This window comes from Equus caballus, chromosome 6, assembly GCF_041296265.1.
Source record: "Equus caballus isolate H_3958 breed thoroughbred chromosome 6, TB-T2T, whole genome shotgun sequence".
Lineage (NCBI taxonomy): Eukaryota > Metazoa > Chordata > Mammalia > Perissodactyla > Equidae > Equus > Equus caballus.
In genome coordinates this window covers 37,781,930-37,854,018 of record NC_091689.1, presented here as the reverse complement: position 1 = coordinate 37,854,018, position 72,089 = coordinate 37,781,930, and the positions used below count along the sequence as shown (strand labels likewise).

Genomic DNA, 72,089 nt, shown 5'->3' with positions numbered 1-72,089 from the left:
TTTTTGGATGAAGTGTTCTATATATATCTATTAAGTCAATCTGTTCTATGTTTTCATTTAATTCTATAATTTCTTTATTGATTTTCTGTCTGGATGATCTATCCATTGGTGTTAATGGGGCGTTGAGGTCCCCTACTATTATTGTATTGTTGTTGATGTGTCCTTTCAGTTTTGTTAATAGTTTCTTTACAAATTTTGGTGCTCCTGTGTTGGGTGCATATATAAGTGTTATGTCATCTTGGTGGAGTGTCCCTTTTATCATCATATGCACCCCCTCTTTGTCTTTCTTTATCTGTTTTGCTTTGAAGTCTATTTTCTCTGATATAAGTATGGCAACACCTGTTTCTTTTGTTCATTATTAGCTTGGAGTATTATCTTCCATCCCTTCACTCTGAGTCTGTGTTTGTCTTTGGGGCTGAGATGTGTTTCCTGGAGGCAGCATATTGTTGGATCTTATCCTTTGATCCATCTTGCCAGTCTGTGTCTTTTGATTGGAGAGTTCAATCCATTTACATTTAGAGTGATTATTGAAACGTGGGGGCCTACCATTGCCAATTTATCTCTTGTTTTCCAGTTCTTTTGCATTTCTTTTGTTTCTCATCCCATGATTTGTGGATATCTAATTCAGGTAGGTAAATTTCTGTATTGGCATTCTTCTTATTTGTAATTTGTGCCTTTATTCTTGTTATTTGTTTAGTGGTTACCAGGGGGTTTATATAACACAATTTGTAGATGATATAGTCCTTTTCCTGATAGCCTCTTATTTCCTTAAATTAAAACATTCCATCTCTTCTCTCTTTCCCTTCTAGGTTGTTATTGTCAGATTTTTTTTCCTCTTCCTTCTTGTGTTGTGAGTTTGTGGTTAAAATGACTACATTATATTTATTCTTGGTGTTTCCCTTCCTTTTATGTTTAATGTTTCATTTAACTTTTGCTTATCTGTTCTGATGGAGAGCTGATACTTTCTGTTATTGTCCTTCTATCTTCTCCTTTATTCTGGATTTTGTAACCCTTTTCCTTTTTTTGATTTTTCAGGTATGAGGTTCTTCCTGAGCATTTCTTGAAGAGGAGGTCTTGTGTCAATGAACTCCCTTAACTTTTGTTTATCTGGGAAAGTTTATATTTCTCCCTTGTATTCGATGGATAAATTCACTGGGTAGAGTATTCCTGGCTGCAGATTTTTGTCCTTCAGAGTTTGGAATATTTCATTCCATTCTCTTCTAGACTGTAAGGTATCTCCTGAGAAATCTGCTCATGCCCTTGTGGGTGTTCCTTTGGAGGTTATTTTCTTCTGCCTAACTGCCCCTGGTATTTTCTCTTTGTCATTGACTTTTGCTAGCTTCATTACTATATGCCTTGGTGTTGGTCTTCTTACATTGATAAACTTTGGAGATCTATTGTCTTCTGTCACATGAAGTTCCAGCTCTCTCACTAAGTTTGGAAAGTTCTCAGCCATTATTCATTTGAACAGGCCTTCTGCCCTCTTCTCCTTCTCTTCTCCCTCTGGGATGCCTATAATCCTTATGTTGCATCTCCTACTTAGTGGGATAATTCTCAGAGAGTTTCTTCATTTCTTTTTAGTCTTAGTTCTCTCTCCTCCTCTGTCTGCAGCACTTCTATATTCCTATCCTCCAAATTGCTAATTCTGTCCTCTATATTATCGACCCTACTGTTCAGAGAGTCCAGATTTTTCTTAATCTCCTCCATTGTGTTTTTCATCTGCAGTATTTCTAATTGGTTTTTCTTTATAGTATCAAGCTCTTTTGTGATATAGCTCCTCAATTCATTGAGTTGTCTATCTTAATTCTCTTTTAACCCATTGAGTTTTTTAATAATGGGTGTTTTGAATTCATTGTCATTTAGGTTATAGATTTCATTGTATTTGGGGTTGTTTTCTGGGTACTTGTCATTTTCCTTATGTTCAGGAGATTTAATATATTTTTCATGCTTCTTGATGGCATGGATTTGTGCCTCTGCATAGAGATAGAGTTTAGTTACTGTTTCCACTTGTTTCAACTGGTGTGGGTGGGGATCAGATGTTTAGACTGCCCCAACCAGGAACCCTGTCAGCTGTTACTGACTGCACCTGGGTCCCTCCTCATAGTAACAGTGGTCCTGTGAGGTCCATCCTCTGTTGTGGGGGCAATCACAAGGGGGCCTCAGGCTGCTGCTGCCTACTGTTGCAGACCACCTAGACACGCTCCCTACTTGGGGTCTGCAGCAGTGTTAAGGCTTTCCCAGCGTCTGTGAGCAAGGTCACCTATAATTGCAGCTCTCTCACTGTCAGAGCCTACAAGATCTCACCTGTCCACTATATGTCCCAGCAGAGCTATAGGTATCTTCTGCAGTCTGTGGTTAGCTCACCTAGCTGTGCTACTTTTGCCCCATGGCCTTGTAGCCTTGTGATTGCCAGTCGGGGCCTCTCCACTACTGCTCTGCAGAGGCTTTTGCTGAGGCTGCTGTGGGAACCTGGAGTTCCCCCCGGGGCCATGGAGCCAGGCCGCTGGAGCTCCACCTATCCCCAGACTACTCCCACGGAATCTCTGGGAGCCCCTTGCCCCATCTGTGACACAGCTGGAGTCCATGAGTCTACTGGCAGTTGGCAGGCTGCTGCCCTGCCTGGAATCCTACTCTTTGGGAGCCTCCCGGTGCTCTGATGCTGGGTGGGACCTCTCCACTAATGGCAAGTAGAGGCTTCCCCTGCCACCAGTGCGGGACCCTGGAGTTTCCCCCTGGGCTGCAGAGCCGGGCTGTTGGAGCTCCACCCAGCCCCCAACCATGCCTATGACATCTCTGGGTACAACTTGCATCATCTGAGCCACAGCCAGAGTCCTGAGACTGGTGGTGACTGGCAGGCTGCTGCCTTGCTGGGGATTCTGCTCTTTGGGAGCTTCCTGGCATTCTGAATGCTGGGTGGGACCTCTCTGCTAATGGTGAGCAGAGGCTTTCCCTGCTGGCGGTGTGCGACCTTCGAGTTTCCCCCTGGGCCATGGAGCCAGGCACTGGAGCTCCACCTGACCCCCAAGCATGCCCATGGGATCTCTGGGTGCCTCCTGCACCATCTGGGGCACTGGCAGAGTCCATGGGCCTGGCAGTGGCTGGGGGGCTGCTGCTTTGTTGGGAATTCTGCTCTTTGGGAGCTTCCTGGCTTTCTGAATTCTGGGCGGGACCTCTCTGCTAATGGCAAGCAAAGGCTTTCCCTGACAGCACTGCAGGACCCTGGAGTTTCCCCCTCGGCTTAGGTGTAATTGCAGGGGGCTTAGGTAGGGCTGTAGTCACCTGTTTCCACCATCGCTCTGCCAGTGCATGCACACTCCCGCCCATGATGTGTGGTGATGCTATGGGTGAGTCTGCTGGAAGAGAGCCTCTTTCAGGTACTAGGCTGTCCGGGGGCTGGGGGTCAGAGAGTTTTCACCTATCTCCACCTCCTCCCATGGGGAAGTCTCTCTGCCTTCCAGTGTATAGCAGCACAGGCCTCTCAGGCATCTTGAGATGCTATATGGATATCCTTTCTTAACCGATGAATTTCCAATTAGTTGTAGATTTGTAGGGGGAGAGACAAAGAAGACTACTCACTCTGCCATCTTCGTCCCGCCCTCCATACTTGGTAATTTTTGATTGGATGATAAACATTATGAATTTTACCTTTGTTCCTGGATATTTTGCATTCATATAATTATTCTTGAACTTTGTTAAGTGAGACTAGAGTAATATGTAGTTTATGGTAAGATTATGGTTAACTTTTCTTCACTACTGAGGCAATGCATTTCTGAATAATCTAGTTGGTGTCCTGTGAATTATGAGATTTTCTATTCCAATGGGTGAGAGACCCAAACTAGTCCAGGTCCTATGTGAGTCACAGCCTTGCCTCCTCTAATATCACTAATCCTACTTGATATATTAAAGATACCCAACATTTTAAAAATCTCAACTCTCCACAAGTTGAGCTATACATTAAAGACTTCTCAAGAAAAATTACTAATAATACATTTTTTAATTACAAAAGTTTCTTCACATTGAAAAATAAATATACAAAACATGGGAAGGTAAATTTGAACCAAAAATGGGAGAAAAGTGTTCCCAGTTACTAAAATATAATGCACAGCTACAATAATTACAAAATTGTGGTATTAGCCATAGAATAGACATATCAGTGAAACTGAACACAAAACTCAAAGTAAAACATAATGTGTATGAAATTTAGGAATAATGTTAAGGTGGTGTCTCAAGTTACTGGAAAACATAAATCATTCAAAAAGATGGTGGGGAACTGTACAGCTATCTGGAAAAATATTCATTATATTATGGTAAATATATATAGACAAAAATTGAAATCAAAAATATCCATCAATGTAGTTCAGGAAGCTATGGAAAAATTGTTTCACAACTTTGTCTTTTCTAATAATGATGCAAGCACAGTTTGAATTGAGAGAGGGTTTTATAACAAAATTCAGCAGATGGAAAAATTAAGGACTGAGGAGAAATGAGAGGAAAAAAAGAAAGTAAAAGTGGTGATTTTTGAAATTATAGCAAGGAGGAGGACCTGTGCTTTATAATTTGGGACTCTCTTCTGGTCATATGAGTATTCGAGGAAAGACATGAATGATTGAGAAAGCCCAGCATCATGTTCTCAGAAGGGCTCAGCTTCCTATGATCCAATATGTTTATGTTTGAATATTTAACTGTTCAGTAATTCCTTTTATGTCCGAGGGTTATCATAACCCTAGAACTTTAGCCCCATCTAGGATGGTACAGGGTTTTGATTGGGAAAGCAGACCTGTGTTGCAGTTTCTGCTCTGGGATGGGGCTCCAATGAGTTTATTGGGTTCAGGAGGCAGACAAAGATTTCAGTTGGGGAATTTCTGAGAATCTGAGCCTCTATGTATGTTTTACATGTTGACATTCTATAATCAAGTTGAGGTATATATATTTATTTTTGCAAGAGTACAATGTTCCAATGTTAGCAATGGTCATAACAGCTGTAGTATTAAATAGCTCAAAGACAATTAAGAGATTTCAAATAATTAAATAGGAAAACAGATTGACAGTTAATGTAAATATTAAGAGAATATGTTGGCTACATATAATTTTGGGAAGAATTCTATAGCCTGTTCTAGCTAAGAAATATTTCCAAATATTTAAAAAAATTCAATCAAGGAGATTAATAATAGCCAGAATATGTCAAAATTCTAATCTTCATATAAAAGTTTGATTTTTAGCATTTATAACACTAACAAAAATTACTTTTATGAACTTTATTTTATTCTAAAATATTTAATTCATTTAGGTCAGGGATCTCTCAAGAAAAAGCACTCTTTGGAAAGTCTTCACACTAGGTAACGATAAATTAAAATAAAGAAATAGAGTGCCATCTCAAAATGTCAGCAAGAGGAAAATTCCCAAAATGTACAACAGCATATTTACAACAGAAAAATCAGGCATAATAAATAATACAAAGAGTAAAAATAAAAAGATGTTACAAAAAATGTTAGCTCAGGTCATTGTCCAAGCCTACACCCAGGCAGCTGGTTGGTTTTGACAACTAGGATGGTAGCAGAAATGGCCATTCGAGGTTTGAATGTAATTTTTTTTCCATTCCAATAACCCTTGTGCCCTGAGGTTAGAATTTGTTAACACCAATACCAAAGATGACCAAAAACAAACAAATGATGAGTATAAATTCCACCAAAGTGCACTCCAATCTGAGACACATTTCATTATGGATTCTTAGGACATAATGTGGGGAGTTCTGATCCCATGTTCTCACCGGCTTAGGTCCCCACATGATGTGCCCCACAGAGATGATACCAGATATCACCATGATGAGTTAATTTTACTAAAGACCACTGATATCACAGAGACCTCCCTATATAATCAGGTGTGCTAGCATCCTTCTCTGATGCCACACAGCAAGGAGAGAAATCTTGGCAATTGACAGTTCTCAGTCTTACTCCAGTAGCTGGGAGCCATAGGTTAATTTCTGTTGTAGTATGCCCTTCTGAGACGCATACTCAAGGGATCATTTTGGAAATCTTTGTGGGTACCAGAAGAGGTACCTACAGCATGCACAATCCCCAGGTAGTTTCATGAAGAGTTTATTTTCCTTCCCTCAAAAGACTGTGCATTTTTCACTTGACTCAGTGTCCTGTTTCTTAGCTTTCATTTCTCCTCTTCCTCTTTTTTCTGCCCTATCCTGGAAAATTTCTTCAACATCTCAATGGAGGAATTTCCAAGACACTTTCCAATAGTCATCATTCTCTAAAAATGCCCAAACCAAATAAAAAATAAAACTATTTTCAAAGATAAATTTCATATATTTAATCAATTTAAATACTACAGAATTAAATATCACAATTTAAATATTTCATAACTGTTCTATCCTTATCAGATAATTTTATTAATTTGAAGCAAGATGAAAAAATAGGATTCCATTCTTTATCAGCAAGATGTTAGATTAAGAAAAATAAAGGAAGAAAACTTTTGTGCAATTTTATTTTTCTTTGTGATCCTATTTGCTTGCTGCTGAAGTGATTTACTGTTAGTTGCAGCTGTGGTTGTCATGTCTATGTTCACATTTTGGAAAAGTGTTTAATATTATAATTATTAATATTGTAAGAATTTCACTCTGCTTAATGTTTCACACCCAAAAGAAAATCAAAATGAAAAATAAAACAAATAAGGAGATATTGTCTCCAAGCCATATCTAGAATGTTCTCCAATATTTGAGAGTAAATATTCACATATTGAAAATGAACCTGCATATCATGACTAGTTTGCAATAGTACCATCCTGCAGGTTGGACGTGGTAGTGACCTATCAGTTGTATCTATAAAGGGCAGAGATGTCAGAAATGACACTGATGTAGGCAGTTATCTCTTCAGCCTTTCTAATTCTGAAGTCTAAGCTGATGAATGATTTGGGCTGAATACCAGGGCTGAAGCTGAACTTCAGAGCGTCCTTATTGACAAGTCTTCTGCAAGATACTCAAATTTGAGAAACGGTCTACACAGTAAAAAGGTACACTTAGGTACCGTGTATATAAACAATGGAAATTTAGTTCTAAGAGACACATGTGAAAATGGTGGATGTGAAATTGGTGCTGTGCCCATGTTCTGAATGACAAGAAGAGGGAGAAGTATGATCTCAGGAAGAGGTTCTGTGTAAAGACAGAGAGTTGTCATGAACTTGTGGATTGGAGATAAAGGAAAGAGGCCTCAGTCACAGTTCTTGACTGGGCAGGGCACTGGAGACAGAGACACCTTTCAAGGTGGCTGTTGTAATATCTTCAGAGGATCTTTTATTATGTTGGGGACGCTGGGGCCTGCTAGTAAGAGCCATTTTCAGTAGCTCAGTAGTAGGATTCAGCTCTGAAGCCTCTTGAAAAGAAACTGTTGCTAGAAGAAGTTATCACTGGCGAGTTGATAAACAACAGTGCTTATTAGTGTGGAAGTGATTTTGGCACCAAGCACTCTGAGTAATTAAAGCATTGCATCAGGCTTGGAGACCAAGTGTCCATGTTGGCAGGAGATATTGACCACAATTGACATGTACCTCAAGGAATGCACTTTTATCCTTCGCTCCTTCATGAGCCAAAGGCAAGTACTGTGATTCCAAGGAATCTCTATAAGTAAGGCTAATCTGAAGACTACTTCATTGTCATTGCCTCAATATAGCTTATGTCCTCCAAAAATTACACTTTGGAGAAACACTTGGCATATGTCTATAAAAGTCTACATTAGCTAATAAATCATATTGGATTTTTTTATTAATCACTTTTTATTTTTCAAAGCAGTTTTCGGTTCACAGCAAAATTGAGAGGAAGATACAGAGATTTCCCATATACCCCCTGCCCCAACACTTGCTTATGTTCCCCTATTATCAACATCACCCACCAGAGTGATACATTTGTTACAACTGATGAACTTACATTGACACACCATAAGCACCCAAACTCCCTACTTTACTTTAGGGTTCTCTCTTGGTGTACATTCTATGTGTTTGGACAAATGTGTAATGTCAGGTATCCATCCTTATAGTATCATGCAGAGTTTCACTGCCCTAAAAATCTTCTGTGCCTCACACATTCATCTTCCCCCTACCTCTTCATATTGTATTTTTAAATTATGAAATAAGATGGAGATAAATCTATCTTAAATTAGGCCATCTTCTTAAATTCTTTTCTTTTAAGAAATTTCTTATAGGCTAAGTTATCTGCAGACAGAGTATGCCATTAGAAGGAACTGAGTCCACTTGGGATGCTAGGTTCTGAAAGTTCATCTATTTTTGGAGCTCTTTAACAAATCAATAAGAGAACAAACATGATACATCTCATTATCATTTTAAAAACAGAAGATCTTATTCTACTTGGCTAGATTTTTGAGCCCAGGCTATATTCTAGGGAACAAAGAATTTTATAATGTCATGCAATACTCTTAACTTCTTCATTGCCATGCCACTCTTGACCCCTGCAACTTATCTTCAATTAATGTAGGTATGTAGGAGTAGATGGAAATCTTTTTATAAATATGCTTCTCATTAATATAAGCATAATCATAAACCTCATATCTAACTTTCTAAACCACATATGTTAGTGATAATTGATAACTAAAGGGACGTCTTCCTGCCTCAAAGAAACTCTCTTCCTTTCACAGGACGTGAGTCTATTTTAGCGTACAAAAATTTTATTCCCAGTGTGATATAGATAAAGTTGCTGAGAACTGACATTTTTAAATTCATGTTAAAAAATATAAACCCAGGTTGTTTTGTGTATTACAAATTTATTCATGTTCTTAATTAAAACAGTAACAACAGTACAGAACATTCATCTACTTAATCCTTCACTCATCATAGTTTTTTGATCTGTTTATAAATATTCCAGTCCTCTCCTTTTTTGGTTTAGACTGCAATTTCTGGACTCCTTGTGGAAATATATTACATTATCTTGTAAAGTTGAATATTGCCACATCCTGCAACATATCAATGACATTTCTAGAGGACGTGTTTAAAAATGTTCATAATTACTATCCATAGTAGGGAAATACTATTTGAGAGGATAATGGATGAAAAAATTTTGAAATTATCACACAATAGAGTATGTATACAAGTGAACATGAATCTACAACTATATTCAACAACTGATATAAAAGTTAGTAACATTAATGTGGATGAAAAAATAAAAACGACTCCTAGAAGTCTGCAGATAGTACGCTAAGTTCAGAACCAGGAAAAACTAAAAAAATACGTATGTGATAAAGATATTCTGTTTTTAGGAAGCAAGATAATTGTACAATTAAAAAATCAGGATATTGATTATCTTTAAGGTGAGGCAGGGGGCAGGAGATGGAAAAGGTTAAAAATTGATTCAATTATTGGTAATGGTAGGTAGATACCATCTTGGGATAGTAGTAAGCTTACAAATATTCATTATATTATTTAAATAAAAGTAAAAGGCAATAATATAAAATGCATCAAATAAAACACAGTAAGAAAGTTTGGAAATGGGTGAATTACACAGTTGGAATTTTTTTATAAGAATCCCTTTCTTCTGCTTGTCTGCTGCCTCTGCTTCATTTTGTGTTGGTTCCCTTTTCAATCAGCCTTTCTCCACTTATGGTAAGATTATGAGGAGTTCCACATCTGTACTCTCAGAAACTCTATTAGGAAAAAAAAGACTTTTCTCAATAGTTCAAGAAAAGCACTGAGACTGCATCTTATTTGCTAATAGATACATGACCCAATCATTACAACCTGGGGGAATGCTTTCTGATTGACCACACAGGAATGATACCCATCTTTGGGAGATAGCACTGCTCATACCTTATGTAATGAAAAGGGAGAAATTGTGGTTTCTCAGAATAGAATCAAGTTTCAGTTACTCCAAGAAGGAAAATGGACTTGTGTCCAGCAAAAACAATCAATTCAGGGCATATGAGATAGTTTTTTATAACTCATCTTTAGCATCCTTATGATGAAGGCAGGAGAAATCTACAGAAGTATTTAGATATTTTTATAGCAAAACAAATATACACCAAAGGTTGAATACATCCTTCTTTGCAAGCTATATGCCACACCACAGCATGAGAAATATCATACTCTATTATAAGAACAACCTGACATTTCCAGTGTCCCAGCTGATGTCTCCCAGGGCTGTTGATTCTAAATGCTGTTGAGACACATAAATGAATGGGATTCCTAAAGGAATAGTTGTTGTGTCCCAAGACCTGACCTCACATCTACCTCTGTCCTAAATTAGTGATTTTAGTGTAGTTCAGAGAGAATCTCAACCTATTTCTTTAACCATTACATAGGTAATTTGTCAGAAAAGGTAATTACAAATTGTTACTCAAATTATTTTCAATTAGGCTTGAATTGTTTTAATCATTCACTCACCTAGTAAACAATTGATAATTTGAAGCACAATGTGAACTGTTTGTTTATAAATATTTACTATTGTAGATATGCTGGAGAACAAGATAGTCACAAACCCTACCCTCGATGACTATCTACAATTTCCAGAACTCAATAAGAGTTTGAAGAATAAAATAGGATTTTTTTTTCTGGTTTCTGGCCTTTATGCAACATTTTCTTATTTTTAATTTCTCAATGATTCATCATTTCAATCAGGATGTTCATGTATCTGAGTTTTAGACACTAGTACTCATGTGGCCTTCTTATGCAGAAGATTCAGTCACTTCTTCCTGACAGTCTAATCCTTTGGATTTCAAATCACTGTGCTTTCATGATTTTACTCATCATCCTTTAAGCATGCTTCTTAAGAGTCTTCAAAAATTCTTTCAAACGTTCATGAAACTCTACATTTTGTTGTTTGCCCACTTCTCCAAACTGCCTATTTTCTTTGGGTGACCTCACCCAATCTCATGATTTAAACTATAATTTACCAGTAATGATTTCCAAATCTATTTCTACAGCCCTAACTTGAGATTCACAATTTAAAAAAAAAAAAGAACTGTCTACTGAACATTTTCCCTTGTATAGCCTATGACGACCTGACCCTATCATCATTGCCCTATTATTCTAAACTCCCCAACCTGAGATACCACTGCTAGCCATTAGAAATTTTTTCATCATCATCACTGTCTAGTAGTACCTGGTTTTCAGTTTGGGCTAGTGTCACGAAAATGTGTGGAAAGAAGACAATCCATGGAAAAAGAAAGTGATTAGATCTCCATATTGAACTTATTAAATATGCAATTGGGCAAGCTGCTTAACTTATGTGAGTTTTAGTTTTCTTTTAGATGAAATGTCATTGTTAACACCTACCTCATTGAATAGTTATGTAAATGAAATTATATAACTTATGTAGGGTGATAAAGAGAGTCTAATATACAAAATGTATTCAATAAATACTTGGTGAAGTAACATTGTTTCAATAAAGTGTATTCCTAAATAAGTGTCTGTTTACTAACATTAATTAGCAAAATAAATAGAAATGAATTAAAAAAAATGAGATATCTATTCAATGCTCAGTATGCATGTTAATTCTCAGTATAAATCTGTGGTTCCTTCATGAAGGATGGCTATAGCACACAGAATAGAACTTCTCATTGCGGGACACCATACTGCCTTCCCCGGATTGTACTTGCAAATAAATTACGAGAGCTAGGAAAGCATCTCTCCTAATGCACAGAGGGGTAATTTAGGGAACCAGGTGGGAGCAGAGTAGTTTCCTGCTGATCTACTTCCTCTTCCACCAAAGACACTGTTCTTTCTTCTTCCTCTTCTCTATCACCCTCTCTGCCATCCATTTATGTTTTCCTCTTCTTCCCCTGATATCTTTGCTCAGCATAACACACATAATACCTCTAAACCCTTGTTTCTATTTGGATATCGAGTGTGAGGAGGGTTCACTTTCTCTTTTGTGGGCTAAATAGACAAATTAAAAGTTAAATTTATTACAGCATTTTGGATGCTTCTGATTAGCAAAGAAAAGGAAACTTTAGCACATACTACCCTCTAGGATGCTTATATTTTACATCATTATGTCAAAATATTCCCTCAGGAATTAAGACGGGGATTTTTTTCCCAGTATTCTGTGGGATGGTTGCTTTCAAAAAGGGATGGAAAGACTTGACACTACTATAGAGTGTTCTAACAGGTAAGTGGCAGGTTATTTACATCTTTGTACCCAGAGAGGTATCATTACAGGATAATGCAAATTAGTTTTTAAATATATTTTATGTGTGTTTATATTGCTCCTACTTCTGATAAAGGAACAGATAAAAGAATAATGTTTTAAAAAGTTTACTCTTAATATAGTAACATAAATAGAATGAAATATAAGCTTTAGAATAAAAAGGTCTTTTGAACTCAACAAATATGTTATGAGTGCAAAGTATGTGAAAAGCCATCATTGTTGTGTGTGGATACAAGGAGGAATTCCATGCCCTAAGGTTTACCACAGATTCTTGAGATGGCAGAGTAAAAAAGCTCACAAAAGCTTTTCATGTAAGGTAGCTGAGCAAGATAAGTCCTCACTAGGGGCATTAAAAGTTAGAAAAGATTATGCCTGATTAGAGCTTAGAGAAAAGGTTAATAGAGTTAGTGACCTTCACATAGCTTCTGCAGAATGTCATCTCCAAGTGACAGCTTTAAATATAATGCTGTTTGTTACAGTATAGAATTACAAATCTCTGCATATTTCTAAAAAGATATCATAAGAATACAATTTGCAGTTTACATGAATCTCAGATTTAGTTTGACAAACTGAATAACCACTACTCATGGAAAATTCAGAAATGTCAATGTGGAGGCTAAAAACTATGTAATGAAGAAGAAAGGTAATGTCCCATATGTGTATGGGGGGAGTTTTTTCATCATTCTTTAATTTGGGCTTTTGAGGGATAAAGAATCTTGTGTCAACCTGTTAACCTTCCTGCAGAAAACGGTAAATTTTGTGTATACATAAAATGAGATTCTCCCAAAGATAGAATTCTAGTGTAACCAAATCACGGAGGGTTGAGTAGTTTAAGAGAGAGTTGTTAAGGAGAGTAAAGATTCTTACTGTGGCCTCTGCAATAAAACAGATAGGATAGGTTAGAAAGATCCACCTAACACTCTATTCCACTCTCATCTATTTTCCACCTTTATCTCTCTGCTTTTCTTTCAGCTCTTTTCTGTTACCTCCCCATCCAGCACATTGTTTATTATTGTTTTGACAAATTTAGCCATGCTAAGGTTGGCTAAACTTGTTTCAGGTAAGTACAATAGTTATTAAGATGTGCTTTTTTATTTGTGTTGTCTTCAGATCATTGTTACCCATTTTTTGTGTCAGATTCCTTTGAGAACCAGATGAAAGGTGTTAAAACATCTCTGGAAAAAATCTGCATATGATCATCCACAAAGACATGAACAAAAACATAGCCAATATCAGGAGGATATGACAAATGTCAAGGCTCTGCTCATATTCTGTAAGGGCCAAGGATTCATGATAAAAAATAGTTAAATGCTAAGATGATCATTTTTATGGGTGTCAGGGTCTCAAATCTTGCGTGGCCATGTGGTGCTGTTCAGACTACACCATATTCTACTCCAGATTGTCGAGATGATTTACTAAGTTATTTAAAATTCATCTCAGTTTTTTTTCTGAATTTATAAATTGGGAGTATGTTTGTCTGTCTAACATGCATAATAGATAGAAGGCCACAGAAGATTAACGATGTGAATGCATTTTGTAATCAGAATAGCACTAAACCAATCAGATAAATATATTAAGAAGTAATTGAGAAGGTTCGATGTAAAAACATTTACTCAGTACCTACATTGTTCAAAGCATTGAGTTTTGAACTGTGGATAATAAAAATCTGAGAATACATAATTTTCAAAGATTTTTATTCCAAAAAGGAAGCTAAAGAGAAAGCACATATAAGTGAATTTAACTAACATTCTAAGAAAAGCTATCAAAGAAGCCCTTAGGGAACAGGAGAGAGAATTTCATTCATCATAAAGACGTCACTGAAGGCCACCAGAGAAGGTTTCTTAGCAGCTGGGTCCTGGAGTTTTGGGACAGTTGAAGTAGTTAGAAATGAAGCGACATTCTAAGAAGGAAGAAAACTATTGATTGAACTGCTGACTAAATATTTATGAGAACTCATAATTATTAATAAGTTAATGAAAATATATGTATTTATAATTCTTAATCTATCTTAAACAATATATGTCCAGATGTATAAATAAACTTGTTCCTACGGCCAGCCCCATGACCAAGTGGTTAAAGTTCCATGTACTCCACTTCAGTGGCCTGGGTTTGTGGGTTTGGATCCTGGACGTGGACCTATTCTACTCATCAACCATGCTGTGGAAGCATTGCATATACAAAAATAGAGGAACACTGGCACACATGTTAGCTCAAGGCCAACCTTCCCCAAACAAAAAATGATACCTCTACCATTGGCAACAGATGTTAGCTCAGGGCAAATATTACTTAGCAAAACAATAAAATAAAATAAACTTGTTCTATAAATGAACATTCTAATGGGGTTGATAGCACAAATGAAAAGTCATACAGTCAAAGGGGTGGCCACAATTATGGAACTTAATTTCAAGTACAAATATTTCATGATGGATCACTCTTTCAAATTAAGAAGGAAAGAATGAGCTTATTGTTTTGATTAAGATACTAAGGATCAGTTTCCTCATAGTTGAAGATCTTTGTCAAAAGTTTCATAGTGCAAAGAGAGTTTTTTAAAAATCTGGTATCCTAATATAAATTACTTCACCAGGCACTTTCCTGAGAGTAGTTTTTGGTTTGGAGGAACATAAGGTATATTTCAAGTGGGCTCAGGAGAAGAAAGTTTACCAAGCGAGAGGAAAAGATGTACAAGGGAAATTTGCATCTGTTTACTCTATCATAGTCTGTGCTTTGGCCACTTACAACTTTCAAGACAGTGTATTGAAGGATGGAAGAGGAACACAATGAGATACATAAGCCTTCCAAATTTTTCACGTGCATATAGTCCCTTTCAAAATTATCTTGAAAAGAAACATGTAGGTAAAAAGTTTTCTTCTTAGAAGTGCAGGCAGTGATAGTATTCCTTTCTAAGCTTGAAAAAAGAGAAATATGCATTGAAATAAATTAAATTTCAAAGTTAAATCATCATTGACTTAGCCAGGACAGAAATAAATTGAATGAAGTCAGTTACTGACCGTCTACTACTCTTGTTGTCTAAAATTATATCTCGTTCCCTCCTCTGAATCTCTGGTTTGTTACAAGAACAAAGGAATTTTCAGGTGCTTGGATAGTACAAACTCTACTGGAGATTAAAACCATCATCTGATCCTACATGAACTGCTTGGTGTCCTCCCAAAATCACTTCAGGTGTAAAATGTTTAAGTTAAACACTTGAATTATGAAAACAAGAACTGTTGAGTTATAACACCTCTCTTTCATTTATATGCAACCTTAGGGACTTTGGGTCCTCTAAGGGGTGTCTTTCTGAAGTGGGAAAAAGAAAAATGTAGAAATAAGGATATTTGAGATATTGCCAACTATTAAGGAATATTCACTTCTCTACATTAGTATATATCAAATACTAAATATCATAAGAGCACCACAAGGTAACATCATATTTTTAGAGAATATAAGTACTTCCTGTTTCTCTTTTCAAGCTCTAATATCTGGAAATGGGCATCCAGTGAAGGGAAGCATAATATATATTAAAAAATAGACATTTCTAGAATTATGTGTAACAAATATACAATGATAAATATATGTGTAAAGAAGATATTCTTTATGGGTAGGGGCTGGGGTATAATTTTCAATTTATATTATGAACTTCCAAAAGTAGTCAGATATATCCAAAATCCCAAGTGATACACCATCCGAATATGGATGCCAATTTATTAAATATGGAAAAATCATGAAATTAATAATAAAATGGAGCCACATTACAAACCGTGGAATAAAGTGTTGAGGTGAGTTACTAAGAAGCAAAAGCTAAAATGCCCATGATAAGGAACATTTATTTTTGTTAAAATATTCCATAACATCATATATCACACTATACGTTACACATACAACCCTGAATTAATTCCCTTATTTTTTGCAGATGAACCATTTCACACTCCTTCTTCTCATTCAAGAAATCATGCAGCTAAATAATAATGTGACTGAGTTCATTCTGCTTGGGTTAACCCAGGAACCTGTTAGGAAGAAAATAGTGTTTGTCACTTTCTTACTTATTTGGGGACTTTGCTGGATAACTTTCTGATTATTGCTACCATCAAGACCAGCCAGGCGCTTGGAAGTCCAATATACGTCTTCCTTTTCCACTTATCTTTATCTCATACCTTCCTCTCTACATCCATAGGCCCTAGAATGATTGTGGATGCCCTTTTGAGGAAGACCACTATTTCTTTCAATGAGTGCATGATCCAAGTCTTTTCATCACATTTCTTTGGCTGCCTGGAGACCTTCATCTTAATTATCATGGCTGTTGACTGCTATGTGGCCATCTGTAAGCCTCTATGCTACACGATCATCATGAGCCATCAAGTCTGTGGTGCATTGGTGACTGTTGCCTGGGTGGGGTCCTATGTACATTCTTCAGCTCAGATTTCTATGGCCTGGAGTTTACCCTTCTGTGGTCCCAATGTGATTGATCACTATTTCTGTGACTTGTAGCCTTTGTTGAAACTTGCCTGTGCAGACACCTACATGGTCAATCTACTCTTGGTGTCCAACAGTGGGGCCATTTGTACAGTGAGTTTTGTCATGGTGATGTTCTCGTATGTTATCATCTTGCGTTCTCTGAGAAACCACAGTTCTGAAGTGAGGAAAAAAGCCCTCTCAACCTGCATTTCTCACGTCATCGTGGTCATCTTGTTCTTTGGTCCTTTCATATTTTTATACACACAGTCTGCAACCACCTTCTCCATGGACAAGATGATAGCTGTGTTTTATACAATTGGAACACCTTTGTTCAATCCTCTGATTTATACACTGAGAAATGCAGAAGTGAAAAATGCCATGAGGAAAATATGGAACATGAAGTTGATCTCAGGTGACAAATGATTAATAGAAGTTTCAAATTTTCTTTATCATTAGGATTGATCAAACAAGTCCATAGGGAATATCTTCCTCTTATTGTATAGTTAACATAATCCTAAAGTGGGGCATAAGAAATAGTTTCTTCAAGAAGATAGGCAATATGAACACATATACTGATTAACATTGATTCAATTTTCTATAGAAAAAGAGACAGCCCAAGGTAGAAACAGTCATGTAAGACATATGCTTTACTCTGCCTCTCTTGCCTGCCTAATAGCACTGTGTTTTGATCTAGTATTATCTCTGCCCTTCCTCATATTGATTCTTTGTGTTCTCTATTTATACTTACACTTCTATATGCTTATATCAACAGCCTGGCAAGGTTTCCTCCAAACTGTTCATTTATTAAATACTGTGGGATCATAATGTCTGACCATGAACCTTCAACTTGGTTGTTCTTCCTGACTCAAAGAAAGCACCAGATTTAAATAATTAACAGAAGTTTCATGTTGTAAAGGACAAGACATGTAATGTAGATAATCTCTCTTCTATGTCCTGTGGTTATACTTTGAATTATTATCATATGTTTAATAAGATCCTTCTAGAAGAGTGACATAACACTGTGAGAACATTCAGCCTTCTGAAGGAGTCTTTTTTATCTTACTAAGGTTCTGATTATTTAGGTTATACTCAATATTATTCTGTTTGTAAAAATTACTTTTTGCTCCTAAAATGATCCATTCTAATTTTGAGGAAGTTTTAAGTTTTCTCTTGAGTCATCCCAATTATAATAATTTGTTCATAAGATTAGGTTCTTATGATTATGGCATAGATGACCCAAATTAATATGGATATATTTATATGGCCTAGAAGAGTATATGCAGTTGATAGTAGGGAACTTGAAAATAAGAATTGATTAAAGAAAGAATATTGTAACCCAGAGGAGGATTTTTTATGCTTTGGAGCAGAAGAGTTACATCACTGATATGAATTATTTTAGTTAGATTGATATAATCCAGAAAAGAGAGTAATTTGAAGGAGACTGTGATATTTGAATGAAAATTATGTTTATGCAATGGAGATGGATATCACCATTTGTCACCATCCATCAACACCACAGACTAATTGTATGAACAGTAAGAATCTTCTGATTTCAATTTCTCTTCTTATTTGTATTTTTATCCGTAGAGAAAATTCAATGAGTATTTTTGTTTATTTGGAACTTGTATCTCTATTTATAAATTACTCAACTATATTAAGATTACTAGTTTTATATTAATTTTCTTGTACCAGGAGCTTTAGAATTTCTTTAGCTTGAGAAAATGATCATCTATTTCTCCATGTGGGAATGTAAAACTGTGAATTCCACAATAAACTCTAGTGACAGATTTTCAGATTCTATGAATTTCAAGGCTACTTCATCTCAAGGATGTATTATTGATCACAGCTGCTGGAGTTTGATTCTGCTCTTGTAAGCTTTGAAAAATAGTCAATTCCAGTTGGCATAGTTTTAGTTGATGTCTTCTTCTATTTCAAGGCATAGTAACTGTGAAAAGGGGCGTATATTGGATCCAATTTAGGTGCCTCCCCAGATACACTCTATCTAATATATCTTATGGACATACTTTTAACACAGAGCTTTCATGCCCACTGTTGCCACATCTCCTGCCCACAGAGATTATGGTCTAATTTTTGTCCAGGGTTTTATAATAAAAATGATAGAACTGTAAAGATGACTGAATGTGCAACCTCACCAGGAATTTTTTATTGAAGTCAGTATTCTGATAAGAAAAGAGTGGGAGTCTGAGATCTAGACAGACATAATTGTGCAGGGCAGGGTGAAAACCATGAAATCACAAATTATCTTGCATCCTCCTGATTATCGTAAGTAGCCTCCTCTCCCTTGAAAAAGAGGAAGGAACAGTTTTCCTTAGCCTAGACACCACGCCATTACCTTATTTGAAGAAGTTGTCATGCAATGGTATTTGCTTTCCTCGTGGGCTTCCTCCTACACCACTTATTGCTTCCAACCAGCTAACGAGGGGAAAGCTTCAAGAAAGTCTAAGCACCAATGTACATTCTTGCTGTAGGATAAAATGAAATGCATGAGAAAATTGCAGGACTTTGCTGCTAAGTACAAGTGTGAACCATGGGAGCACTTCATTATGGGAGATGTTAACACAGAATGGCAAAATATAAATCTTGGATTGAGGTCTATCCAATGGGGCTTTTTCTGTAGACTCACATTATTGGAAATGTCTCGTCAAGTAACTATGTGGTTTGCTTTACTCACAGAACTATCTGTTAGATCTGTGGGAAAGAACTACAATACAGAGTTCCTAAAAGTATAAAAGACCCAATAGTTGACTTTTTTTAATCTTAGGTATTGACAGTATCTTAAATATCTGTACTATTCTTTGGTGTGGAAGCTTAGGAGTGAATATGATTTGAACTTAATTCATATTTAGAAGACCCTAAAGTAAATTTCTTGAAGAAATTAATTCCCAAAGTTTCTAGGTGGGACATTTTTGAAGTGTGTCATCAGTATATCCATATTCAAGTGGAGATAAAATAAACTCAACTAAAAAATTGTGGGCTGACTAACATGACACCTGTGGATTAAACATGGGTTATATTTATTTGTTTATTTATTTTTGTCTTTTTACCATTCTTTGAAATGTTTATTACAAGTATTCTTAAAGACTTCTCTACATCCATTACAGAATGGTAAAACTTCCATTCGCTGATATAACACTGTTCTCAATGCATTTTTTAAATTCTTTCTTTTCTAAGGGAATCATATTATAATATATAAATACATCAACTTAACATATGCACCTTACATTTACACCACGTTATATGTCAGATATATTTCATCTAAAAAAAAAGCACAGGCTCTTTGTAAAAGGGCAGTCGTGTAGATGAATCTTGACTCAAATTTTGGAGGAAATAAAGTAAGCTTGATGGGCTGTGGAAGGAATCATATGTAAAATTCCCTAAATAAAAATGTATTGACTTTAACCAGCCAGAAGAAATGATGAAATTCGGCCATTTGTGACAGCGTGGATGGACCTTGAGGGTATTATGCTGAGTGAAATAAGTCAGAGGGAGAAAGTAAAATTCCATATGATCCCACTCATAAGTAGAAGATAAAAACAACGACAAACAAACACATAGCATTGGAGATTCGATTGGTGGTTACCATGGGGGAAGGATGGGGAGGACAAGAGGGGTAATTAGGCTCACATGTGAGGGGCTGGAATATGATTACTTTTCAGGTGGTGAACATGATGTAATCTACACAGAATTTGAAATATATTATGATGTACATCCACAAATAAATAAATAAGAAAAAAATAGGTGTTAATCACTATAAACTTCCCTCTTACCAATACTTTTGGGACATCCTATAATTCCTGGTATGTTATGCTTTCATTTTAATTCGTCTTAGACATTTTCCAATTTCCGTTTGATTTCCTCTTTTGTTCAATGGTTATTCAAGAGTGTTTTATTTTAATTTCAATGAATTTGTGAATTTTTCTATTTTCTCTTGTTATTGATTTCTTGTTTCACTCTGCTGTGTTCAGAAAAGATATTTGGAATGATTTCAATCTTCTTAAGTTTGTTAAGACTTATTTCGTGCCCTAACATATGGTCTATCCTGAAGAAAATTCTGTGTGCTCTTTAAAAGAATATGTGTATTGCTACTGTTGGTGGAATGTTCTGGATGTGTCTGTTAGGTACATCTCACCAATAGTGTTCTAGTCTGTTGTTTCCTTATTGATTTTCTCTTTAAGTGTTCTGTCCATTTTTGTAAGTGGGATATCAATACATTCTATTGTTATTGTATTACTGTGTATTTATCCCTTTAGATCCATCAATATTCACTTTATGTATTTTGATCCTCTGATTTTGGATGCATATATATTTATATTTTTATAATTTCCTATGGAAATGACTCGTCGTTTGTAATGACTTTGTCTCTTTTGCTTATTTTATATTTGATAATGCTTTAGTCATCCTGCCCTCTACTGGTTACCAATTACATGGAATATCTTACTGTATCATTTCATTTTCAGTCTATGCGTGTTCTTAAATTTAGAATAGGTCTACTGTAGATAGCATATAGTTAGATTTTTTAAAAAATTTTTTAACATTGTGGAGCTTCCTCAAAACATTAAAAGTAGAACTACCATATGATCCAGCAATTTCACTTCTTGATATTTATCCAAAAAAAGCAAAAATGCTAATTCAAAAAGATATATGCACCTGCATGCTCATTGCAGCATTATTTACAATAACCAAGATATGGAAACAACCTAAGTGGTTGAATGGATAAAGAAGATGTGGCATACATATATACACACATATGCAAATATACACATATATATGCAAATTATCCATGATCAGTAACATCATTTAAGTTAATGCTTGCAATTATATAATAATATCTCAATTAAGGATTGTTTTCATACAGAAAACACAATCTTATATATATTCATTAATGGTATTTATATAGCATGGAAGAGTAAATTGTAAAAAACTTGGGTATATAAATATGTGGCTTAATAATATATACTTCTATTACATAATAAATTAGTATAAATAATTCAAATAAAATATTTTAAAACATGGTGATATGTCAAATTTTCCCTTGTGAACGTAACTTTTTAAAATAGAATTTATTTTTTAGTGCAGTTTTAGGCTTACAGAAAAGTTTCACAAAAAGTACAGAGAGTTCCCACATATCTTCTCTGCCCCCCTCAATTTCCCCATTTACTGACATATTGCATCAGTTTGGTATATTTGTTACATTGGTAAACCAATATTGCTACACTTGTACTAAAGTTCATAGTTTACATTAGGGCTTACACTTTGTATTGTACAGTTTTATGGGGTTTGGGTTATGCATTATGTCATGTTTCCATCATTGCAGTATCATAAATATTTGTTCTCCTTCACTAAAAATGACTTGTGCTCCATCTATTCATCTCTTCTCCTCTCTCATTGAATCCCTAGCAATGACTGGTTTTTACAGTTCCCACAGTTTTGCCTTTTTCAGAAAGGAAGTTTATAATTCATAACTGTCATGTAAATATTGCCATTTTGAAACATAAATATCCTTCTTAAGGTTATCTCATTCATTGTTTTATTCTATTAATATTTTAAAATTCAATAACATCAATTGATTACTCTCTCTACTTGTAGACCACATTAATATATCACCCTTAATTTGGGCCAGCTATGCTACAATTAATTCGAATGATTCAAAAGAACACTAATACCACGCCCTGCCCCGAAGAAAGAATCAAGTTGATAGTATAAAGTAGATTTTACCAAAAGAATGCTATTCTGAGTACAAAACCAACAGTCACAGCCTTCCTAAGATCCAAGACCTACCTCAGGACTGTGAATTTTCTCACAGTTCGAGAAAGATCTAAATAAACACAAGTTTAGAATTTGCAGTAAATGCTCAAGAATTGGAAAGAGGGTTACTAGATTTTATCTTGTTCCTTACCACATGGACTTTTTACAGTTATTTGAATTTGATACTTTCTGCTGAATCAGGAAGAACAATTCAGTTGAAGGTTGATGATCAAATGTGTCGAGACAGAAGCGTCTAATAAGTGAAACCCTTTGGAAGAGGTAAAAGTAGCTAGGCTGTAGAGATAAGCATGGGGAGGAGGTTAATCTAGAAGCAGAAAGCATCAGTAGTCACCATTATGAAGAACAGCGAAAACACTAGATAAAAACCATAGGTGACAATAGGAAGGCAAAAGTCAGAGAAACAGCAGTGAACCACTAAGGCAATGGGCCTTCCGTACCAGACTATACCTGGTGCTGTCACTTCCCCTTCATAAATTTTACTCGATACCAACCAGCTTATGTGTTCACATTCTTTATTTTCCTGAAGGAAGTAACTCTCATGACCCAAGTTAGGATTATAAAATTCCACAATAAGAATACCATATTCTCTATGAGCTTTTAGGTCAATCCAAACTATTAAGAAAAATTTAAAACTGCCGTTCTTCTTTTGGCATCTGAGACGAACTTCTTGTTCCACAACTTTCTCATTGCATTTTCCAACTCTCCATTTCTCAGTGTACAAATCAGAAGGTTGAACAAAGGTTTTCCAATTGACAGGTGTCTTCTTGTCCATGTGGAAGGTGGTTGCAGGGTATGTTTATATAAATATATAAGGACCAAAGAACACGATGATCACTATGATGTGGGAGGTACAGTTGGAGAAGGCTTTTCTTATTCCTTCAGCGCTGTGGTTTCTCAGAGAACACAAGATGAGAACATAGGAGAACATCACCATGACAAAACTCACCATACAGATGGTCTCACTACTGGACACTAAGAGCAGATTTACCACGTAGGTGTCTGTCCAGGTAAGTTTCAACAAAGGCTGCAAGTCACAGAAGTAGTGATCAATCACATTGGGACCAGAAAAATGTAAACTCAAGGTCATAAAAATCTGAGCTGAAGAATGTACACAGGACCCCACCCAGGCCACAGCCACTAGTGAACCACAGACTTGATAACTCATCTTAGTTGCGTAGCACAGGGACTTACAGGTGGCTACAGAGTGTTAAAAAGCCATGAGAATTAGGATAAATATCTCTAGGCTACCAAAGTAATACATTAAAAAGACATGGATCATGCACTCACTGAAAGAGATAGTGGTCTTCTTCAAAAGGTCAGCCACAATCATTCTAGAGGATATGGATGTAGAGAAGCAGGTGCCAGATAAGGATAAGTGGAAAAGGAAGAAATACACTGGACTTCCATGTGCCTAGCTGGTCTAATAATCAGCAAGTTATCTAACAATGTGCCCAAATAGAAAATCAAGAAAGGGACAAACTATTTTCTTCCTTACAGGATCCTTAGTTTACCCAAGCAGAATGAATTCAATCACATTATTGTTCAGCTGAATGATTTCATGAATGAGAAGAAGGGATGAATGTGAACTAAATTGTGTGAAAAAATAAAGGAATTAACGTAAGTTGTGCCATGAGATATTATGGGATAGTTAAAGCAAGTTAATTCTTGGTACTATGGGAAATCATGGAATATTTTAAGCAAAAGTAAATACTCTTCATGAAGTACATTCTGACAGATTTCTCAACGTCACTTCCATACTTTGTTCCTAAATTTTTAATGACCAGTTCAGTGGGCACACTGAGTCTCAAATAAACTTGTGGATGTGATACTTTTCCTACAGTGATCTTCAAATACAACCCTGTTTTAGCTTTGACATTATGTTGCCTAATTTTGCCAATTTAATACATACAAAATTAAGAGCTAACCCTCATTTTATTATTTTCTTCAGTTTTTCCTTTTTTTAAAACTGCTGCCAATCCTCCTCTTTTTGCTGAGGAGGACTGGCCTTGAGCTAACATTTGTGTCCATATTCTTCTACTTTACATGTGAGATGCCTACCACAGCATGGCTTGCAAAGTGGTGCCATGTCCGAACCCAGGATACAAGCCAGCGAATGCCAGGCCACCAAAGCAGAATGTGTGCACTTAACTGCTGTGCCACTGGGCCGGACCCTTCAGTTTTCTATTTTAGCCAGTCTTGGAGCCCATGTTTTGCATGGTGCATCACTTGGCATTTAGGATATACATGACTGCCCTTGTATGTTCAAGAACATTAATAAACAATGCACATACCACTCCCAACAAGATAAAGAATGTGTTCTTTATATAGTCCTTTATACAACATTGTTACAAACATTTATACAAATAGTATATTTTCTAGAAATACATAATGTTCTCCACTTCTCTGCACATTATATCCCAGATATTCCACTTGAATGCAGAAACAGGAAACACTTATAGTCTTTGAATAATGTACTGCAAACTTTAAGCACTATTATGATATTAGTTCTTGGCAAATACTAATAGACAGAAATGAACGCTCTTTAATTGTTAATATATCAAATATCCCCATTTTTATCTGTCTTTCATCAGTTTCTGAAAAGTGCCCCTTAGAGCTCCTGAAGTGACACTCCTAAATTAAAGAAAGGATATTACTTAATTGTTTGTTTTCATAATTCAAGTTTTTAGCTTAAGCATTATAGACCTAGAGTGGTTGTGCTTTTGGGTGTAACCAAGCAAATGGTTTAGGACCAAATCTTGACTGTAATCACCCAAGCCCCACCTTCATGAAACAATGAAATGGAGTAGAGAAGAAGAAAGGGCAGGGAAATGTGGCTTTAGAAAGAGGGATATTAGATCGTCAGTAACTGATTTATTTATTTTTTTATTTCTGTCTTAGCAAAGTCAACGATTATTAAATGTTGAAGTGTCACTTCTTTCAATGAAGATTTCTCTTTTTTTCAAATTTGAAAACAAATATTATAATCGCCCTTATTTCCGAAGACCAAAGTCTTTCTCCAGATATTTCCTGCCAAGTTGATATTGGACAAGGCACTGTATGAAAGTAAAAATATAAACTGAAATAAAGTATATTTAAATATAATCTGGAACACTTACTTGTCCTATTGTCTCTCTCCCTAATCTCACCCAAAACTTCAATATATTGCCTTGTAAGTTGTGAGTTGACCAATGCTCAGCCTGTGATAGACTAACACAATCATAGTTATATATTTTTTCCCCTCTTTTAGTACATTTTCTTCTCAATAGACCTGAAATTTCTCTCATCTTCCTCAAAATCAAAAACACCTCTTGGGAAAAAGCCTGATGAGGTTATTCACTTTGGAGTGTCAATGATAAAAACAAAAGAAAAGTCTTTTTGGACTTTGTGATCCAGGACAAACATCTGAAACTATAAGAGAAATGTCTTGGCATCATGACCATTACAATGAGTTTACCATTTCCTTTGTTCACTTAAATGAGTGATGTGTCGTATAATATTAGCATTTGAAACTGTGGTAGGCATTGGAAGCAAGATGATGTGAAACTCTCTCATGCTCTATTCAGTCAGTGATTTTAGCCACACACTAGAGAGTGTAGTTTTTGGTATGGATATTATCAATTCTATTAACCTGTCTGTTTCCAGGATAAATTTAATTCTTTCTTACATTTGGACATATGTACTTAAAATGACTTATATAATATTTTTATAATATTTTATTCATTTATAATTTATATTTATATATAATTATATTTATAATATAATTATATTTTATATATAACAATACATACAATAATTATAAATTATTTTATTTATTTATACTATAGTTATAAATAATAAGTATATTTAATTTGTTTAACAATAAATGTGGGTCTTTGTCAAATATTTAATCAATAGTTTCATGATGACATTAAAAGTCTAGACCCAAATCTGCATCGCAATGCTCAATTCTAGCCTTTCATGTTCCAAACAATTTAGACTACTTTAGTCATATATTTGTTAATTTCTCTGAGAAATATTCTCTGTGGCCTCAGGCATACTTCAGGGAAGCTCCTCCTGTGTTATACAAAGGAATTTTAATCTATTTAGTAATCTATAATACCCTCTGATCTAGAAAAAGGACAATATTGTTCTCAAATCAACAAATATTTATTGAATTCTGTGTATAAACAGTGTATGTTCACCATGTAATGGGGCTATACTAAGATTAGTAAATATAACAGGTGTGATCTCTGTAATAAAAGTAATGTAGTAGCCAAGGATTTAAAATAGCTAGTTGTAGCAGCAACTCACACATATAATATAGAGGAAAATTGGCAAAGATGTTAGCTCATGGCAAATCTTCCTCAGGAAAAAACATAAATAAAAATAAAAAATAAATAGTTGTACAGTAGGCAAACTCCTCTTGCCCTCTCCTTTCTCGCTGTAATATCTTTCTATTTCTAGCTGCTTCAACCTTCTGTGAACTTTAGGATCAAAATGCTGAGAAACATCCTTTAAAGGGCTTTCAGTGATTTCCTGTGAGAAGGAAAATTCATTCCTCTGTTCTCTAAACACTTGCTTTATAGCTTTTCTTATATTATTAGATACTATTGCCTTAACACAAAAAAATGAATGTGCTTATTTTAGTTTCCTTCCTGGAGTTAGAATATTGAAAACTATGTGTTCTCAGGATTTTATTCTGCATTGTTGCAACTCAATGCCTTGTACTTTGGGGGTGCTCAGGAAGAGCTTTTAAATTGAATATTTTCTACTACCCCTTAAAACGTGATCATATTTACCTCATTTTTCTTGCACCATACTGATTCCAAAACACATTCACAACATAAATTTGCTGTGGCTTTCTGCCTACTGTGTAGGTTAGAGAGAGAAATATGCTTCTAATTTATACAGCCAGGAAAAGGAAAAAAAACCTGAGATCAACTTTAAATAACTTTTGAATAATTGTACAACTGGAGTAGAGGATGTCATACTCTGAACACTACCACATGGCATGTAAGACATTGAAACTCTGATACCCATAAAATGATCATATTAAAGCATTTTTTAATGAATCCTAAGTCCTTAGGGGTGCAAGAAGATCCATTTTTCATGTATTCCTAATATTTATTCTTGTTTTTATGTGTGATATATGTATAATCACGTCAAATTTTTTTTCAAAGGTGTGTTAACACCTTTCATCAGGTTCTCAATGGAATCTGATACAACAGGTTCTAACGATCCAAAGACAAAGTGGCATCAGTAACCTAGCATATCTTCCAATAACTACTGTAGTCACCTCAACTCTTAAAACAAGATAAGGCAAGTTTGAAGTGGCTAAATTTGTCAAAACAAGGATAAGAGAATGTGTTGGTTTAGGAATAGGTGCATGGCAAAAAAATATTAAAAACAAAGCAGGTGGGAAAAGGTGGAGAATTGAGGACAGTGAAATGCAAGTTGTTAGGTGCCTCCTTCTGTGTTTCTGTTTTACTGTAGTTGCTACAGTGGGAAGCACTTAGACACTGTCTCTTCAACCATCCAATACTCGCCTGAGTCATGTGTCAGCCACAGCTGAGTCACGTGTCAACCACACCTGAGTCAAGTGTCAGCCACAACTGAAGCACATGCCACACACACCTGAATGACCTTTGAGCCACACATGAGTCACGTTCCAGCCTAGCTGAGAACTAGCCTCCTATCTTTAGGAGAATCCCTATACTTACTTTATTTCTGCACAGAATTTACCATATTCTGTGAGAATGTTAGCAAGTTGCCCTGAGATTCTTTACCTCTTAAATGACCAAAGAAAAGAGTAATGTAATTTATGCTTCTGAGCTCCTCACTCTGGGTACTGACTCACATAATTTCTGCTTATCTGTTCAGGAGATGGCCTGGAAACAGCTTTAACTGAGAACCAAAAATTCATCAGGAATCTCTATACCCAATACTTACATTTCCTATATCTGTTTGCCCCAAATTACATGAAATTAATATTTATTTGTTCCTCTTTTCAAATCTTCTAAAGAGAGCAGGAGTCTTGTGGAGAGGGAAGTAGATAATATCACATGTGAAAGAACATTGGACAAGGACAAATATTGATGAAAAGGGAAGATTTTAACCCAAAATATCTTCAGTAACTCCCCTCTCACTTATTGGCAAGTTATCTTTCAGTTTTTAGCCTCCTCATTGTCATAATTTCTGAGCTTTCTCTGAGAAGTAGTCAGCTTTTAAATTAAATCTCAGAAATGTGTAAATTGCAAATTATATTCTTATGGTATCATATTGGAAGCATACAGGGAGTAGTAATCTTATATCCTGATACAGAAACTCTATCAAAAGTTGTCTTTGGAGATGGAAAAGTCGGCATTCTCCAGAAGTTACCTGTAGGTCACTACCTCCATTAACCTTTCCTAGAATTTCTAACCAGGCACGTCATTTCTAACTTTCTGGAATCCAAAGCTTTTTAGTGAGGATTCATCTTGTCAAACTACCTTACATCAAAATCATCTGTTAAATTTTCTGCATTCTGTCATCTCTAGAAACTGTAATAAACCTGAACTCAGGAAATATCTTACTCTATCCCTATACTGCTTTTTACGTGATACCCTTTCACAGACGTGGTGCTCATACAAGATTTACTGAGTTAAAATGATCAGTTTTCCTCAACAGTTATATTTATTCTATTTATTTCTTATATTAGCATCAAATCTCAAAAAAAATAAGCTCTTTTTTTCTGTTCCTTTCTCATGGTATGTGGAAAGAGTATAGTCAAAATAAATATAAAAATATATTAGAAAATTATTTTAGATTATTTTATAATGATGCATCTGTGTGTAAAAAGGTGGAAATATGTGTAAATTATCTGTCAGAAGACTCTCTGAATTAGTGTCAAGTCTGACCATTTTTTTTGATAGTGGCATTCTCATAGAACACTGAAAAAATGTTGTCTGCATTCCAGGGGGAATATTTTAAAAAATAATGTGCCTGGGTCCCACTCCAGCTGAGTGCAGGTTCCTGAGGGAGAAATGGAGTCGGCGAGTCAGTGCAGGGGGAAATGAATGGGACGTGAGACTTGAGTCAGTGCAATCAAGTCCAACTTTACTGTGCACAAGTGTCGTTTTTATATTTTTCAGGATTAGTACAGAAATAGCTCTACAAATATTCTCAGAGAGATAATGAAGTAAAAAATGAGCACAAGAATATTTATTAGCATTCTATTCTATAGAGCATAAGGTTAATAATCGTCTTCTCCGCAATTAGCTATTGTTTGTTGCCTCTAAGCTAGAAGAGATAGGTACCTTGACATCTGTTGTAATTCATGGTAAAGTTAAATCAAAGAGAGAACGTCCAGATCTCTGGACAGGACAGCATTATGGCTCTTTACATCCTGGGGGAGCCACCCCTGCCTCCCTCAATCTTTTATGCCATTAGTGTAGATGGTTAATGGGAACAAAAGGCAAGTCAGGGGTATCTTATCCCCAGGGCTATTTGCGTTCTCAGAGGGCAGTTAAACATCTTCACGTTCCTGTGCACCTTAGGGGGTGAAAGCATTCCTTTGTCTTTTAGGAGGCAGGGCTAACAGTCCCTTGAGCATACTGCCCGGAGAAAATATAACTTTACTGGTAAGGTAAAGGGCTGAAAAGCTAAGCTAAACTATATATCTTCAAGAATATAAAGCAGAAACAAGTATAGTCACAACCTTGATAGAAAGCATGCATATAATTCAGAAAATATCAGGGGTGTCGGCCGGCCATTCTTCACCGAGGGGCGTCCCTGTGCCCCTCGGCCCTTCTCAGCCCAGACCCTGTCAGATGGCTGTATAGGCGTCGGTAACACAGCTCCCGGCATAATTTATTGCTTTTAGGAGAAAACTTCTATAACATTTTAACAGAAAGCAGAAGGTCTAGAATAATATATAGATACTTCTTGATCATCCAATTAACCAGCAAACTTGAAAGGGCGATGCATATATATTTAGACAAAAAACTGGAGGAAGAAGGAAACATTAACCAAATGGAGGCTACAAACCTAATTCAACATCTTATCTGGGCAGGATTCCTTTCTGCTGGTCTCAAAAGGGACTGTGCGCTCCTCCATTAATTAACTGCATCAAACAAAATTAGCTTTCAGAAAAATATCTTGAAAGTTACCTGCAGGTGGTCACATTCTCTTACTATATTTAATTCTCCCGGGAGGTAGTGCCTCCCAAGCAGCCACCCAAAGGAGTGAAACCTGGAGGTTAAGAAAGGAAAAGGAATGAGGGGCAATTAGAAGCAGCACAGGTTTCAGAACTATGTGAGGGGTCAGCCGGTTATTCTTCACCAAGGGTCAACCCTGCACCCCTCGTGTTAATCGACTGGACCCTGTCAAGCAGCTGATCAAATGATGTAGCCACGGGTCCCGTCAATAATGATATAAGTTGTTATCCTCCTGGAAAGTATTATTGTCTAAAGTTTTCCTTACTTTGTTAGTCATAAACATCCCACATGTAATAAACTTAACTTTTGATTTGTCTGTCCAGCCTACAAGAATAGCAAACTAATCTGCCTCACGCTTGTTAACCACATACAAAGATTCAGAATTGTTAGATGCTTCAAACTGACCAAAACTACTAGGGAAAAAGAAGAATAAAACAAATAAAATGGTGGAGAGGATGACAAAGAACAGAAAGAAGAAAAATAGTGTCACATACAAAAAATGAAGCAGGTCACCCAGAAACAAATCTGCTCCAAACCGGAGCCCTAAGTTACTCCTCCTTGCATTTCTCAGTGGAAACTTTGCATAACAGAAGGGTGTGAGATGATATATTCAAAATGCTGAATGAAAAAAATCACAAAGGAAGAATTCAATACCCATAAAATGTATCTTTTTAAAACAAAGATGATATGAACACATTTCTACACAAATAAAACCTGAGAGAGTTTGTCACCACCTGACCTGACTTACAACAAATGCTAAAGTGGCTTCACATTTAAAGGAAAAGACAATAAACAACAACATGAACACATATGAAATTATAACACATTTTACGTAGTTACATATGAATACAAATGCAGAATACTTTACTAAAGTAGTAAATCACAATGTATAAATTAATTTAATCACAGTATATAAATTTCTCTTAATTTTAGTGTAAACATTAAAAGACAAAAATGTTAAGAATAAATATAACTATGAAAGTTGCTTAATAGAGATAGCATAAATATATATAAATTGTGACATCAACAACATAAAATTATTATAAAATGTGAGAGGTGGAGTAAAAGTGTAGATGTGATTGATGTTAAGATGTCACCATTAAAATATACTATTATAATATTAAGATACTTTATGTAAGTCTCACAGTAACCACACATAAAAACACCTACATATGATACAAAAGAGAAAAATGGAAAGGAATCAAAGAATACGAATACAAAAATTAACAAGATGGAGAGGAAAATAACAAGAGAGGAATAGAGTAACACTTGCAAGACACTTTCACAATAAATAACAAAATGGCAATAATAAATCATTGCCTATCAATGACTTCTTTGTGTATTTGGATTAAAATCTCCAATCAAAAGATATAATGCAGCTGAATGGACTTCTTAAAAGAGCAAGACTCTACTATATGCTTTCTATAAGAAAATCAGCTTCAGATGTAAGGAAGTGAAAAGTCTGAAAATGAAGGCACAAAAAAAATACCCAATGCTAATAATAAATAAGAGGGAAGAGCCGTGGCTATACTTTATATTTGACAACAGAGTCTTTATGTCAAAATTGTTAAAGGAGACAAAGAAGAACACGATGTAATGATGAAAGGATCAATTCATCAAGTAAACATAACAATTGTAAATATATATGCACCCAACAGCAAAGCTCATAAATAAATAAAAAAATAACATAACTGAGGGAAAAAGAGAGCAAAATATAGTAATATTAGGATACTTCAATACTCCCATTTCAATACTGGATAGAACATCCAGGCAGACAAACAATAAAGAAACAGCTGAGTTAGACAACCCAAAAGATGAAATTGAACTAACAGACATATACAGAACTTTTCACTCAAAAGGAGTGGAATACACATTAACTAAATAAACCCGAAAAATAGCAGAATAAAGGAAATAGTAAAGACTAGAGAAGAAATAAATAAAACAGAGAAAATAAAAACAATAGAAGAATCAATGAAAATAAGATTTTTTAAAGTTAAAGAAAATCAATAAAGTCTTAGCTAGAGTAAGAATAAAAGAAGGCTCAAATAAATGAAAACAGAAATGAAGGAGGAGAAATTCATGGGATGACAGAAATATAAAGAATCATTAGAGACTATTATAAAGAATTATGCACCAGCAAACTGGATAACTTAGAAGAAATAGATAAATTCCTAGAAGCATATAACCTACCATGACTAAATCAATAAGAAATAGAAACCCTGAACAGACCAATAACAAACAAGATGATTGAATCAAAAATTTTCTAACAAATAGGAGATTGTTGGAAAGATAGTGGTGTAGGAGGCCTCTGAATTCACCTCATCCTGGGGATATAAAAAATCTACAACTACCAATGGAACAATTACCTTTCAGAGAGAACCAGAAACTGAATAAAAAGAATCTTCACAACAAGGAGCAATACTGACAGACGTGCAAGAGACAGAAATATCCCTCTACTGAGGAATAAACCACATTCTAGCTACGGTACTCATGGCCAGGAGCAAACCTAAGATACAAAGCCTTTCCTGGAGGAGTGGTGGAACTGAGCAGGAGCGCTCTGCCACAATAAGCAGCCTTTGACTTAAGCACAACTGAGATGAATGCCACAATACGTGGCTTTGCTGGCTATTAAAACCAAGCAGGATACCCCCAGAAAAGCCATTGAACATAAGAGAAAGTAAAGTCTTCTCTTAGAGGGGCTATGCACAGGTTGACCCATTCCTGATACCAACACAAATCACCAGAAAGAAAGGTGCATAGTCTTTTGGTAAAAGAGACTTGATAACCTCTGAGCACATCTCCAAGAGGCAGGCTACAGCTGGGCCCACCTACACAGGGACGGAGACATTGGCAGCAGCTATTATTGTGACATAATACAAGCGTGCTGACACAGACACTGGCAGATGCCATTGGATTCCTTCGTCTCCTGTTTGTGCAGGGATTTGCTGCAGCCATTAGAGCACCGATTTAATCCAGTTCAGCCAGGGCAGGCAGACCACCTGGAGGACTGGTCCTGCTCACCAGAAGGCCTGCAGGGAACTGATGGGCCCACATAGGTGGGGCGTACGGGACTTCCACAGTGAGTTGAGTGAATCAGTATTGGCATGGCAGGAAATGTGCGTAAGACAGGACTGCATTGGTTGGATGTGTGGACCCATAGGTGGTGGGGGTTGTCGGTGGCAGCAGACTTGTGCCATTGGCCATCTCAAACAGCCACACAGGGTATCTGCCCCACACTCCAACACCTGCAATGATTTTGTGATGCCATGCCTAGGAACAGCTCCACCCAGGTGCACACCTGACAAACCTGACAACAGCCTCTGAGACCAGAGGCCTACAGCAATTGTGAGCCCCTGAGTCTAGCAACCAACCATGCTGAGTGTCTGACTCACTTAACAGCAAAACAGCAGCAGTTAGGTGCTATTAGACCTTGAAGGCAGCTGTGCTGGGTCTTTCCCCACCCAGTGATGTGAATAAAGTGACGATAGGAGCTGCACACAACTTAGAATTACAACCAGCCATCCTGGGGGCCAGAATCCACAGCAAGAGTAACCCTGCCACAACAGAAGGACACATGTAGCCTTTACAGGGGAAACCCCTGCAACATTAGGAACTGGTGACAAGACGGAATCAAATTACTGGGCTCCATAATGTATCTCTTATATAAGGACACATTGGGAGCTGATCTGTCTAATACATATATATAAGCACAGAGAATTAGGCAAAGTGAGAATACAAATTAATATATTCCAAAAAATAAACAGGAAAATCCTCAGAAAAAGAAATAAATGAAACAGAGATAAACAATCTACCTGATAAAGAGTACAAACTAATACTCATAAGGATGCTAAATGATCTTGGGAGAAGAATGGGTGAAAACAGTGAGAACTTCAACAAAGAACTGGAAAATATAAAAACAACAAATCAGAACTGAAGAATATCATAATTGAAAAAATTCATTAGAAGAAGTCAATAGCAGAGCAGATGACACAAAAGAATGGATCAGTGAGCTGACTAAAGAGTGGAGGAACTCACCCAAGCTGAAAAGAAAGTAAAAAAAAGAATTAAAAAGAATGAAAAACAGTCTAAGGGACCTCTGGGACAGCATCAAGCACACTAACATCTGTATTATATGTGACCCAGAAGGAGAAGAGAGAGACAAAGGGGGCAGAGAACCTACATGAAGAAATAATAGCTGAAAAATTCCCTAACCTAAGGAAACAGATATCCAGGAACAGGACGTTCAGAGAACATCAAAAAAGATGATTCCAGAAAGGTCCACATCAAGACGAATTACAATTAAAATGTCCAGAATTAAAGATAGAGACTCCTAAAAGCTGCAAGAGAAAGTAAAAAATATACATACAAAGGCATCCCCATAAGTCTATAAGCTGACTTCTCAGTAGTAAATTTAGAGGCTAGAAGGGACTGGCACAGTATATTGAAAGTGCTGAAAGGAGAAAACCTACAACCAAGAACACTATACCGAATAAATTTATCTTTCAAAACTGAAGGAGACATAAAGAGTTTTCCAGAGAAGGAAAACCTAGAGGAGTTTGTCACCACTAAACCACCTTTACACGAAATGCTAAAGGAATTTTTTCAAGTGAAAAACAAAAGATGACAAATAGGAATAAGAAAATTATCAAAGGAAAAAAAATCACTAGTAAAGGCAAATACACACTAAAGGTAGTAGTTCAACCACCTATAAAGCTAATATGAAGATCAAAAGAAAAAATTACTAAAATTATCTATTTCCATGATAAGAGTGTAAGGAATAAATACACAAACAAAAGGGGTTAAATACGACATCAAAAACATAAAATATTGGGGGAGGGGTGTAAGAATGCAGAGTTTTTCATAATAGCCCTATCTTAAGAGTCTATCAATATAGATTGCTATTTTCATAGGTTATTTTGTATGAGCCTCATCATAGTCACAATCCAGAAACTTATGATAAATACTAAAACATTGAGAAAGAACCCAAATGTAATATGAAAGACATCCATCAAATCACAAGGGAAGAGAGCAAGAGGAGAAGAAAGGAACAGAGAACTACTACAACACTCAGAAAAAAAATGTAATAAAATGAGAAGAAGCATACACTTAACAATAACTATTTTAAATGTAAATGGGATAAATACTCCCAAAAAAGACATAAGGTGACTGAATGGATAAAAAAATCAAGACCCATGTATATGCTGCATATAAAAGACACACTTCAAACCTAAAAACACTCTCAAACAGAAAGTGAAGAAATGGCAAAAGAAACATTATGAAAATGCTAAAGAAAAGAAAACTGAGGTGGCAATACTTATAGCAGACTAAAGAGACTTTAAAACAAAAAATATAACAACAGACAAAGAAGGGCAATACATAATGATAAAGGAAAAAATCCAACAAGAAGATATAACACTTATAAACATATATGCACCCAACATAGCAGCACCTAAATATATAAAGCAATTATTAACAGACGTAAAAGGAGAAATAGTAAGAATAATAGTGAGGGACTTTAACATTCCACTTAAATCAATGGATAGATCATCTGAACAGAAGATCTATAAGGAAACATTGGGCTTAAACAACACGTTAGATAGATGGACTTAGATATGTACAGAACATTCCATTCAAAAAATCACAGAATGCACATTCTTTTCAAATGCAAAGAGAACATTCTCCAGGATGGATCACATATTAAAATGAAAGCAATATCAATAAATTTAATATTTTAATAATACCAATCATCTTTTTAAAAATTAATTTATTTATTTTCGGATGTACATCATAATATATTTTGAATTCTGTGTAGATTACATCATGTTCACCACCCAATAACTAATTATAGTTCATCCCTTCACATGTGAGCCTAATCACCCCTTTTGCCCTCCTCCCCCTCGCCCTATGGTAGCCACCAATCCAATTTCCAATGCTATGTGTTTGTTTGTAGTTGTTTTTATCTTCTACTTATGAGTGAGATCATACAGTATTTGACTTTCTCCCTCTGACTTATTTCATTCAGCATAATACCCTCAAGGGCCATCCATATTGTCACAAATGGCTGGATTTCGTCATTTCTTATGGGTGAGTAGTATTCCACTGTGTATAAATACCACATCTTCTTTATCCATTCGACCCTTGATGGGCACCTAGGTTGAATCTATGTCTTGGCTATTGTGTATAATGCTGCAATGAACATAGGGGTGCAAGTATCTTTAGGCCTTTGCATGTTCAAGTTCTCTGGATAAATACCCAGCAGTGGGATAGCTGGATCGTATGGTAGATCTATTCTTAATTTTCTGAGGATACTCCATACTGCTTCCCATAGTGGCTGCACCAGTTGTTGTATTCAAAAAGACTCTGCTGAGACCAATGTCAGGGGCCAGTGCTGTGGTGTAGTGGCTAACTTCACATATTGCACTTCCGCAGCCTGGGGGTTAGCAGGTTCGGATCCTGGGTGTGGACATAGCACCACTCATCAAGCCATGCTCTCGGGGCACCCCACATAAAGTAAAGGAAGATTGGCAACAGATGTTAGCTCAGGGCCACACTTCCTTATACACACACAAAAAGACCAACGTCAAACAGCATATTGCTTATGTTTTCTTCTAGGGGTTTTATGGTTTCATGTCTTACATTAAAGGCTTTAATCCATTTTGAGATAATTTTGATGTATATTCTAAGATAATAGTGTACATTCATTCTTTTTCACGTGGCTGTCCAACTTTCCTAACACCATTTATTGACGAGACTGTCTGTTATCCATGGTATGTTCTTGGCTCCTTTGTCAAAGATTAGCTGTTCACAGTTGTTTGGTTTTATTTCTGAGCTTTGAATTCTGTTCCATCAATCTATGTGCTTGTTCCCCCCACCCCCCAAAATCGTGCTGTTTTGATGACTATAGCTTGGAAGTATATTTTGAATTCAGGGAGTGTGCTACCTCTAGCTTGGTTCTTTTCCCTCAGGATTGTTTCGGATATTCAAGATTTTTTTTGCTGTTTCATATGAATTTTAGGATTCTTTACTCTACTGTGAAAAATGTCTTTGGGTTCTGATGGTATTGAAGTCAATATGTAGATTGCTTTAAGAAATATGGGCATTTTAACCTTGTTAATTGTTCCAATCCAAGAGCAGGGAATATCTTTCCATTTCTATATATCTTCTTTGATTTCTTTCCATAATGTCTTATGTTTTTCAGTGCATAGGTCTTTCATCTCCTTGGCTGAATTTATTCTGAGTTATTTTATTCATTTTGTTATAAGTGTAAATGAGATTGCATTCTTGATCTCTCTTCCTGCTAGTTTCTTATCAGTGTATAGAAACACGACTGATATTTACAGGTTGATTTTGTACCTTGCAACTTTATTTGTTAATTTCTAATCTTTTTTGTATATTGCTTATGGTTTTCTATATAAAATCATGTTATCTTCAATAGTGACTGCTTTATTTCTTTCTTTCCAGGTTGGATCCATTTTATTTCCTTTTCTTGTTTAATTGCTATGGCTAGGACTTCAAATTCTATATTGAATAAGAGTGACAAGGGAGGGCATCCTTGACTTTTTACTGTTCTTAAAGGTATGGCTTTCATTTTTTCACCATTGAGTATATGGGCAGTGGGTTTGTCATATATGGCCTTAATTATATTAAATTACTTTCCTTGTATAGCCATGTCATTCAGAGTTTTTATCTTAAGTGAATGCTGAATTCTGTCAAATGTTCTTTCTGTCTATTGAGATGATCATGTGATTTCTATTCTCATTTTATTAATGAGATGTATCACATTGATTAACTTGTAGATGTTGAACTATCCCTGTGTCCCTGGAATAAATCCTACTTGATCGTGGTGTAAGATCCTTTTAATGTATGATAGTATTGGATTTGCTAATATTTTGTTTAGGATTTTTGCATCTATGTTCATCAGTGATATTGGCCTGTAATTTTCCTGTTTTGTGTTGTCCTTGTCTGGTTTTGGTATCAGGATAATGTTGGCCTCATAAAATGAGTTTGAAAGTGTTCCATCGTGTTCAATTGTTGCAATATTTTGAGAAGGATGACTATTAAATCTTCTTTGAATATATGGCAGAATTCACCTCATCCTGGAGTTTTATACTTTGGGAGGTTTTTTATTATAGTTTCAATATGTTCACTTGTGATTGGCCTATTCATATTCTCTATTTCTTCTTGATTCAGTTTTGGGAGTTTGTATGATCCTAACTATTTACCTACTTCTTACAGGTTATTCACTTTGTTGGTGGATAGTTTTTCATAATATTCTCTTATATTCCTTTGCATTATTGTGGTATTTATGGTAATTTCTCCTCTTTTATTTCTGATTTTATTTCAGCCTTCTTTCTCTTTTACTTTGTGAGTGTAGATAAAGGTTTGTCAGTTTTGTTTCCCTTTGCAATGAATGAGCTTTTAGTTTGATTAAGCACTTCTATTGTCTTTTTAGTGTATATTTCATTAATTTCTGATCTGATTTTTATTATTTTCTTCCTTCTACTGACTTTTGGCTTCGTTTGTTCTTCTTTTCTAGTTATTTTAGGTAATTAGCTATGTTAGATTGTTATTGGAGATTTTTCTTGTTTCTTCAGGTAGTCCCGCATTTCTCTGTACTTCCCTTTTAGTACTGCTTTTGCTGCATCCCATAAGTTTTGATATGCTATATTTTCATTTTTTGTCTACAAGTGTTTTGTAACTTCTCCTCTGATTTCTTCATTCATCCAATGGTTGTTCAGTATTGTATTTTTAATCTCCACATATTTGTAACTTTTCTTTCTTCTTGTAGTTGATTTCTTGTTTCGTATCATTGTGATCAGTAAACAATCTTACAATATCAATCTTCTTGAATTTATTGAGACTTGTTTTTTTTCCCAACATACAGTGTATCTTTGAGAATGTTCCATGTGTGCTTGAGAAGAATATGTATCTGTTGCTTTTGGATGGAATATTCCATAGGTATTTATTACGTTGATCCAGTCTAGTGTTTCATTTAAGGCCAGTGTTTTCTAGTTGACTTTCTAACTAGACAATCTATCCATTGATGTAACTGGGATGCTAATGTCCCCTACTATTATAGTGTTGCTGTGAATTTTTCCCTTTAGTTCTGTTTAGTTGCTTTATATATTTTCTGCTCCTATGTTAGGTGCACATATATTAATAAATGTTATGTCATTTTTGTGGAATGTCTTTTTTTATCATTGTTTAATGTCCATTTTAATTTCTTTCTATCTTTTGTCTTGAAGTTTATTTTGTCTGATACAAGTATGGCTACACTTGTTTTCTTTTGGTTGCCATTTCCTGTGGTATCACCTTTTATCCCTTCACTGTGAGCTTGTATTTGCCTGTCTAGCTGAGATACGTTTGCTGGAGGTGGCATATTGTTGGCTCTTATATTTTAGTCCATCCAATCCTCTCTGTCTTTTGATTGGTAAATTTAATCCATTTACATTTAGAGTGATTATGGATATATGTGGGCTTAATAGTGTCATTTATCTTTTATTTTCCGGCTTTTATATATTTCTATTCATTCATTTTCCTTTGTATTTCTGTCTACCATTTCACTTTGGTGGTTTTATGTGATGTGTTTCTCAGGTTCCTCTTTTTTATGTTTTGTGACTCTGCTCTAATTTTTTATTTTATAGTTACCATAAGGTTTTCATAAAAGATGTTATAAATGAGACAGTTTTTTCATGCTTATAGCATTTTTTCTGCATTGACCTTTGTAGGTTCTGTCCTTTTCTCTTCTCCTTCTGTTTTTCTTGTCATAAGTTATCTCTTTTTGTGTTGTAGGTTTCTTACCAAGTTAAGATGGTTACAGTTGTATTTGATGCCGTCTTTCTCTCCAGACTTGTTATAATTAAGTGTTTACTAATCTCTTCTGATATAAAGTATAATTTTGATGAAGTTCAATTATCCTTATTTTTATTGTTACACATGTTTTTGTGTCATATCTAGTAAAGCATAACTAAACTCAATGTCATGAAATGTTTCCCCTAGGTTTTATATTAAAATTTACGAGATTTTAACTCTATATTTTGCTCTTGGAACCATTTAAGTGAATTTATGTGTATGATGTCAAGTAATGGTATAATTTCATTATTTGCATGTAGATATTAAGTTTCCTCACCAATGTTTGTTGAAAAGACACCCCCATTGGATGGTTTTCAGACCCTTGTCAAAAGTTATTTGACCACATATGTGAAAGAGTTTCTTCTGGTATCTCTATTTTATTGGTTTATTTGTCTTTATGCCAATACTACACTCTTTTTGTTAACGTAGTTTTGTAGTAAGTTTTGAATCGGAAAGAGTGAGTTTTCCAATTCTCTTATAAGACTGTTTGTCTATTTGGTTACCTTGAGCTTCCATATGTATTTTAGGATGTATTTGTCCATTTCTGCAAAAAACCTGATTGGGATTATGATAGGCATTTCCTTGAATCTGAAGTTTGTTTATGGTAGTATTGTTATCTTAATAGTATTAAGTTTTCCAATCCATTAACAGAGGATGTTTTTCTATTTATTTATCTCTTCTTCAATTTCTTTAAGCAATGTTTTGTGAATTTCAGTGCACAAATTTTTTTGCCTCCCTTGTTAAGTTTATTCGTAAGTATTTTGTTCTTTTTGATGACATTGTAAATGCAATTGTTTTCTTAAATTCTTCTTAAGATCTTACATTATTAATGTTTAGAAACAGAACTGATTTCATACCTTGCAACTTTGCTGAATTTATTATTTCAACAGACTTTTTTGTGGACTTTTTAGAATTTTCTCCATATAAGATTCTGTTGTTTTTGAACCAGGATAATTTTACTTCTTTCTACCAATTTGCATGTCTTTTTGTTTGATTTCTTGTCTAACTGTTCTATTTAATCCATCGGTACTATGTTGATTAGAAGTGACAAAAGTGGGCATCTTTACTTGTTCTTGATCTTAGAGGAAAAGATTTCAGTCTTTCACAATTGAGTATAACTTTAGTTGTGAGGTAAATTTGGAACTGTGACATCAATTTTACATCACTTTAGTATCTTTTTCAAGGAATGCAAGAATATGATTTCGGCAGCCGCAGAGTAAAACTATGTTCCCGTAACCCACTACTCCAGATCCCCAAGGCAAATAATTCATATTGCTTTACCACTTTTATCCTCTATTTCCATGTATTTTCTGCCAATATACTTATCTTCTAATAATTAATAAACATCATATATCCTCTTTTGACTCATCACCTCAACCACTGTGGATGGAGACTTTCCTTCTCCACATACCACCACCTCCAGTTCTTTTTCCCTTTTCTCATCCTTTCAACATAGTTACATCTCATTTTGTACCTGGGGTGGCAAAGTTGAGAGCATTGTCCCATCTTCTAGTATATATTTCTAAAATACAAAAGTATAAATTATTTTAAAACTTTATAATATTTTGGTTACTACTCCATATATAGTTCCTTTCATTATTATTGCTATTTTCTCTGTCAAGGTGCTTGTAGGGCCACAAATGTATTGGCAATATTGAGAATTTTCAGAAAATGTTTCCACAAAGATATTTATAACTTTCAAGAAAATATCTTTCAATAAAATATTTCTTATTTACTTTTCTATATTCTGTACATGCTGTTGAATATGACAGATCATATATATATATCAATTCCAAAAAATGTTTTCCTTTGATAATATTAACTCCATTATTATTTTGTTACATGCATTTCTAGGAATGACAATAAGCATAGATTTGTTTCCCTATATTAATTCTCTAGTTCTCTTAAGCTTTCAAAATGGCAATTTTTTATGCTGCTGTTGTTGTTTTCTTTTACTTCTGGTAGATTTTTTTTCACTTTGCCTTTGAAAGTTTCACTTAATTTTTAAAATCAATTATTATGTTTTTTAATTAGCAAAAGACTTTCTTGTTCCATGGCACTCCTTTTTATATATCTAATAATATTTATATGGTGGATTAATAATGTCTCATACTTCTTTGAATTTAGCAATCTTATTTCCTAAAAAATGCACTCTCTTTCTGCATCTTCCCAACTATATACAACTCACTTTATATTTATGCAGATTGTGTGTGAATAGGTATGTGGGTTTGTGTGTGTATGTATGCACATTTGTGCATCTTCTTCTTTCATGTTGGGAACTTCCTTAAAAGTCTGGTAACATTGGGCTTTAAAATAATGTTTAAGACTACAACATCACATACTGTGTGGACCTTCTTCACTTAGAATGTCTCTTGATAATTCCTCCTCCTACTTCCATGAAGAAGACTCTCAAGGTGCCATTTCCTGTTTTCCATTTAAGTAATTGACCATTTCTCTATCCAAATTCCTTATTTCAATCATCCTGAATTATTTCATCTATCACTGTCTTTTGCTCACTTACTGTCTTTTAATTTATAACATATCTATTTCTTTAGTATCATAAGAATTGAGTTTTAAGAGGGAGAGATGGCAAATATATGGTCTTAAATTCACACACTTATCTAGAGTTGGAAACAATATTAAATACAAGTAAACAAATGGGAAAAATGAATGAGTAAGACAAAGTTTAATAAATCAATGTGTAATGTTATATACATGTTAGAGAAGCAAAGAAACAGAGAACATGCTATTTGGAAGAGCTTGAGCAGAGTCGTGAGAGCTACAATGAATGTGTGTATAGATGTTCCAGTAAAGGGTGTTCTTTAACTGCAGCATTTAGAACCTAAATGAGGAGGCAGAAGAGGATGACTTTGTGTAAGTGGAACTGGACAATAAGGATTCATGCTACATTTCAGAACAAATGAAACAAATGATAATACCTGACTTCAGGAAAACTTGATTTGCCTCTACTTTGTCAAGTAGACTTAAGAAAGAAATGCAACTCCTCAACATGAGCTGATAGGCTACTGTAGTTTTAGAAGGTAAATTTTAGGGCTTAAATATGATAGAAAAATCATCCTTTAAGGGTCATAAAAATTATTGCTACTAGAACTCTACAATGTATACATTTACATAGATTTTCTATGCTTATGTTTTGAATACAATGTCCGATTTTGCTGATATGTGGGTCTGTGTAGGGCACTAAAACATACTTATCCTAATAAAGTAATAATTGAAATGTTTTTGAAATAATTTTAAAGATTTCTTGGAAAACTCTTTGGCAACAAATGTTTGCATATTCAAATTTTAATCTCTGGGTTAGAAAACAAGTATTCTTTTTTCCAAAATAGATAAGTTCTGTTCTTCATTTAAGAGATGTAAAATTTTAAATAATACACTGTCTGACTACAATAATAAGTTAAAAATTATAGTTTTTTAAGCTTAGAAAGTTAATAGCTTATAGTTTTACACTTAACTTACTCTTGTGTTTCCCTCTAGGAAAAAACATGTCAATGCCCCATGGAAAATTATAATCAAACATCCACTGATTTCACTCATTGGGGTTGTTTCCACCATCAATAACTGGCCTGGTCCTCTTCATTCTCATTGTTCTCATTTTCCTAATGGTTCTGCTTGGCAACTTGTCTGAGATCCTTCTCATCCTCCTAGACAGTCATCTCCACACTCCTATGTATTTCTTAATTAGTCAGCTCTCCCTCATGGACCTGAACTACATCTCCACCATTGTCCCCAAAGTGGCTTCCAATTTTCTGTTTGGAAACAAGTCTATCTCCTTCATTGGATGTGGGATTCATAGCTTCCTCTTCTTGACTTTAGCAATTGCAGAAGCACTGCTCTTGACATCTATGGCCTATAATTGTTATGTGGTTATTTGCTTTCCTCTCCACTATTCGATTCATATAAGCCAAAGAGTGTGTGTGATGATGATAATAGAATCTTGGATAATGGGCTCTATCAATGCCTGTGCCCACACCACATATGTCTTCCATATCCCCTATTGTCTATTCAGAGCCATCGACCATTTCTTCTGTGATGTCCCAGCCATGTTGACTCTGCTCTGCATGGATGCCTGGGTTTATGAGTACACAGTGTTTATGAGCACCACCCTCTTTCTTGTGTTTCCTTTTATTGGCACTGCATGTTCCTATGGCCACGTTCTCCTTGCTGTCCACCTCATGCACTCAGCAGAAAGGAGGAAGAAGGTCTATTCCACCTGAAACATCCACCTGACTGTGGTGACTTTCTATTATGCTCCCTTTGTTTACAATTATTATGCCCAAGGTCCCTCCAATCTCCAACGGAGGACAAGATTCTGGCTGTCTTCTATACCATCGTGACCCCAATGCTCAACCCCATCATCTACAGCCTGAGAAACAAAGAGGAGATGGGGGCCCTGAGAAGAGTGATTCAAAGAATATGCACTGTGAAAATGTAGACAGGGTTTTTCGCTTATGTACCCAGGACCTGGTTATAAGTTCACTAATCATATATAGTAAGTAAAAATATGTTATGCATAGAGTTCAAGTAGTAAAATTAATCTAGACCAGAGGAAAATCACTCATATCTGGACAAAACTACCTTGTAAATATATGTAAAACTGATAATTCAAGGAGAAGTTTTTTCTGAAAAGATTTCTATTATGAGTAGATTTCAACCTATCAATTTCAATATAAATCAATTTCTTGTAAATCTGAGTTTAATTTTAAATGTAAATTTAATATATGGCATTTTAATGATTCCTCTCAAATTTATGGTAATTTGTGGACTTTGTATAAGAAACAGGAAATGGTTTTAATAATTTTGCTAATGACATAAGGATGGTCTCTGGGATGGATGGACAAGTCAGACCTTGCTCCCATCATGGGTCATTGTTCCTGGCAGGCAGAGATCCTCCTCCCTTCTGTGCAGTGGCTACTTCTACCATTGATGCTCCATCTGCAGCTGCTGTTGACATCACTACCACCCATTTAGTTCCAGGTCCCAACCCAGACAATCCCTTTGGATCCTTTCAAGCTTTGAACACAGATGTCTGTGTGCACATTGGGAGGCCAGGTCAATTGCTCCATGTACATGCTTCCTGAGCCCACAAGTGCAGATGCTATTGCTGGACCAAAATTGCATTCTAATGCTGCCATCTAGTCTAGCTCCCCTGCTCACATGCATACTCAAAGATAAAATTATTGAGAATTTTGAGATTTCAACAACAGAGTATTAAACCAAGCAAAGTGTCTTTCTGAGTGTGAGGCCCCATGCAAGCACACAGGCCACATTCCCATGAGGTCAGCCCTGAGAAGAGTAAATGAGTAGGAAGGGAATAGTGTCATGAAAACCAGGAAAATGATGACAATATCTGCTGTTTGTGTCAGTTGTTGTCAATGTAAATATTCTGAGGGAGTGTGGAAAGAAGAAAAACAGGCAATCAAAATTATGTTAAATGTGATTTTATATGCATCTAATTTTATTAAGCCTCATTTCCTGAGTCATGCATAGAAAAATGAATTTGGGTCTCCTATTTTTTCAAACATTTGAACAAATTTTAAAAAGCAGAATGTTTGTGAAAAACAGTGCAAGCTTCTCTACCTAATCTTTGCTGCTTTACTTCTAAAATTGGGAAGAAGTCCAATCACAGTTCTTAATGTCCTTTAGAGAATCTAAAAACCCTGAGAGCCTCTTTTTATGAGGTGTAAGTGATCTCTGGCCAAATATTGGTGGTATTATGAGCACAAACATGAATACATTCTGAAATGTGAAAATTGTAAACTACTTCAGTGCGCAGCTCCTTGTTTGGCACTGTCAGCAACACACTTGAGTGCCAGAAACACTTCCTCTTATTCTTTTCTTTTTGGAACTGGGAAGTTGTACTTCCATGTCTAGGAATTCTGAGTATTATATACTATATATAATTTCAATAAGAATTTCCAAGCTGCACAGTTTTTTAAATCCTTATTAGTAGAGGCTATGGAAGATACTCTACGTTGGAAAAAAAAATGTAAGTCTCAATAAATTGTATTTTGAACACTTTATTAAAAAAAGTCATCCTTCTGAAAACATTTTTATCTTTATTTTTTCTTTGCTTGAGAGAGCAAAAATGTCATCTTTGGAAGAATATCGTTCCAGATCGCATTTTGTTGTTTTGTTCCCCATGTCTAGGGTATTGTAAGTGGAATCATCAAATGTGTGTATCATCATAGTTCAGCAAATCGAGGGGTACCTCTCATTTCTTTTAAAAGTTAGAGAGTGCAAATTTTATTCATTCTGATTACAACAAAATTAATGTAAACTGGTTTTCCAAAATTGTTTCCCCAAATACTGAAAAATCCTTATTTTACAGTCATGAAGTAATTGAGTATGTCAAGAGGTAAAGGAAATTTGTACTGTTGAAACCACCTGATAATTCATAACTTGACAGAGCCAATTGGAGATTTGTAGACGTGCAGAAGTGTGCGGTTTTATATAACAGGTTCAACAAGGCACTGCTGACCACAAGTACCACCACATGTCCCTCCTGGTGTTAAACCATGGTCCTTTCCACTTAGATCAACACCTTTCAGTTTATTGTCCTCACTCACCTGGTCTCCTTATCTCCAGTATTGGAATTTTCCAATTGATTACCACAATTTAACATTTCTCAAATGCAAGTCTGAACATTTTACTATTGTTTGTAAAACCTTGGGTCACAAAAGGACAGGAAACTAGGCTATAAGTTGAAGCAGGAAATAAGTGCTATTGGAACACTTACATCTCTTGCTTGTCAAACATCTCACCTTTGCTCATACTCTACCTTTTCCATGGCATCATTTCTCTGAGCACAACCCCCCTGCCCAGCTTAGTGTACTCATCTGACAACAACATTTGTCACCATTCAAAATTCATCTCCAGAGTCTTCTCTCAGCCCCCTTGTTTGGCTGAATTTGCATGTCAAAGGTAGAGGTGATGTGTCCTAATGAGCTGTGCCCTTTCCACATGAGCATCAAAATAATCTATGTATTTTACTACAACAATTTGTACAAACTATGCCTACAATTCAAGTTCCTTAGGGACAGTAGCCATGCTTTATTATGAGTTTAAACTCATTTAGCAAGGAGATATTATTTTTATTATAACATAGCATAAGAAACGTTGGCTGAAGAAATAAAGAATTGAATGTTTGGTGTTCTTCCTCTGCTTATTTGTTTAATAAGTTACATATTTGAAATATCATCTCAGATACCACCTCATGAAGGGAAACATCCCTAAATCCAGCTTACACACAGGGTTAATATTTTTCCCACAGTACCTTATATGATCTTAGATATTCAGTCTACCACAAGTTACTAACAATCTCAAAGAGGTAAAACACTCACTAGATGCCTTCAAGATTGGACCATGAAGAACAACACAACCTTCAGTAAATGTGGGCAGATGACAGGATTGTCACAGTAATGATCAACCACATTAAAATGAGCATAATTTCTATGATACATCATTTAAATTGCCACCAAGCAGAAAGTAGGAACTCAAAGAAACTGAGAAAGTCTGTTCATTACTCTTTATTTTTCAGTAATTTCAAATTTACAGAAAAGTAACATGAATAATAATGGTGCAATTAACACTCATATACCCTTTAGCTATATTCACCTATTAACATTATAACCCTTTGACTTCATCACTTTTTCTCCCTTTAACTCATCAGTTTCACACCTTATGATTTTTTCTCTAATATTTTCATTATATATTTCCTAAGAATGTGAATATTCTCCCATAGAGTCACAGTGCAGTTATCAACTTCAGAAAATGTAATATTGATGTGATTGTATAAATATTTTCAATGCAGAAGGAGTATAAAAATGAAGAGCTTTCCAGTACAAGAAAACAATACCTTCAAAAGGCATGAATATAGGACAACACATCATTGTGTGAGAATCTGAGGAACAACATTGGCATAAGGTCCTAAACTTCTGATGTGTAAAGAGAAGGAAAATAAACCATTAGTACCAATATTTCCTACTCGATAGTTTCTTGAAAGACAGATCCCTCATTCAACATTTTCTTTAGAGCCCCTGTGACATCCTTATTCCTAATACTATAGATTAAAGGATTTAGAACAGCAGTGATTATGGTGTGAAATCCAGATACAACCGTATCCTTCTCAGGTGTCTGGTAGGAGCTGGGGAACATGTAGGTGTAGATGGAAGCCCCATAAAAGAGGGTGACCACCATCATATGTGAAGGACAAGTAGTTAAGGCCTTCTTCCACCCCTCTGCTGAGTTCATCCTGTGGATGGTGAGGAGGATAAAAGTATAGTAGCTTGAAATGACTATCACTGGGATGAGGAGCATGAGTACACATCACAGGTACATGAGCATCTCATAGAGAGAGGTATCTGAGCAGGAGAACTTCATTAAACCAGGGACCTCACAGAAGAAATGATGGATCTCCCGGGATCTGCAGAAGGGGAAAATCATGGTGACAGGTGTGAGCATGAAGCCATCCAGTGACCCTAGGAACCAGCAGCCAGACACCAAGAGCAGTCATACCCTGTGGTTCATGAGAATAGGATAATGGAGTGGATGGCAGATGGTCACATAGCGATCATAGGCCATGGCAGCTAGAAGGAAACATTCTGACCCTATAGTGACAGATAGAGAAACATTTGTATCCCACATTCAGGGGCTGAGATCCTATTCACACACATGACCTGGTTCATCAGCATCTTGGGCATGGTGACAGAAATGTACATCATGTCCATGAGAGATAGTTGACTGATGAAAAAGTACATGGGGGTGTGGAGGTGGGCTTTAGAGTGTACCAGAAGGATCAGGATGGTGTTTCCAAACAAGGTCAGCAGGAAAACCACAAAAATGACCACACAAAGCAGAACTGGGTGCTTGGATTGACTGAAGAATCCCATCAGAATGAAATCTGACAATTTGGTGTTATTGGCCACCAACGTGTTGTTGTCCATGAGATTTCACCTAGATCACCAAGGAGAGCTTTGGGATTAATGGATTGTTCATGGGTTATGATCAACAGAAATTAATGATTTGTGAGCTTGTGTTTCTGTGTCTGTGTGTGTGGGTGAGTGTACATGCCAACCCAATTGTGCTAACAGGAGGTGGTTCCAGGGTTCTGTAGATTTGGCAATTGTAAGTTACCTGTAAGTCAACAGTATTACCAGAAAATTAAGAATTTGCAACTGTAGGTCAAAAGAATCCTTCACTCATAGCAAGATTGCCATAGTTTAAGGTCATGAGATTTTTCTGATGATAGATAACATTGTTTATTATCAAGTGTGGAAATTTGCAAAATCACTTCCTCATGCAAAACAAAATGTAAATCATTAAAAAAAGATAAATCACACCACTTATTTCTAGAAAATTTTGTTGTAGAAGTCAGAGTAGAATCAACATATCTGGTTTAAGGATCCAACTGGGATCCTAAAAACTTGGGAAGGTATGTTCCATATAAGAAAGATTTAGAAAGTAACTGAAACATAATGTGGGGAAATACCATTCTGAATGTTTAAACACCCTTTGCCTGTAGGATCAAACTATGCTGTGAGGGACTGTGGTTGTGTGAAATGACAGAAACAAATCTGGCTTCTCACCAATAGCCAACCTCTTAGATATTCTAGGGGCACCAAGTAAGGAGCCCAAACTCTGAGGCTGGACTGTAGCTGTGGGTCCACTTCATCCTCTACCCACCATCTCTCTGTCTACTCAATGAAAAAACAAGATAATAATGTTTGATCTCAGATATGGTGAGGGTTAAATGAGGTAAAATGATGAAAGTGCTAGGAACATTACTAGTCGCAGATGAATAAGTGTATATACCGTAAGCTTAAAGAATTGATATCTACAGTGCTTCCTGAGCAGAATCTATGTAAGAGATGGCTGTTACTATTATTGACTTACGAGACTGTTACTCTGGTTCACCAATCTCAGTATCTATTTATACATATAAGAATTTGGAAAATGAAAAAGAAATCAACTGAATGGGAGAAAATATCTGCACATCATATATCTGATAAGGCATTAATAGCCAAAATATATAAAAAAGTCATACAACTCAATATCAAAAAAATAACTAATCTGATTAAAAGATGGGCAAAAGATATGAATAGATATTTTTCTAAAGAAGACATACAGATGGCCAACAGGTAGGTGAAAACATGCTCAACATCACTAATCATCAAGGAAATGCAAATAAAACACACAGTGAGATATCACTTCACACCTGTTAGAATGGCCATCACCAAAAAGACAAGAGATAACAAATGCTGGTGAGGATGTGGAGAAAGAGAACCCCTGTGCACTATTGGTGATGATGTAAATTAGTTCAGCCATTATTGAAAACAGTATGGAGGTTTCTCAAAAAAATTCAAAGTAGAACTATCATAGATTCCAGCAATTCTACTTTTAGGTAATTTATCAGAAGAAAACAGAAACAGTAACTTGAAAAAATGCATATGCACCCCCTTGTTCATTGAAGCATTACTTTCAATAGTCAATATATGAAAACAACTTAAATGTCCATTGATGGATGAATGGATGAACAAAAAGTGGTAAACATATATATTTATGTGTGTGTATATATGCATATAACACACACACCTATATATACAATACAATATTATTCAAGCATAAAAATAATGAAATCTTTATATTTGTGACAACATGGATGGAACCTAAGGACATTATGTAAGTGAAATAAGTAGGATAGAAAAAGGCAAATACCACATGATCTCATTTATGTGTGGAATCTTAAAAAAGAAAAGTAAGCTCATAGATACAGAGAATAAATTGGTGGTTACTAGAGGCAAAGGGTGGAGGTGGGCAAAATGGGTGAAGTGAGTCAAAAAAGTACAAACTTACAGTTATAAAATAAATAAGTCATGGGGATGTAATATACAGCATCGCCACTATTGTTAATAATAGTAACACTATATTGTATATTTGGAAGTTGCAAATTTGATGTGAAATTTCCTCATTTTAACTAGCAGTTTCAGTTACACTAAGAAAAATATATACGTTCATTTTTTAAAATTCTTTGTTAGTCATATTTGCAGCCCCAATACTATCACCGAGCTTGAATGTGTTAAATGAATGTTAAACAAATTTTTAGAATAAGGCATAAAAAAAGAAAACCTAACTCAAAAAAAGAATTTAATTTTAATAATTTCTGTAGTCCCAGACTATATATATGCACAGAAGGCTTTATATAAACTCTACGTAAATATGTATATCTGTATAAATATATATAAATATGAAATATAAATAAATATATAATACATATTTCTTATTTTAACCCTGATTAAGGAGAAGTTTATGAAGAATCTCATCTCAGTTCTGTCTAGTACACGCTTCTCCAACTTCATCTCCTTAAAGCTCGTACCATTTGTTCTAAATTTCAGGGAGAAGGACTAGTGTTTAGAAGGTCATTGCCGTTTACAGAAGAGGGCTTCAGCTGTTTTTGCAAATATAATCTGTTATATTGTCTATGGAAATCAACTTTTAATGGAAAATGAAATGTAGAAAGCAAAATTGAACAAGACTGAGATGTCTCTGACTCCAGTTCACTGTTTCCTCTTCTATTTGTCTGGTCACAGCCTATGTATGTGTTAGATGTATGTGTATGGAGATGAATCAAAGAAAAGAATTAAACCTAGTTACAGATAAGGAGGTCACGTCAGTCTTTTCAGGGAGAAATATCATATAAATATGATTTAAAGTAGTCTTAAAAGAGCTACAAAAATAAATAAAAAAGAACAATAGAAGCAAAATATGTTTGGCCTTTCTGAAGAAAATCAGTAATAGCTTTTTCTAACTTTTCTCTCATGGAGATTAAACCTTTGCAATTTTTCAATTTCTGACGTGTTAAATGCTAAATTGTAAAAGTCGTTACGAACAAGAAGAATATTTGACATTTCTTTCTGAGAAGAGTTTAGAAGTGGTTACGATACAGGCGTATTTCAATTTCCAAGTTTCAAATACATTTTCTACTCTTGCAATAATTCCAAAGACCAATTATAGTATTCAACTTAGTAACAGTCCCATGTTCTGGGGTGCTGAAACATTACACAGCGCTAAAAATGAATTTGATATCAATATAAATAGCCAACAAATCTGGGACACATAGCATTAAAAAAATATAAGCTTGTCAAATTCCACCCCACTGGCAGATGAAAGCTGAGCTCTGTGCAAATTTTAAAAACAGTCTAATAAACACAAAACACACTTGTTGACTGGGTCTATGTTTGTTGTCATAGTGAAGCAAGGGACAGCACAGTGACTGCCACATGTGTAGACCTCAAAGCTGTTTTGTGAGTGAATGGAGGGAGAGTGGGAGGGCTGATGGGGGTTCTGGGCAAACCTTTGTTACATTTTCATAAATGGCAGTGACTGTGATCAAACCACACCAAACAGCCCACGTAGGACACCAGGCAGACAAAGGAATACTGTCTAGAAGGCAACTGGCCTTCCTGCTTATTCTTAATCCACTCTATCCATTTCCTTGAGTTTAATGTAAACAGCTTAGTGCATACTTAACTTGAGGAAATATTAATAGTGATGGTAGAAGAATACTGAATCTTTATTTGAAGATGATAGCATCTCAGCAATTGTGCTATTGCTTTAGCACAATTTATCTTCCCCAAGAGCCTAAGAGGTACGTACTCATCTTATTATGTGCCTTTACAGATAAAAGCAAAGAAAATTGGTTTTCCAGGGTATCTGCCTACTATCACACAACTAGGCTGATGGAGAACCCATGTCTCAGCTCAAGTGTGGGTCCCAGAGCCTGGATTGCTGCCTTAGCTCTCCAGGAACACAGTCCTCCCTGCAGTCTACTCTGTGGGTATTAACCACTCACTCTCTGTTTCATCTGGAAAACACAAATATGATTGATACATTTATTTCAGTGTTCTGACTACCAGAAATAATCCCCACTCAAAATAAAATAAGACCCTCTTTTCCTGTAAAATTTCAGTCACAATAAAACAAAGTTATTGTCCAATAATATAAGAGCAATGTATATTCTTTTGCTCATAGATAATGGGAAATAAAAAACTGATTTATGAGTAAGTTGCAGAAAATAAGTGATATATAAAAGTTTAAAAAATGCATATTTGTTTTTCTCCATAAAAATAGATGATAGGGAAAAGATGAGGGAAATATGGTCAAGAATTGACAGAATGTGTCAGAAGCAGAACAGGTGAAAAACAATCGTTACCCTTTTCTTCCTGTGGTTCTGTCGTCCTACCTGATTGAACCCAGCATCAAGTGATGCCACAATCCTCAACTAGATGAGCTGTTGGAGTGTGGCTGTTCTTAACTCTATAAAGAGAGAGAGTAGAGTGATGTCATCTCTGGCTTTATTATGCCCATTAAAGGAGTGGATGAAAGTTTTCTGTTGATAAATCCCATATGGGACTTCAAAAAACAGTGCTATTAAGACAGCTCAAAAAGCTAATAAACATGTCTGTTGCACTTTTGTGGTTTTCTTCTCCTGTCTTTTTTCTTATCTCCTTTGATTGTACGCTAGAAATCTTAACCAATATTAACAATAATCTCAAATCACACATCACCAATAAAATCTTATCTATGAATTGTGTCTTATTTTATATATAGCCTTAGACTTTTTCACTTTACAACACAGTTTTCTTGTATGGATGTATATGTCCTCATTTAACCTTCAAAATTATTCTGTGAAGTATTGATATTACTTTTCTCATCTTTCACAGATCCAGACTCTAAAACTCTTAGTCTAATTGGTGTATCAACGACAACACCACTAATCAGTACTGTGGCTGAGACTAAAACTGAGGTGGTCTGCTTTACAACTTTGTCTGGATCACTCTTCATTAGGTTACTTATTGTCCTCTTTCTTCTGTCACTCAGTTGGAATCTATGTTGTCCTAACATTGCATTGCATTTTAGGGCACTTTTTTTTAAATTTAAATGTTGAATGCTAATTATACAAAAATATAAAAGCACAAAAGATTATCCCCTCAAAATTAAACCATAATGCAATCACCCAGACAAAAATCATTCCTTAAATGTTATATCTTGCCTTCAAGCTGCAAATATTTATGGAGTATATACCATGCATCAGGCAGTGGAGATAAACCAGGTAACAAGATAGAAGCAAACCCACCCTCATGGAACTTGGAGTCAAATTTCAGAGCCTGTTTTGTATGTGTGTTGTGGAACTATGTTGATCATTTTCCCATGCCATCCTTTGCTCATGACATCCTTTGTCCAGATTGTGACTTCTGTTTGTAAGGCCCACACTTGCAGCCTGGAGCCAGCTGTGCCCTCCTGGGTTTCAGCTGCAGATGGTTCATCCAGACCCCTTTATCACTTGGTTTCCCATAAGTCTCTGAATGTGCACTCCCTTGGGAGCACTGAACAGTGGGAGGAAGAAAGAAATTGCATCTTTTTTCCTGCTTCTGGTGATGGTCTCTGGCTGCTGCAACAGCTGTAGGCAGCTGAGGACTGTGCAGCAGCTGTGGGATCCAGCACCCCAAAGGCAGTTTCAGTGGTATTGGTGGGATGCAGGCATCTGGGTTGCAGCAGGGGAGGGTCCCAGGAGTAGCCCGATGGAGAGTCTCATCAGCTCAGCAGTGAGGGGGATGTGGGGCTCCAAGGTTGGTGAGGACTCCTGGTCTTTGGGTGACAACCCTCCCCTTCCTGCTTCCCCAGCCTTCTCTCCAGTCTTTTGCCACCTCTGCAACCAAACGCCTGCATTAAACCTCTTCAATTTGAAATGCATAAAGTGTTTGCATATGATTGGACACTAAATAGTGATGTTAATGTTATATGAAATTAATTATACCTCAGTTACAATCACCTCTAATATTGAATAATTACATTACATTCAGATTTCTAAATTATAAGTTTTGCTAAAATAAAAGTGCTTATACAGAAAGCATTCTCTGAATGTAATTTTTCCTAAGACAATTTACCGGAGGGTATATAAAGTTTCAAGTTTTTCCATACACAAAACTGAATTGCTTTTCCAAAACCTTCTTCAAATTATGCTTTGACCTCAAAATTCACCTGCACTAGCATTAAATCGTATGTGCCTTTTCATCTCAGTCGATATGAAAAGAAAATCCTTGTTTAACCTACCTTTCTTGATTACTAATGTTTATATGATTTTCGTATGTTTACACTTGTAACTAGTTATGTGAAATATGTTTATATCTTTTGTACATTTTTTCTATTGAAAGCTTTTCTTTATAAATATAAAAGTGTTTACACATTAATAATAGTGACTCTGTGAGTTGTATGGACTATAATATTTTTATTTCAGTCTTAATTTTGATATTTTATTCCATAAGAATTTAAAAAATATTTAGTTCAATATATTAACTTCAATGATTTCTTTTAGCAACTTTGTGTTTAGAAAGTCCTCACACATTTTTGGATCATTAATATTTTCACCTTTACATATTTTTAAGAATGAGCTTGAGCAGATTTTTTAAAATTTAACTTCTAATGCAGCAATAACTTATTGGGGGTGTGATAGGAAATAGATTTCTAACATGATTGTTTGCAAGCAGAGACTAACTTAAAGTGCTAAATTATCCTTTTTTCATTCATTCATTCCAAAAATATTTATTAGTACCAGTTATGTTCCAACCACTCTTCTAGCTTCATGATGGTGAAAACAATGATTCTCCCCTCATACAGCTCATATTCTAGTCATAAATGAAGACAATAAACTACTGTATACATACTAGTACGTCAGGAATTAATAACTACAATGAATAAAGTTAAAAGCAGGGCGAGAATCATGAGGGAATTTGTTTTATGCAGAATGTGAAATTTCATTAGATCCATCAATGAAACAACGGAGTCAGCCATTAAAGTTCTGGGCAGGGATGTTTAAGCAGAGGGAACAGGAAGGATAAAGACCCTGACACAGAATCTCATTTGCCATGTGTGATGAGCAACAAGAAGATCCATTACCACAGGTTATGGTGAGAAAGTTAGAGAAACATAGAAAATCAGGTTACACATGGAGCCAAGAGGCAGGTCCTCCAGGCTTGTGAGGAGCCTCAGAAGGACCAGAGATGATGAAGATTTGTTTAGCAAAATGGTTTAAAAAAAGACATGTATAAAACTCAAAAGAGTGAATGTGCATTTAGAAAAGGAAAGAAAATCACAACCAATCAATGGTCTCTTTCTTCTATTATCTCTTAGCACAGTTTACTAGACATGCTCACACTGTCTTTTGTCCTGACTACAGCCTGGCTTGTCCTCCCCACCATAACATGCTACAACTCCCAGCAACTGCCAGCACTCACAAAGCCTCACAGAGTGCAGGGCCTCAGAGCTTTGATTCTCTTTGCCTCTTGGTAAATCTCACTCTGAGATGTGACTGCAGGATTGAGAGAGAGGAAGAACATGATAGGTCTTAGGTGCACAAGCGTCACTGGAGGCTTGATGGAGAAAAAAGTCCAGGGAGCAAGAATGCAGAGAGTGGTTTGAGTGAGTCCTGGTGAGAGATGTGGTAGCTGAGTGAGGGGCTGGTGATGTTAGGTTGAAGTGCTATCGATGCACTCAGGACACTGGGGCCGGGCAGATTGGAGAGGAAACTTAGAACTGAGTTTGAGACTCAAATTTCCCAATAGACGTGTGCCTGGTGATGAGGCAAGGCCACTGGGTGCCTGAGTCAGGAGTTCAAAGGAGAGGACAGACCTGAGGTCATGGTTTAGGTGATGAGCAATGTGGGTAAGAAGCAATGGGATTGCATGAGAAGGGAGAGTGGGTGTCTTACACCAGAAACCAGTGTAGATGAGGTTAAATTTCCATCTCACCTCTTCTTTTCCAATCACCTCATTCCAAATGCCTTTAAAATATCGTGTTTTATTGATGCTGTTCATGAGAATTTTTAACATCTAGTGGGACAATTCTCCTAGTTATCCCTATGTTCACATTCAAAATTGGCAATTTCTTGCCTGTTTGTTTCTTCTTTAAGTTGATCTTTTAAATCTCTCGGTCAAGTTCAGAAGATGTAATAGAATATATTTTTTCCCCCTTTTTTTTTTGAGGAAGTCTAGTCCTGAGCTAACATCTGCCACCTATCCTTCCCTTTTCTGCTGAGGAATCTTGGCCCTGAGCTAACTTCTGTGGTCATCTGCCTCCATCTTATATGTGGGCTGCCTGCCACAGAATGGTCTGATAAGCAGTGCATAGGTCTACACCTGGGATCCGAACAGGCAAACCCCAGGCCACCAAAGTGGGACGTGCAAACTTAATGACTGCACCACTGGGCCCATCCCAAAGATCTAATAGAACTTTTATTAGAATGTAATTAAAAGAAATACTTAAGAAGGATTAATATTTTTAAACTGTTTAGGATTTTCATCTAGAAATATGGTTGTCTTCACAGGTTATTCAAATGGCTAGAAGCTAAATCTGACTTTTTAAAAATTTTTTCCTGAAATTTTTCCATAGTAATTGTTGAGATTATTCCAGATTACTTCAAGATGTTTGTTTTATTAGCAGTTTGAAAAGAATATTTTCCATTTGTAAATACTCAATAAGCATTAATAGTGACAGAATAGCTATTGATCTTTATGTAACTGCATGGCTCTGCATATTTAAAATCTGCTACTGATTCCAATATTTCATTTGAATATTTTCATTACATATTTTAGTTCAGTCTCATTATTAATGAAATGTACTATACTGTGAAATCCGTATTTAACATTGACAATAAAGAACAACCCTCTGTTCCAATTTTTAGTGTTTTTCATCATTTTATGTTTCACTTTCTAGAAAGATACAGGGTATTGATTTACCATGTTTTGTCTTTAAAAATGTAAAACAACAAAAAATATAATAAGGTAACAGGATATAAAATAAAGATACTAAAATCACTATCTTCACATACACAAGAAATAGTGCAGTAGAACATATAATGGAGAGAAAATCTCATTTATAAAAAGAACAAAAATGATAAGACATTTAGGAACTAAACTCAATAAGAAACGTGTAAGACTTATATGAGGAAAAGTTGAAAATAATCCTGAAAGATACAAGCACAGATATGAAGAAATGGAAAGTTACCTGCCCAGGGCTCAGGAGTGGAGCCGTCATATTGGTGGACAAAAAATTGAGTCAAAGAGTATTGTTCTTGTCTGAAAACCTAATGGAATTTACATGGCGAGGTTTCTGACTAACTTCAGTCTCATGACTCCTATTTTATTTCTGATTTATTACTTTTAGAACGGGACTGTCTATCCTACATATGTCTCATTATTATGTTTTAGATGTAGATAATGTGTTATCTGGTTTCAGAGGTTCGTAGAGAGAGAGGAATTTTTCCCCAGAATGAATTATATCTGGAAACTCTCTCAGACCTGGATACTTGGATGAGACTTTGAACTTAGGGTTGATCCTAGAAGGGATTAAGATTTTCAGGGGTATTGAGAAGAGACTAACATATTTTGCTTATTAGAAGGGTACCAATTTGGGGGCACCAGAGAGAAAATTTTACGGGCCAAACTACATCACCCCCAAATTGCTGTGTTAAAATCCTATCCCTCAGTGTGTCAGAAGTGATCTTATTTGGAGGTAGGTTTGTTGCAGATGCAATTGGGTAAGATGAAGTCACACTGGCGTAGGCTGGGCTTCTAATCCAATATGGCTATTGTCCCTACAAAGAGGGGAAATTTGGGCACAGACACACACAGAGAGAACACCATGTGAAGATTGGAGTGTTGCTCCATAAGCCAAGGAATTACCACAAGTAGGAGAGAGGCCTGGGATGGAACTTTGTCTTGCTCCTTCACAGGGAGCATGGTCTTATTGACACCTTGATCTCAGACTTGCAGCTTCCAGAACTGTGAGACAGGAAATTTATGTTGTTCTAAGTCACCCAGTTAGTGGTACTTGGTTATGGAATCCATAGCAAGTTAATATAATTTATTTTATTCTCAGGAAGGATAATTCAACATCAGGAAGATGTCAGTTCTCCATAAGTTAATATTAACTTGTGGTTATTGACTCCACAGCCAAATCTATTTTATCTCAGCAACGGTCACTTAACTCATTGGAAAAGGTAGCTTTAGATAATCATATATCTCTTGATTATCTACTTGCTGAGCAAAGAGGCATCTGTGTGGTAGCAAGCACCTCTTGTTGCAAATGGGTAAATGCCTTCAGGGATGTAGAAAAACAATTACGTAATATTAGAGAGCGAGAACATTTGCTACAACAAATTTCACCACATAACCCATTGTCTTTTGATTTATTCAGCTGGTTACACTTAAGTCTGAGCCCCTGGTTTAGAATCATCTTGTAAATTGGGTTTATAGTATTGCTCTTAATCTTACTATGTATACTTATTGTAAAGTTCTTTACTTATTGCCTGTTGAACCTCTGTAAAATGACATGTCCAATAAGGTGATGCTGGCTCAGCACTTCGAGATGATCTGCAAAGCCTTGGAGAAATGTAGACTTTATATGGGAAATGCCAGAGAGTTCTCCCTCTCCCTTGTTACTCAGACGTAAACTAAATATTTTCTGAATACTATGCACTTTCCCTCCAGTGTTGGACACGACAACCAGGAAAGGTCCTTCTTGGAACTGAGGGACAAGATCACTACCCGCAGAGAACCTGACTATTGATCAGCAATGCTTTTGGAGAAAGATCTTGATCAAAAGAGGAAAATATGCCAATTAATAAAAGAAACCTTAACGAAATTAGAGTTTGGAAGGCCTGCAGGGGGAGCTCTCATGCCCTATCATGCATTGTCAATTAAACTAAACAGGAAGAGATATTACCTGCATCTTTGACAGGAAATAAAATTACATTATTCTTGAAGGAAGATTTCTCTCCCCTTCAGGCAACAGCCCAGCCAATGAGAAATGCTACAGCTCAGTCAATGAGAAGCCATTTCTGCCCTGAACTGTTACTTTCCCCCAATGGACTTTTGTTTAGAACAACCCTCCCTGTCCCACATTTTTCTCTTTAAAAGTAAGTGCCTCTCCTTTGTTTTCTGGATTTGCCTGTGGCTAACCATAGCATGCACATTCTGAATTTCAATTCTTTTAGCTATTCCTGAATAAACTCATTTTGATGGTAAAATAGTAAGTGAATTTGCTTTTTAAGTTGATATGCCTTGCCTGCAAGTCCATGGAAAAATGAGAACCCATATCCACCAGTCTCTCTCAAACTCTGAGTTCAAAAATTCTACCAGGCTGCTTCTCATATGAGTGGCCTCTTATTTCTGCATGTTGTTAAAATGCACCCCATCTTTTCAGAGTGGAGATCACTCAGGACATTGCCTTCACTGTCCCACACATGAAGGCAGAAGCCAGACCAGACACTGTGCCCCCATCATTGATGACTAGATTTACTGTGTCACTCAGGGAGAAAGTGGAAAGTTTAGGTTAGATTTGAGAAGTATCATGGCTTCCTGGCCCAAAAGGAACAATTGCAGCTGAGGTGGCTGGAGGAGGGCAAGTGAACCACTGGGCAGAGCCTGCTGGAGATGAGGGTATTACAGCAGAGCAGGGCCCTAAAGGAGATGCCCTAGGGACTGAAGGGGAGGTGCCTATGCCTAGCCCTGGGTCTTCTGGAGGCAAGGCTGGGTGCCTGGTTGGGAAGGGAGTGGTGAATATGAGACAAAAGGGACAGACAGTGGCTTTCAGAGAAAAACTACTTTGATATTTATGCTCTCTAGGAAAAAGGGTGCCCTAGAACTTACATGGAGAGCCTAATTTTAAATCCTAGAGTTAGAATCAGAAGAGACACCAGAGAATCATAAAAAATAGGTCACATTAACGACAAAAACAAACATTTTTTTAAAAAAATTAAAGTTAATTTGCTGGCTTACATAAATTTAAAGAGAAAAAGAACAACATACTCTATGCTGGCTGAAAAACACTTAAAACCTCACAGTCAATTTTTACATGACTAGATTGGTGTATTCAGTGAGAGCCAATCAAAAAGAATCATTAGTAAGTCATTTGACTCAATAACCAGGCATATAAATATTGCTTTCAATTGTTCAGCTTAGAATTTTCATGTTAAATTTTAAGGCAAATGCTAATTTCCTTCCCCATGTCACTTGCCTATTCCAGACACAGGGGGCTCCATGCAGCATACTCACACTCCACTTGAGACTACAGAGCAAACAAATAACTGGGAAAAGGAAATATTAGCTTTTAATCCTCCAAGAATATACTAAATCCCAAGTGAATTGGGAAAGTCATTATCGATGGGCTTATGTTGTCACAATAGAACCCATTGCAATAGAAATTTTCTGGGCACACTTTAATCTATCTCATTCCTAATGAATTATTCAGGGATTTCTGAGCTAAATAATTCACAGCCTCATATAAGTAGAGTGACTAAACAGCCCTGGACACATAGTGGGGGTCACTAAGTGAAGGAATTTACAAAGTATTTGTGTTTAATTTGTCCCATTTTGTCCTTATTATATCTAATTTCAAAATAAACTATTTATTATTATTATTATTATTATTGCTATGCTCATTTCCTTGTGAACAAACTAAGGGTCAGAAAGAAACTAATTTTCTAAATTTCACACAGTAAATACACAAAACATTTGCACTTTCAATAATAAGTGTGATCATCTTATCTTACTATAACTCAAAGTATATTTAAAGTGGGCATTTAGGGGCTGGCTCGGTGGCATGGTGGTTAAGTACATGCACCCCACTTCAGCAGCCCAGGGTTCACCAGGTTGAATTGCCAGTGTGGACCTACACCACTTATCAAGCCATGCTGTGGTGGTGACCCACATAGAAAAAATAGAGGAAGATTGGCACAGATGTTAGCTCAGAGTCAATCTTCCTCACCAAAAGCAATAAAAATAATAATAATAATAATGAGCATTTATTAGCACAAAAGCAATTTTAAAATGAGTTATAATACAAATACTTTGGAGAATATACTCTCAAAAAATTTATTTTAATTTTTATACCCACTTTTTCCTTTTTTCCCCAGTACCAGTAAGATACATTTTACCCACAATGGCCAAGACTAAACCCTGCCATTTCTATAAAAAATGAAACTAATCATTTACCTACTTTTTAAAAAATAATTTGACAGGTGGCTATTTTTAGAGTGAGAGGGACTTATAATACAGATGATTAATTTAATAATCTACTCTGAGATAAAATGTTGCCAGATATTAATACCTTTCATGTTTATCCACTTAGGTAACCTACTCATATATGTGTCCAGAGCTATGGCCTGTTGGTTCAAAGAATGAAGAAGTTTGGTTTTTCTTAGGGACATTTAGAGTAATATTTTATGTCTGTACGTTCCACTGTTTTTCAAATAAATTTAGCAGATTATTTTTATTTTCCTTTTTTAAAAATTATTTTATTGAAGTCATATTGGCTTATAACATTGTGTAAATTTCAGGTGTACATTATCATATCTCAGTTTCTGTATTGACTCCCTCATGTTCATCACCAATAGTCTAGTTTTTATACTTCACCATACATATGTGCCCCCTTACCACTTTTTCCCTCCCCCACTACCTTCTCCTCTGATAAGCACTAATCTCTTCTCCTTATCTATGTACTTGTTTATCTTCCACACGAGTGAAATCATACAGTATTTGACTTTCTCTGTCTGAAATTTCACTTAGGATAAGACCCTCAAGTTTCATCCATGTTGTTGCAAATGGCACAATTATATCTTTTTTTATGGCTAACTAATATTCTATTGTATATATATACTACATCTCCTTTATTCATTCTTTTCTGGGCATTTGGGTTGTTTCCATGTCTTGGCTATTGTAAATAATGCTGCAATAAACATAGTGCTGCAGAAGTCTTTGTGAATTATTGACTTTATGTTCTTTGGATAAATAACCAGTAGTGGAATAGCTGGATCATACAGCAGTTATGTTTTTAACTTTTGAGAAATCTCCATACTGTATTCCATAGTGGCCGCTCCATTTTGTATTCTCAACAGTATATGACAGTTTACTTTTCTCGACATAGTCTCCCACAATTATTTCTTTTCAGTAAATATAGCCATTATGACAGATGTGAGGTGATATCTCATGGCAGTTTTGATTTCCGTTTCCCTAATAATTAGGAAAGTTAAACATCTTTTCATGTACCCCTTGTCTATGTGTATATATTCTTTGGAAAAATGTCTGTTTATATCCTCTGCCCACTATTGATTGAGTTGTTCATCTTTTTTGTTATTGAGTTGTATGAGTTATTTATATATTTTGGAGAATAACCTCTTCTTGGGTATATGATTTGTAAATATTTTCTCTCAGTTGGTGGCTTGTCTTTTCTTTTTTTTAATGTAATTTTTATTGAGTTAATGACAGGTGACAATCTTGTGAGATTTCAGGTGTACATTATTGTTTGTCAGTTGTGTTGTAGGTAGACCCCTTTACCATTTGTGCCCAGTCCCCACCCCTTGTTTCCCCTGGTAGCCACTAGCCTGTTCTCTTTGACTGCATTTTTAAATTCCTTATATGATTGGAGTCATACAGAGATTGTATTTCTATATCTGGCTTATTTCACTTAACATAATCCCCTCAAGGTCCATCCATGTTGTTGCAAATGGGACACTTTGTTATTTTTTATGGCTGAGTAGTATTCCATTGTCTCTATATATACATCACATCTTCTTTACCCAGTCACCAGTTGATGGGCATTAGGTTGCTTCCACGTCTTGGCTATTGTAAATAATGCTGCAATGAACATTTGGGTGCATGGGACTTTTGGAATTGCTGATTTCAAGCTCTTTGGATAGATACCCTGTAGTGGGATAGCTGGATCATATGGTAGTACTAGTTTTAATTTTTTGAGGAATCTCAATACTGTTTTCTATAGTGGCTGCACCAGTTTGCATTCCCACCAACTGTGTATGAGGGTTCCTTTTCCTCCATAACCTTTCTAACATTTGTTACCATTTGTTTGGGTTATTTTTGTCATTCTAATGGGTGTAAGGAGATATGTTAGTGGGGTTTTGATTTACATTTCCCTGATGATCAGCGATGATGAGCATGTATTCATGTGCCTATTGGCCATCCATATATCTTCTTTGGAGAAATGCCTGTTCAAGTCTCCTACCCATTTTTTTAAATCAGGTTGTTTGATTTTTGGTTGTTGAGTTGTATGAGTTCTTTATATATTATGGATATTAGCTCTTTCTTGGATGTATGACTTGCAAATACATTTTCCAAGTTAGTGGGTTGTTTTTTTGTTTAAATCTTGTTTCCCTTTGCCTTGAAGAAGCTCTTTAGTCTGATGAAGTCCCATTTGGTTATTCTTTCTATTGGTTCCCTTGACTGAGAAGACATGGTGTCCAAAAAGATCCATTTAATACTGATGTCAATGTGTGTACTGCCTACATTTTCCTCTAGAAGCTTTATGGTTTCAGGTCTTACCTTTAGGTCTTGGATCCATTTAGAATTTATTGTTTTGAATGGTGAAAAAGAATGATCAATTTTCATTCTTTTACATGTGGCTTTCCAGTATTCCAAGCACCATTTATTGAAAAGACTTTCTTTTCTCCATTATATGTCCTCAGCTCCTTTGTCAAAGATTAGCTGTCTGTAGATGTGTGCTTTTATTTCTTGGATTTCAATTCTGTTCCATTGATCTGTGCACCTGTTTTGTACCAGTACCATGCTGTATTGCTTACTGTAGCTTTGTAGTATGTTCTGAAGTCAGGGATTGTGATGCCTCCAGCTTTGCTCTTTTTTTCTCAGGATCGCCTTAGCAATCTGGGGTCTTTTGTTGCCCCATATGAGTTTTAGGATCCTTTGCTCTATTTCTGTAAAGAATGTTATTGGGATTCTGATTGGGATTGCCTTGAATCTGTAGATTGCTTTAGGTAGAATGGACATTTTAACTATGTTTATTCTTCCAGTCCATGTACATGGAATGTCTTTCCATCTTTTTGTGTCCTCATCCATTTGTTTCAGAAAAGCCTTGTAGTTTTTGTCATATAAGTCTTTAACTTCCTTAGTTAAATTCGCCCCGAGGTATTGTATACCTTTTGTTGCGATTGTGAATGGTATTGTGTTCTTGAGTTCTTTTTCTGTTAGTTCATTATTAGAGTATAGAAATGCTACTGATTTATGTAAATTGATCCTATACCCTGAAACTTTGCTGTAGTTGTTGATTATTTTTAAAAGTTTTCCAATCGATTCTTCAGGGTTTTCCATATATAAGATCATGTCATCTGCAAACAGTGAGAATTTCAATTCTTCCCTCCCTATTTGGATTCCTTTTATTCCCTTTTTCTTGCCTGATTGCTCTGGCCAAAACCTCCAGTACTATGTTAAGTAAGAGTGGTGATAGAGGGCATCCTTTTCTCATTCCTGATTTCAGTGGGATGGTGCTCAGTTTTTGCCCATTGAGTATGATTTTGGCTGTGACTGTCACATATGGCCTTTATTATGTTGAGGTAGTTCCCTTCTATCTCCATTTTGTTCAGAGTTTGTATCATAAATGGCTGTTGGATCTTGTCAAATGCTTTCTCTGCATCTATTGAGATGATCATGTGGGTTTTATTCCTCAATTTTTTGATGTGGTGTATCACATTGATTGATTTGCTGATGTTGAACCATCCCTGTGTCCCTGGTATGAATCCCACTTGATCATGATGTATGATCCTTTTGATGAATTGCTGAATTTGGGTTGCCAAAGTTTTGTTGAGAATTTTTGCATCTACATTCATCAGTGATATTGGACTGTAGGTCTCTTTTTTCATGCTGTCCTTGTCAGGCTTTATTATCAGAGTGATCCTGGCCTCGTAGAATGTGTTAGGAAGTGTTCCATCCTCCCTAAATTTTTGTAATAGCTTGAAAAGCATACGTATTAAATCCTCTCTGAAAGTTTGGTAGAATTCCCCAGGAAAGCCATCTGGTCCTGGGGTTTTATTCTTTGGGATGCTTTTGATTTTTGTTTCAATCTCTTTCCTTGTGATTGGTCTGTTCAAATTGTCTGATTCTTGAGTAAGCTTTGGGAGATTGTAGGAATCCAAGAATTTATCCATTTCCTCTAGGTTATCCATTTTGTTGGCATATAGTTTTTCATAGTATTCTCTTAAACTCTATTGTATTTCTGTGCAGTCTGTTCTTATTTCTCCTCTTTCATTTCTGATTTTGTTTATTTGAGCTTTCTCTCATTTTTTCTTTGTAATTCTGGCTAGAGCTTTGTCAATTTTTTTATCTTCTCAAAGAACCAGCTCTTTGTTTCATTGATCCTTTCTACTGCCTTGTTTGTTTCAATCTCATTTATTTCTGCTCTGATTTTTATTATTTCTCTCCTTCTGCTCACTTTGTGCTTTGTTTGTTCTTCTATCTTTAATACAGTTAGGTGAGGTTTAAGATTGCTTATTTGGGATTATTCCTTTTTGTGAAGATGTGCCTGTATTGCAATGAATTTCCCTCTTAATTTAGCTTTTCCTGTATCCCATATGAACTGGTATGGTGAGTTACCATTTGCAGTTGTCTCCAGATATTTTTTGATGTCTTATTTAATTTCTTCAATGAACCATTGCTTGTTCAATAGCATACTGTTTAGTCTCCACATCTTTGTGCCTTTCTCAGCTTTTTTCTTGTGCTTAATTTCTAGCTTTGTAGCATTATGATCAGAGAAGTTGCTTGTTATTATTTCATTTTTTTTAAATTTGTAGTGGCTTGCCTTGTTTCCCAACATATGATCTATCCTTGAGAATGTTCCATGTGCACTTGAGAAGAAAGTGTATTCTGCTGTTTTTGGGTGAAGTGTTCTCTATATGTCTCTTAAGTTCAACTGTTTTAGCTTTTTGTCTAGCTCCACTCTTTCCTTGTTGATTTTCTGTCTGGACGGTCTGTCCATTGATGTGAGTGGGATGTTGAGGTCCCCTATTATTGTGTTATTTTTAATATCTACTTTGAGGTTTGTTAATAGTTGCTTTATGAACTTTGGTGCTCTGTGTTGAGTGCATAGATACTTATAAGCATTATTTCTACTTGATGAAGTGTCCATTTGATCATTATGTATTTGCCCTCTATGTCTCTCTTTGCCTGCTTTATATTGAAATCTGTTTTGTCTGATATAAGTATTGCAACACCTGCTTTCATTTGTTTGCTATTGCCTTGGAGTATTGCCTTCCACTCCTTTTCTCTGAGTCTGTGTTTGTCCTTGGAGCTGAGGTGTGTTTCCTGGAGGCAATAAATTATTGGATCTTGTTCTTTAATCCATCTTGCCACTCTGTTTCTTTTCATTGCAGAGTTCAATCCGTTTACATTGAGGGTGATTATTGATGCATGAGGGCTTACTGCTGTCATTCTGTCACTCATTTTCTGGTTTTCTGGTGGTTCCTTTGTTTCTCTTACATTGTGTTTTGACCTCTGCAATTTCTTATGCTGGGTTTTTATCTTTTTCCTTATTTATGTTTTGTGTCTCTGTTCTTTCTTTTAGTTTAGTGGCTACCCTGCAGTTTGTATTGAGAATATCCTGCATAACATAGTCCATTTTATGGTGGCCTGTTACTTTCTTAGCCTAAACTGATTCAGTCCCTTTCCTCCTACCCTCCTAAATTATTTTCATCACTTATTCCAACTTGTGTTCTAAGGCTGTGGTTAGAGTGATAAGATTGTCTTTACTTTGGTGATTTCCTACCCTTTAGCCTAATGCTATAGTTGAATATTTGCTATCATATTCTGGCTCTACCTATTTGCCTCCCTACTCTGTATTTTGTGACCCCTTTCCCCTTTTTATCTTTTTTCACGTCTGAGGTCCTTCTTGAGAATTTCTTGTACGGGTGGTCTTGTGGCTATGAAGTCCCTAGGCTTTTGTTGTCTGCAACAGATTTAATTTCTCCTTCATATCCATAGGATATTTTTGCTGAATATAGTATTCTTGGCTGAAGATTTTTATCCTTTAAAGTTTCGAATATGTCATTCCAATGTCTCCTGGCTTGTAAGGTTTCTGTAGAGGAATCTGCTAAAAGTCTGATAGGACTTCCATTGTAGGTTATTTTCTTATGCCTTGCTGCCCTGAGTATAAATTCTTTGTCATTCATTTTTGCTATTTTTACTAGTGTATGCCTTGGAGTAGGTCTTTTTACATTGACAAATTTAGGAGATCTGAAATCTTCCTCCACACACATTTCTGATGTCACTGAGCACACTTTCTGCTCCATTTTCCTTTTCCACACCCTCAGGAGTTCCGATAATTCTTAACTTGCGTTTTTTCATTGATTCAGGTATTTCTTTGAGATTTTCTTCAGTTTTTAAAATTCTTAGTTCTCTTTCTTCTTCTGTCTGGAGCCAGTCAACCTGTCTATCTTTGATTATGCTAATTTTCTCCTCTATGTTGTCTACGTGGGCATTCAGGGAGTCCATATTCTGTTTTATCTCACCCATGGTATTTTTCATCTCTAGTATTTCTTATTGATTCTTCTTTATAGTTTTGATCTCTTTTGTGAAGTAACTCCAGAACTAATTGATTTGTTTCTCTATATTTCCCTTTACCTCATTAAGTTTTTTGATGATAGCTGTTCTCAATTGATTTTCACTTAGTTTACCTATTTCCAAGTCCTCAGGACATACTTCTGTGTTTTTATTGTTTTCCTTTTGATCTGGAGCTTGTATAACTTGCTGGATGGTGGAGGAGCAGTTTTTTAACATAATTCTATTATTTGGTTGCAGTTACAGCCTGTTGCCAATAGAAAGGGGTTGAGAGCAGTGATTTCTGAGCCCTCTGTCTTCAGCTGCCATGACGGCACACAGCACAGGTTCAGGGAGGATGGGCACCTTCTCCCATGTGCAGACCTGGACTCTGCTCAACTTTTGCTCTCTGGTTTCCTGGGGCCTTGACTTGATGGGGTCCCCCCACGTGAAAGCTTTCCCCCATTAGAGGGTTTCTGCTGCATGGGTCTGTGGGAGTCCTGGATGATCCTACAGATGCATGGGCCCTCCCCTGCTCCTTCCCTCATGGAGCCTCCTGTAACAGTGATGCTAGTCTCTAGGGGAGGGAGCAAAGTTCTCTCTTACCCTGTTCCAGTTCTTCCAAGGGCAGCTCAAGCCTCTCTTCCTTCCATCGTTTGGCTGCTGTGGGTCTCTGACGATGTCTGTGTTATTGGGATTTCTTTGGTTGAAATGCAGTTGCTCCCTTTGTTTTAATTTGGAGGGAGAGAGTCCTGGGTTAGCTCACTCTGCCGTGTAACTGACGTCACTCATGGTTGTCTTTTCTGTTTATTCATGGTTTCCTTTGACATATAGAAGCTTTTTATTGTGATGCAGTCCCATTTATTTATTTTTTCTTTTATTTCCTTGCTTGAGTAGACACAGTCTTCAAAAAGATACTCCTAAGATTGATGTCAAAGAGCCTACTGCCTATATTCTCTTCTAGAAGTTTTATGGTTTTAGGTCTCAGTAGATGCAGAGAAAACATTTGACAAGAAACAACATAAATTTATGATTAAATTTCTCACTAAAATGAGTATAGAAGAAAAGTACATCAACATAATAAAGACAACATTGGAGAAACTCACAGCCAATAACATACTCAATTTTGAAAAATTGATAGCTATTGCTCTGAGAACAGGAACAAGACAAGGATCCCCCCTCTCAACACTCTTATTCTACCTAGTACTCGAAGTTTTAGCCAGAGAAATTAGTTAAGAAAAAGAAATAAAAGGGATCCAATTTGGAAAGGAAGAAGTAAAACTACTATTATTTGCCGATGATATGATTCTATATATGCAAAATCCTAAATAATTCATCAAAAAACTATTAGAAATAATCAATATGGTATATTTGCAGCATGCAAAATCAACATACAAAAATCGGTTTCATTTCTATATACTAATAACAAACTAGAAGAAAGAGAAACAAGGAATACAATCCCCCCACAAAGTATAAAATACCTTCAAATAAATATAACCAAGGAGGTGAAAGACTTATACTCTGAAAACTATAAGAAATACATAAGACATGAATTTTTTTAAAAAGAGTGACACCTAAGCTAACATCTGTTGCCAATCTTTTCTATTTCCTTCTTCCTTTCCCCAAAACCTCCCAGTACATATTTGTATATTCTAGCTGTGAGTGCCTCTGTGCTATGTGGAACACTGCCTCAGCATGGCTTGATAACTGGTGCCATATCCATGCCCAGGTTCCCAACCAGCAAAAACCTGGGCCCCCAGCGGGGAACACATGAACTTAACCACTCAGCCATGGGGCTGGCCTCTATAAGATATTATTGAAGGAAACCAAAGAAGACATAAATAAGTGAAAAGATACTCCATGCTCATGAATTGGAAGAATAAATATAGTTAAAATGTCCATATTACCTAAAGCAATCTACAGTTTCAATGCAATCCCAGTCAGAATCCCAATAATATTCTTCATGGAAATAGACAAAAAACTGTTAAAATGTATATGGAATGTCAAAAGACCCTGAATAGACAAAGCAATCCTGAGAAAAAAAAAGAAAGGTGGAGGTATCACATTTGCTGAATTCAAAATATACTGCAAAGCTATAGATGTCAAAACAACATGGTACTGGCAGAAAAACAGACACACAGATATATGGAACAGAATTGAGAGTCCAGAAGAAAAGACACACACACGTGTTTGGACAGCTCATCTTTCACCCAAGAGCCAAGAATATGCAATGGAGAAAGGAAAATCTATTCAATAAATAGTCTTGGGGAAAATGGACAAGTACATACGAAAGAATGAAAGTAGACCATTATCTTACATCATACACAAAAATGAACACTAAATGGATTAAAGGCTTGAATGTAAGACCTGAAACCATAAAACTCCTGGGATAAAACTTAGCAGATATTTAGGATTGTGATATATGTGAACAGTCTTATAGAATAGCAGAATCACTGACACCCACATAAGCTACATTTCGCTAGAACAGAGGGCTTGAAAGTGCAATTCATCTCGTCTTAGCTGTGAGACAAATAACACCATTTTCATTAAATCTCCATTTCCTTTTTTATAAAATGCTTAAAAACATATTGTTGAACCATTTTTGAAAACAGAAAACAATCATCTATATCAAAAAATTATAGAGCATCAAATTATAATGGGTTTGGTTTACTTTATCATATGTTAATTTGATGAGTTTCTTAAATTGGAGAATCACTAAAGCCAAAAATACTGAATCAATTACTTTTATACAGGAATTAATGTAGTGTCATAAGTTACTTTGGTCTGATTTTACTGTTCTTTATGATGGCATATTCTCAACATTTTTAAAATTTCTTTAATGCAATTTATACCAGGAACTGAAAACAGAATGTGGCTAAATAATGGTTTCACTACTTACAGGGAAATAGCTGTGTCCCATAATGAGCAAACCCATATTATCTGTCCTTTTCAATGATTTCATCCATGTTCTGAAGGGCAGCTGAAAGTATACCAGCTGTGTGAATTGTTGCAAGTCATTCATTCTCAGAATCACTGTCCTCATATTTCCATTTCATTTCACTGAATTAAATAGTTAATCAATTCAACAAATATTTTCTATTTTATGCCAGTCACTTTTCTAAGTGCTGGAATATATCACTGAGCAACAAGAACAAATTCCTACAAATCTATAACTTTATTTTGCAAATATTAAATTATACAAAATACACAGAATACTAGATGATACAGAACATTGAAAAAAGAACGTTAAGCATGACTAGA

General features: G+C 35.8%; 1 non-coding gene and 4 pseudogenes across 1 annotated transcript; 3 read left to right on the top strand and 2 right to left on the bottom strand.

The window, feature by feature from the left end:
* The first annotated feature begins 16,103 nt into the window (after positions 1-16,103).
* On the top strand, positions 16,104-17,029 carry LOC138924896 (olfactory receptor 4C16-like; annotated as a pseudogene).
* Positions 17,030-19,211: 2,182 nt separating this feature from the next.
* Positions 19,212-19,341, top strand: LOC138924920 (small nucleolar RNA SNORA18). Its single transcript, XR_011440267.1, has one exon. It is a non-coding gene; the product is annotated as a small nucleolar RNA SNORA18 (small nucleolar RNA).
* A 3,667-nt stretch (positions 19,342-23,008) lies between these two features.
* Positions 23,009-33,764, bottom strand: LOC138924535 (olfactory receptor 4C16-like; annotated as a pseudogene).
* A 10,174-nt stretch (positions 33,765-43,938) lies between these two features.
* Positions 43,939-44,875, top strand: LOC138924534 (olfactory receptor 2L5-like; annotated as a pseudogene).
* A 3,548-nt stretch (positions 44,876-48,423) lies between these two features.
* LOC138924533 (olfactory receptor 2T29-like) lies at positions 48,424-49,385 on the bottom strand (annotated as a pseudogene).
* Between the last annotated feature and the right edge of the window lie 22,704 nt (positions 49,386-72,089).